Source organism: Emydura macquarii, unplaced genomic scaffold (assembly GCF_026122565.2).
Source record: "Emydura macquarii macquarii isolate MOO-44397 ecotype Brisbane River unplaced genomic scaffold, CSIRO-AGI_Emac_v2 contig_2473, whole genome shotgun sequence".
Classification (NCBI taxonomy): Eukaryota; Metazoa; Chordata; order Testudines; family Chelidae; genus Emydura; species Emydura macquarii.
In genome coordinates, this window is record NW_027132610.1 from 14,784,769 (window position 1) to 14,856,857 (window position 72,089).

General features: G+C 41.5%; 1 long non-coding RNA gene across 1 annotated transcript; it reads left to right on the forward strand.

The window, feature by feature from the left end:
• Positions 1–14,723: 14,723 nt before the first annotated feature.
• On the forward strand, positions 14,724–40,619 carry LOC137163140 (uncharacterized). Its single transcript, XR_010922637.1, has 3 exons — positions 14,724–14,783; positions 26,601–26,743; positions 40,503–40,619. It is a non-coding gene; the product is annotated as an uncharacterized lncRNA (long non-coding RNA).
• Positions 40,620–72,089: the final 31,470 nt, after the last annotated feature.

Below are 72,089 nucleotides of genomic sequence, written 5' to 3' on the forward strand. Positions count from 1 at the left end.
TTTGGATTCTTATATTAGCTTTGTCACTGACATATAACATGCCCTTCGGCAGGTTACAACCCATCCCACTTCAGTTTAGCCCCCTGCAAAATAGTTATAATATTTACCAACAGTACTGTACCTTACAGCAAGTGACAATATCGGTACAGCTCTTGTGTCATGTGTCATGATAGTCAACAGCTCTTGGGACTTTTCATTGATGTGCATCTGTAAATACGCCTGACTTAGAACAATCTTGCTGAACTTTTGGCCACCAGCCAAGCCAGCGAAGAGGTCATCAATGTGGGGAAGAGGGTATTGCTCTGTACACTACACCGGGTTAACAGTGACCTTAAAATCCTCACAAATCCGAATGGAGCCATCTTTCTTCAATACTGGAACGATTAGGGTTGCCCATTGTCTGTGGGTAACTGGTACTAGGACTCCATTTTTTACCAGGCACTCCAGGTCCACTTCAACTTTTGGCCTGATGGCGTATGGCACCGTTCTGGCTTTCAGACATTTTGCTTGGCTGTCAGGCTTAATGTTCAGTTTCACAATGACTCCCTTCATACTTCCCAGGTCCTCTGCAAAAACAGCAGCATGTTTCTTTAATACAGCTGTCAGATCTGTTTCTTCTTTAGCCATCATGTGCACTTCTGCCCAGTTCAGCTGGATCTTCCTAAGCCATTAAGGCTGGTTAATTGCCTCCCACCACAAACAGTGGCAATTTAGCAGTCTGTCCATTGAGCTCCATCTTAACATAAGTAGTGCCCAACATGGGTACAGCTTCTTCAGTGTACGTCTTCAGAACAGTTTTTGCCGGCTTAAGTGGGAGATGCTTTAGTTTTTCCTTATAGACAGTGTCTGAGACCAGTGAAGCTGCTGCTCCTGTGTCCAGTTTCATGTGTACAGGTTTACCTTCCAATAGCGGGTTACCCAGTATTCATGTGAGCCAACTGCCATGGACAAGACATGGAGTGGCACTTCTGACTGAGTATCAGTTTGATCATCCTGAGTCTGCTCTACCACGTGCAGATTTTCCTTTTTGATCTGCCAGACAGCAGGCTTCTTTTTCTCTGGTTTGTCTGTTCTGTTTGACTCTTCTTTCTTTTGTTTGCAGGCACATTCAACGTGTCCCTTTTTGCCACATTGTCGACCAGCATTCCAATGCATGGTGACCCAGTTTTCCACAGCGGTAACATTCCTGGCTCCCCACTGTCTTGTGGGTAGGTTCTTGTGACATCTTATGCACTCTGGTTGATGCACTGAGCTGTTGGGCTTCCTTTGCGGCCAGCTCCATAGAGATTGCAATTTCAATGGCCTTCTGCCAGGTGAGCTGGGTCTCTGTCAGTAGGCGCTTCTGTATTGCTTCACTGTGCAGACCACACACTAACCTGTCACGCAGGGTATCATTTAACACATCATTAAATTCACAGTGCTCAGCAAGCTTCTTCAGAGCTGCTACAAATTGCACAATTGTTTCACCTTCTTCTTGATTCCTTTTGTGGAACTTATATCTTTCTGCAATTACCAGTGGTTTTGGAGGAAAATGTGCCTCCAGGATTTTCACAATGTCACTGTATGATTTTGTCTCAGCCTTATTAGGGTGCACTAAGCTGCCCAATAAAGAATAGGTTTTAGCTCCTACAACACTTAAGAAAATGGGCACCTTCTTTGCATCTGTGATTTCATTTGCAATAACAAAATGCTGAAAACGCTCAGTATATGAGTTCCAATTTTCTACAATATCATCAAAAGGTCCCAGGGGCCCTGTAAGTTTAACATTGCTGCCCCTCGTTTTTTTTTTTTTTTCTGTCTTTCTTTCTCATGTCTTTTAGTGTCTTTTATTCATGTGTGTTGGGGTTGTTCATACACAATTGCTGATGATTTCCATTCACTAGCACCGTTTCTTCCTGGTTCCCAGTCTGTCTGCTTCACTTTGGTCAGAACAAAGCAGAGACTGTTTTAGTTTCAGTTTGAACTGTCAGTGTAAACAGCTCAGCCCCCAAAACAGCAAAAAGGTTTTTTTCTTACATTGACTTCTACTTCTTTGCCGTTGCAGCGCAGGTCGATCCCATCCTCCATCGTCACTTTTGTTATGTTAAGTCCTTGGACAGTCTTGTATTCAGAGAGAAATCAGCACGGAACACAGAGAGATGCAAACCCATGAAAAGTCTTTACTGAACTACACTAAAATCAGCCAGGACTGGCTGAGCTATCCCCTAATAGTCTAACACTATTGCTATGGCAACAAGCTAAGCTCTGTTGCTACGGCAACCTAGGCACTAAGACAAGACACAAAATACACAACACTGAGTTACTGCTGATGTGTAGCTTAGAGCAGACTCGGGCTGTAGGTCGTTGCAAAGCTTGAATGTTTTTATTGTTTTGCAGGTTTTCCAAGAATTTTTAAGTAAAAGTTTTAGCAGCTGCTTCTAACAATAAAAGAAAAAAAGGCCCCAAGCTGTGAGCCATGGAAAGTAGAACAAATGAAGATTCTTAAAGGATGTGGGACTTAATTCGCTTCACATTCAGACCAGTTTTACGCCTGATGCCAGTGTAGGGAAGAGGAGAATGAAGCTTCTGGGATCTGAGCCTATGTAAGTAATTGATTTCTGTGGGAGACAGTTCAGGCTCCTGATTCCCTTTTTTTTTTGTATCCTAATGCAAGCTTACTTTAAACAACGTTCCCTTTGTGTTCACCCTTCCTCTGATTATGATGGTTCTATCCATGTTACAAATACTGCTATGATAGGGGCCTAAGTCTGCCTCCTTTTGGGAGCTGGTGTTAACAATATGGGCCACTAGGGATGGATGGCTCTACTTAGCAACTTACTTTTTGCAGACCAGAGTTATTTGACTTAGTCTTCTTGGAAAAATTACATTGCTCTTTAGTTTGGATAGTCGGTTCCAATTTTTGCAACGTGTCCTTCCTTTGGAACAAATGATGTTTTCATTGAACAGGTTTTTTTTGGAATCAATTTTGTATATCATGTCTCTGGATTACTGAGATTGAACCACATGGTGAGTAACATACATATTAGGTAAACTTTCTGTTCTTTTCCTTATTCATCCTCCCACTGCTTCAGCAGAGCAGTGTCATGGTGCGGAGAGGAATTCGTAGCTATATCTGCATCTTGACCTGTTATCATTGCTAGGCTATTTCCCCTTGATTTCCTCTACCTTTTCATGGTGGATTTTATTATCCGGAGGAATGTTGAAAGGACGGAATGAAGAATATCCACTAGATGAAGACACTTTGGATGTTAACTTTCATCCTTAACTTCTTTCATCAATTATAATCATAAGAACCATCATAAATCGTAAAGCAATAAACATAAACAAATTGTTAGGCTGGCAAAAATTCAGTTTTGAGAAAAATGTGGCTATTCAGACTATTTACATTATTTTAGAAAAAGATTCCTACTATCCAGAAACATACTGCATGTTGCCAGACACGTGGTCATTAATAAGTGCTCTCAGAAACTGCTTGGCATGCTGGTCTCCCTTAGAGAGATCCCCTGTTTGGAAGCACCAAATAGTGCAAAACTCAATCATTTTCTAGATCCTCCCCAAGGCACTTCTGCTGCTTATGTATTAAAATTTGGGACAATCTGAAAGTGAAATAAATATCTAGTTCTTGCACAGTGCTATTTAGTCATGCAGGGTGAAGTTTAGAATGTTCAGAATCCATGCAGGTCAAGTGCGTTGGGTAAACTAACGAATGCTGTCCCCTGGGACCAGATTGTGCCAGGGGCAGTTACAGGTTGGAGTAGCATCAGTAGATGCCCCTGACACTTGCACAATGTGGTGGAGCCATAGAATAAACATAAATGCAGATCCCATGGTCCCACCCCTTGCCTCCATACTGCCACCCTCTGCACCAGCCTAAGTAGCCTACCTTCCACAGTACCAAGATTTTGTTAAGGAGTCCTTACTAGGGTGTTCAGTCACTATCCCCTCATCCTCAAAGCAGCTTCTATGCAGGTCTTAAGTAATACAGACAGACTTGCACTGATCCTCTGAACCACAGGTGAATTTTACCTAAGTAAATAGTCTTTGTGCCAGGGAATTATATGGGAGTTGGCAGGAGGATGGAATTTTCCATTAACGTGAGGCCAAAACATGGAGCATTCACACAGTCACTCCGTGGACACTACCATAAAACCTAGATAGATGGAGCATTGCATCCTTTTACACAGGGATTTTGAATCCACGTAGTTCCTGGATCTACTGGACGTGCTCCTGATGCCCAGTTCCCCTTCTACAGTCTGGAGAGAACTGCCATGGATCAGTGCTTCATGACAGAGAGGGGGTGTGAGATCCACTTGCACAGACTCTCCATATTCTGTGGTCTTGCCCTCACACTGCAGCATTTCTGTTGGGTTGAGGGCTTCTTGCAACCAGACAGAGGAAGAATAGAGGAGGTAGAGTTTTCCCTAAAATGAGAGAGTTTAATTTCATCTGCGGACCTTAACTCCAGTTGTCCTAACTTTTGTGCATTCGAACTCTCAGCCTTAATGTTAAATTTTTCCCTTTTCATGGCATCCACTTACCACTCAAATCAAGAGCAAATAAATATGAAGTGGTGTGTCAATTTCCTTAGTATAACTCCCCTGCTCCCATTCTGTTGCCTCCCTGAATGCGAGAAGATTCAAGGAAAGAATGCAGGGAAATAGCCACCTTAATTATACAAGTTACAAGGAATAGGAATGTAACTGTTGAACATTAAAACCAACTAACCAAAGCAAAAACAAGCAGGCAAGACTGGTACCTGAGTTCTCTAATGAAGAATCGACATAGCACTTATCCTTTCATCTTCAAAAGTACCTTACAAACATTAACTAAGAGCTGTGCACATTAACCGTGTGGATTAACTAACAGTCATTTAAGCAGCTGCATGCATAGACTGCTGTGAGAGTATGCAAGCCACAGGTATGTTCAAACCCTTCCATAATACAAAACCCTTTTTTCTATTAATTAACTGTAGGAAGAAGACAGCCTAATTTTTATCTTACTGCATTATTACTAAGATTACAGCTAGAGGCTCCAACCAGTTGTGGTCCCACTGTGCCAAATACTTTTCAACCACATAGTAGTAGACAGTCCCTGCCCTGAAGAGCTTATGGTCTAAACAGATAATACAGACAGTGTGACAGGAAACAGAAGCCTGGCGTGATCTTGCCTAAGGTCACAGAAGCTCAGTGGTAGAGACTGGAATAGAACTGAGGTCTTTCAAGGCCCATGCCCTATCCACTGGACTACACTGCTTCTCGTATTGTTATTTCTTCCAGATTTGGATTCTTTTATGCTAAACTGTCTAGTACAGCATCATACAGTATAGTAAACAATGTTCTAATTCAGTCACTGTCTTGATTTTTAAAAGAATTAGAACTGTCTTAAACCCATTTGTTATTAGTAGAGTGGAAAAAAAAGTCCAGTAATTACTGGTAATAGGTTTTGGGGCACCAATTACTCACTAGCTTTATAGGATCTGGGCCTGCAGACCCTTACTCACCAGGTACTCCCAGGGACTTCACTGAGACTAGTTGCATCGGCAAGTACTACTCCTGCAAGCAAGGGTTTTCTGGATCAGCCCCAAAGGTGTTAAAAGATGCTTGTAATTGGTCAGTTTTTATGTGTAGAAAGAGCTGCTGTTGCAGTCCCCTATGAATAGCGAGGTGGCTCATAAAATCTTTAATCTTTAAAGACCCATTTGTGTTGTAATACAGAACAAATGGGAACTACATATAGTCACTGTTTCCATTCCCCCACCTTCAGACTGCCAGGCAGCATGTGCTACACCCAGGGACTGCAGCTTGGCTCCAAGGTAGGCACAGAGCCAGTCAGTGGCAAAACTCAGACTTTTCTAAGGCACATCCTTGTAAATGAGCTCTTTATTTTCCTTGGAACATGAATGAGCACAGAATCTGAATCAGCTAAACTGACAAGATTGCCTAGAGCAGATCATCTGAGCTGTTTGCTGGAGAGTGGGAGTCCATGGTGAGTCATCAGCGTCACTTACTCTCTGTTCAGAAGGTCAGATTCTGTCTTTAGGATACATGCTATGGATCTCAGGAATCTGGAATCAATTCAATTCAGTGGGACTAATAGCAGCCTCACTATCTACAGGTCTAGTAACTCCTGCATACAGGCACATTGCTCCTATTGGTATCAATGACAGTTTCTGTACATGGAGTTATCAAGGGGAGAACATACTTATTTAACAGGCTCCACGCCTTTCCAAATCTATGCCTCTTCCATGCTTGTGACTGCAGAGCACCAACGGGGAATAGTTTAACCAAAAGCAGGTGGAGTTAGCAAACCATCCAGGCATGTAGTTCCACTGTCTGGCACTGGGAGATCTTGAGTCAGTGCAGTGAGTGCAACTTACTGCTGAACTCTGGCTGCAGTAGCTTCTGCACTCAGGCTTCTCCAATTGCACAGACAACAGGGAACTGTTCAGTGATAGGATTTGTTAAACACATTTCAGCTAAACCAGACATCCAAACGCAAACCGAGCACAATGAACATCCCGTGCTTTTGTGGTGATCGCTGCAGAATGGGGTGTCCCCTGAGCAATTCCTGGGCTGCAGCACTGTATAAATGTAAGGGGCAGATCCACAGCTGGTGTAAATCATCATGGGTCCATGGAAATCAAGCAATGCTGATTTACACAAACTGAGGATGTGGCCCAGTATTTTAATCTGTGAGAGATATAAACCTATGTTTTCCCTGATACAGGACTGATTTAGAGCACCACGTGTGAGAGAACGTAACAGATGGATTTATTTGTGTCTGTTTTAGGATTTTCTGTAACACCCACCACAGAACACAGAACTCATTGAATACTGACTAAGGAAATTGTTTCAAGCGGTGTTAATGCAGGTTCTATCACTGCTCCTTCCTCCTTGGGGGTTTATGTGCAGGTGCAACCAGACTGCTGGCCTGAAGGAGAGAAGGGTGTAGAGTGGATCCCCTTCCTTGTGATATGGGGTTCTTTTCTCTCAGGGAGTCTGGAGGCTGCCTCACCTTTCTCACTTTGGCCCAAATGTTTCCAACCAGAGGGAACATTTTCTGGGAAACCCCAAGAGGTTCATCTCCCAATGCCTTCATGTGGGGGATCTCCGAAACAGGGTGAAGTCTGGCCCTTGATTTGCTCCCCGCTCAGTATGACTGTCCTTTCTGAATGTTTGTGTTGGTTTGCTAATTTGAGTGCAGTTTGGGCCAAATCACCCAACACTGAGCCAGATCCTGAGCTGAGGTTGGCCAGTTCACACCTTTTGAGGTTCTGGCCCACTATTTTAAGGAGGTTTATCTAGGTGGAAGAGGGGAGAATAATTTTTAGAATTTTGCTATTACGATAAATGTTTTGCAGCGTTTGCTGCGCACCACCAAACAACTGATTCACATGCCACTGAGCAGCTGATTTGCGTGAATCAACTGTTCAGTGGAACACAGCAGCACCGTGAATCAGCTGATCTGCAGGCCATCTCACTGTGGTCCTGACCCTGAGCTGCTCCATCTCTTCCCGCCACCTCCCTGCCTCTTCCACCGAGGCCACCCCAGCAAACCTCAGAGTTGGCGCCTATGGAAAATTATATGACAGATGACATCAGAAATAAAAGTAATCCAGTTTTTTGCTGACATAGTAAATAAAAGTGATTTTAAAAACCCCAGAACCTCAAGGTATTCAAATGCTATTGTGTCCCAGCCCAAGCCGAAATCTGTTTTTCCCTCCTGTAACATGACTACCTCACAGCAGAGATGGAGCCTACATCCTGACCCATGGCCCCAATTTTGCTGGCCAAGGAATTCAGGTTGATGGAGTTGAGGACTTCTAGTCCTGTACTAGTCCTGCACTGTTCTAGTCCTAGTCCCCTCCTAGCACAGATGCTATCTTGTTCCCTCTTATTTCTATGTCCCCCGGATATCACACTTCTGACCCAGGTATCCCATCCCATTTTTGTAGGGAGGATGTATTTGGCACATCTCCTCTCTACCTGGTTTATGTCTATTTGTAATGATAAAGTTACCTTTTTGAGAGCGTATATAGGGTTTATCAGCACCAAAGCCTTTACATTCTCTTTTACCATTATGGGTCCTGCATAACTGCAATGTAGTTCTGGAGCTACAGAGACATATATGTCTTTTCTTGAGCCCCAAACAATCCTGTCACTACGCATTCTCTGATGTGATGGAGACTAATTTTAATCTTTACAGTGCTTATACATTTTGTAGTAAATATTACATTTTCTTTGTCACAAAATCCATTTGCAGATCCATTATTACAGGTTTGGGTCATATTAACTCATTTTATATCCATATCATATGACTCCTGTGGAGTATGTAACTTAACAGGCACCATTTTCTTACAGAATTGAGTATGCATATATATATTAACCTCAAACAGACTGATTTTCATATGAGGTGGAACGTATGATTTAACACAAACACTGGTTTGGGAGGTTGATCACCTTTATTACCTTAGAACACCCTTCTAGATACTGGTTTCTAAATTCCCATTTACAAGTTGAGTTATACTTTATTGACAATGGAAATATGTCATCCGAATCCTTAGAGGTGATTTGACCACCTCTTGTTTCTGCCAAAACTCTTATCGAGTTATTTAACCCTATTTTGCTCCATTCAATATAACAATACCCTTCCTGCTCGTATACGAAGACTGCAATAGATCCTGAGAATGATCTATTGGATAGCCAATACGCATACTCGTAATTGGATGTTGTTACCAGGTTTTCATTTCCTGATAAATTTTAGAGTAATGTTCCCCTTTTTTTATCATCAATGATGCACTTAACACAATCCACATATATACAAAAAATAAACAAGGCAAAAGATGGATAGTAGCCCTTCCCTATAAGATAAAAAGAATACAAGGTAGGTTAGCACATATTATTTCCTCAAATAATAAAACCTTTCCACTCTTTAAACTTCCCTTTCTTTTCCTTCAGCTCTACCCAGTAGACCATTGGACTGGCCTTATTCACAATGGTTACCAGTCCCACCCATCTTGGTCTTGAGGCATGACCTTTTTCAGAATAGAGTCAATAAAGGACTTTTTCTCCAACCTCCCACTCCTTAATCTTCAAAGAATTTCCCAATTGTTTATCTATGCACTTAGCATTGCTCTTAAGATGTAGCACCATTTGTTTCTGTATATTGCTGATGTCATGTAGCAACTTGTCCAGAAACTGGTCTGCTTGAATTCTGGGCTGGTAGGCATCAGGCGGAGCACCTCCAATCCACCACTGCTCTGGAATCCTCATAATTCTGCTGGTCATTACCTCATTGGGTGTGAACCCATGAAATGCCACTGTTGAACACACAGCCATTAGGACTAGGGGCAATTTTTTGTCCCAGTCTTTTCCAGAGCTATTAATTGACTTACGCAGGTCAGTTTTTATAGTCCTCTTGGTTCGCTCTACGAGTCCAGAGCTCTGAGGGTACCCTGCCACATGGAATCTTTGCTGAATATTGAAGGCCTATCATAGGCACCTCATCACCTCTCTGACAAAATGAGGCCCTTGGTCACCTCTAAACTTAACCCAGAGACTCTCAACAGGCTTTTTTCCAGTTTTATACTGGAGCTCTGAGCAATCATACTCTGTCTTACATACAGTGCAATTCCTTCACCTTTTCTCCCCTGACTGTCCTTCCTGAACAGTTTATACCCATCCATGACAGTGCTTCAGTCATGTGAGTTACCCCAGCAAGTCTCCGTTTTCCCAATCACACCATAGTGCTTTGACTGTGCCAGGACTTCCTATTCTTCCTGTTTCTTTCCTAGGCTTCTTGCATTCATGTACAGGCACCTAAGATAACTAGCTGATTGCTCTACTTTCTCAGTATGAATCAAGAGGTCTCTCCTGTTGCACCTTCCTCCTTGTGCTTCCTCTTGGTATCCCATTTCCCCACTTACCTCTGCGTTTAGGTCTCCATCCGCTGGCAAACCTAGTTTAAAGCCCTCCTCACTACATTAGCAAGCCTGTCTGCAAAGAATCTCTTCCCTCTCTTTGTTAGGTGGATCCCAATCCTTCTTGGAACAACATGCCATGGTTGAAGAATCCAGAGCCCTCTCTCCGACACCACCTGTGTAACCATGCATTTACTTCCACAATTTGATGGTCCCTACATGGTCCTTTTCCTTCAACAGGGAAGATGGACAAGAATACCACTTGTTCCTCAAACTCCTTTATCCTTTTTCCCAGAGCCACATAGTCTGCAGTGATCCCCTCAAGGTCATTCTTGGCAGTATCACTGATGCCCACATGGAGAAGTAGGAAGCAGTAGCGGTCCGTGGGCTTGATGAGTCTCAGCAGATTCTCCATCACATCTTGAATTCTAGCTCCAGGCAAGTAGCACACTTTTTGAGTTTCCCAGTCTGGATGGCAGATGGATGACTCTGTCCCCCTTAGGAGGGAGTCCCTGATCACCACCACCTGTCTCCTCCTCTTGGGAGTGGTGGTCGTGGAATCCTCATCCCTAGGACAATGCATCCCATGCATGAATTGCAGAGATGCTGAGCACCCTCAGATTACATTGACTTCAGGTGGAATTCAGAAGAGCTGAGTGCTTCTGAAAAAAAATCCAGCCCCAGTGTTTCAAGTTGGCTACACACAATCAAAGGACACTTGAGAATTATGGCTTGAGTGTCTGTCCTTAGCCTTCTGTGTTAGTAACAGCATTGTCTTATTAACCAGTTTATGTCACGCTCAGAGCTTTCGTTTTTCTAAACACATCAGGGACACAGATCTGAGATTGTTTCTGCCTTTTCTAAGAACAGTGATTTCCTTGGAAACCAAGTTTAAATAACATACATCCCTGAAAGCAGAGCATTCTTTCATTTCTGCTACCTTTTAACAGGGGACTCAAACTGCACTTTCACTCTTCTCCACAGCTACCATTAATTATCCCAGGGACCCTGTATAGGTAGTAATTACAGCAAATGAATGGGAAATAACCTATGCAACCTAGGGAAAGGAGCATGTGGCAGGCATGGCAAGCTGCAGAGACCCAATCTGAGTATTTGAGACTAAAAGTATTTGAAGATCTAGCCAGAGAAAAATAAAAACCAAATAGAATATTTTTTAACTTTAATAAGTTTAGTGACAGAAGTGAATATTAGCCATAAATAAAATGCTTAATTTGTAATGAAAGAGGTGCTCAAGAAATTGGTTTACATTCATAACTGATGTGGCAAGCCCAGAGCTGCTGGGGATCAGCCCAGACAAGCTTTGGCACAAATTAAGCACTGGCCATAAGAGGGGATTGTGGTTAAAGCATCAGAGTGGATCTCAGGAGAACCTCTGCCACAGACTTCCTCTGTGACCTAGGCCAGGTATCTTCACTTTTCTGTGCCTGAGTTCCCCATCTGTAAGCACATGAATAATCACATTGGAGTTAATGCAACTACTCACATGCTTAAAGTTAAGCATCTGTAAATGGGGCAAATACTACTTTACACCCTGCATCATAAGGGTGTTGGCGGTTAATCCTGTGTTTCTAAAAGATATGCTGTAGTTCAAACCAAAATTATTTTAAGGAAGTTGGATGGCCTGCTTTACTCAGGATGTCAGACTAGATAGGAAACAGTCCCTTCTCGCATCATAGTCTATGAATCAGTTAATATCTGTAAGGTGCTCAGCTATGGCAGTGATGAATGTACAGGAATGTTTATTATGTCCCCCATCCTGCAATGGACTCCATGAAGACACAGCGACTTACCCACGTGTAGTCAATTGGAGGGTCAGGGCCTGTGTTAGGACAAATGTTTCTCAACACAAATACTTCCACATTTACCATTATGTCAAGCAATCACACAGGATAAGGACGTTGCCATGATAAATGATGTGATAATAATGGAAGGGGCAGGTGTTAACCCCTTGCCTTTCACTGTTTTCCATCACTAATTCGTTTTACGATGTGCTACATGTTTTGTTTTGTTTCTTCTTGAACTAAATGAATATTCTGTTCCAAATCCGGGGTCCAACGAGAACTGCCTGGGGGACATTTGTTACCATACCAAGAACACACTGAACTGTTTAATTTTTTTTCCAAATTGACGCCCATTAAACAATAAGTACAATTTCATTTTAATAGAAAACATTGTTCTGAGTTAGACAGAACTGTACACATGGATGCCTTGATCTATCATCGTCATTAATAATTTCAATGGCAGTCTCAGAAGTGTTCAGCGATGGGCTGTCTTTGGCTGTAAAATTTTACAAAATTTAGGAAAGTCCTTTCCAGCTGTCGGTGAGGTGGGTCATTATTTAGGAAACTGTATAGGGGACTGTTCCCTAGTATTGTTTCCTCACCACTGTAGCTGCGTGGCCACATGGCTTCAATTCATGATGTGTCTCCCACTGACATCTGCCCCTTCTCCTGAGGTCATTCAACAGTATGGTGACAGTGTATGCAAAAGCTACTGACTCCTTCATTATTAAACTTTGAGTTACAAACTCGATGTGAGGACTGGGACAGATATTATAGACACATGGAATGTATTTGAGACTATTGAATCAAACTTCTAATGTGTTTTATGTATCTGCCTGGGTGAAGGTTGGTATTTTTGCTCCAAAAGGGAGTAACAGGAGTTTCCTGCAGGAACTAAAATCTCTGGGACAATTAATACAAATCCTGAGGCAGGTAACAAGTTTGGAGAAGCCTCCCTCCCTGGGAGAAGTTGCATATACTGGTTTGAACTGATTAAAGAAGCCTTCCAATCAAAGTGAGAATTGTATGTATGAATAAAATGTACTTTGCTTTATGAAGGCTGGCTGGTTACTGATTAATCCTGTCATTGCCCCTGAGACGGAACAGGACAGCAGCGACTGAACTTAAAATCAGACTTCCTAAGGTGAGCAGTCAATTGCATGAGGAATCACAGCCTAAATTCCAGGTCTAAAGAGAGAGAGAGTCATGGGACCCTGCCTCGAGACAGGTGATGGATAGAGGCCTGATGGCTAAGTGGGGTGTCCTCAGCAAGGACTTAAAAAGATCAGATGTACAGTTACCTCAGGAACAGTGACAGGGACTATATGGGAAAATTCACCAGCCTGCTCCCACAGCTGCTGATCCCAATCCTGCAGAGGAGGGAAAGATGCTACAGATGATTGACTTTCCCTTTTCATGTCTTCCCCAGCAGAAATCTGCTGGGTTTCTGTCCTATCAGCCCACAGAAGTGGAAGGATTGACTACGAAGCCCTGCACCATTCCCTGCTAGGAAAACGAGGCATATAGATAACCATAAACTTTACTGGGTTTTGTTGGCTGTTGCTTTAGAAGACTTCTTGCTATGTATTCTAACCAATTCCATTGTATTCTCTCAATGGATCACTTTGTTTTATTTCCCCCATATTATTTCTGATTTTTCCTCAGCAGAATCCTTATTCTTCTGAGAGTAAAATTTGAAATTAAATTATAAATTACATCATTTGGAATAACTATTACTTTTATTTAAGAGAGAATAGAAATTGTCACATTGATATTCTGAACTGCTATATTATATGTACCGTACTTTGTTTAAATAGAAGTTAGAAATGGATACAGACTTATGAGCTTCAATTTTCTCTTTTCTTCTATTTATGCAGGATTGTTCCCTCATTGAGTGCTTTCCCTTACAGAGCTAGTAAAACATTTTCAAACTAGTTTTCTTGTTGTTGAAAAATAGCCTTTAAAAATTCTCAAAAACCTGACATTTTCATTTTTATTAAAAATATTATTTGGATGGTTATTGAAATCTTTCATTTACCAGAAAAATAGGTTGTTAAGTTAAACCAGAATTTGCCCTGAGAAATATGGGCTTGATGTCATGGATGAAAGACTCCCATTGACATGGGTCACCATCGTCACCAAGTAGTAGCTCATGGTCAGCAGTTAGGACTTGATTCTGCAAAGTACTTAAAGATATGTTTAAATTGAACTACGTAAGTAATCCCACTGAAGTCAGTGCAACTACTCACAGGCTTAGAGTAAAGCATGTGTTTAAGTGCTTTGCTGGACTAGGATGCAGTTCCTTTGATATCAAGGCAAAAATAAATAAATAAACACAATTCTCTGTGCTGCATTCTTAATAAAGTCCATCAGTTAATAGGGGATGAGAACTAGATCTCTTTATTTACAAAAAGACTGATTCTATACCCTGTGGAGATCAGAGATTGACTTACCATGGAAGGGCTAGGTGAATTCTGTATAAATTCTGGGAAATTGGATGCCAGGCATGAAATATTGCTGATGTGTGGGAGTGATATTTTTAAACATATTTCATTCTTCTAAATTGTGTAATGCTCTGAGTAATCTTTACTTCCATGGAGCAGGGGAGACTTTCTTAGAATTAACACAGCTGTTCAGAATTATTTTGCATAATATAAATGGTTCCCTGGAAATTTCATTCCTTAAATGTTTGTTAGGTTGGTATGTGTTTAGTACTGGTGTATATAATACACAAATAAGTGGATTGGAAGTGTGCCTCTGTCACTGAGGGAGCTGAACCAAAGGTAGCAATGATGGGAAGTTTGGCTTAACATCTAGTGATGGCAAGGTCCTCACTCATTCTCTTTCATCTCAAGAGGTTGAACTGTTTCTACTCTGCAATAGGGAGAAAAAGATGCATAGGAAACCTTTGAGTCATGGCTACCTTGGTTTCTAAGTGAATAAGACATCTGGGTTACTTTCCTGATTACAGGTTCAGATTAGTTTCTCTGGTTGCTGATGGAATCTTCCCTATGCCCACGTCATAACACCGGTCTGCCCATCACCAAAGGCATATTTCCCAGGTATTTACATGTCAAAGGAATTGCTCTTTACTGTATCTCTTCATGCTGAGTATTTTGTTCAAAACTAAAGCATTCTGCTCATAGGGGCCCCATACCAGAGAGTCCTTGCAGTAAAGGATCTCCCCTAAACTGTCACTGTTCATTCATAATGTGACTGTCATTCAATAATAGCTGATTAAATATTTTGAAGCCTGAGGAAAATTACATTTCCCTGTAGAGTCTGAAAATCACCTGTTTGTTCTAAAAATGTTGCGGCCCAAATTAAAGGAATTTTTTCCCTGAGAATTTTCGATTTGCATCTTGTTATGATGGCAGCAAATACTCAGGTGTTCCTATATTACTGAGATTCACAGATATCATGCTGATGGGAACAGTATAAATACCTAGCTAGACAGACATATAGAAGCCTGTCCTATAATAGGGAGTTACAGAGTTTTCCTTAGACCGTTCAATTCAACTCCTTTATTTTATGCCCTTTCCGCCATAATGGTTTATGTTCTGGAGTTTGTCTATCTAAAAACAGATCAATATCCAAATTCTGGGCATGATCCAGTTCAATGCATCTGGAGGTTGGGGTAGGGGAAACGGATGGCTTTTCTATATCTCCCAGTTGTGGGGCCGATCAGGGACTAAACTAGCCAGTGGGCTTAAGTTTGGGCAAACACAAGGCTGCTCTGACTTATTCTGCTTTATAATAAGGAGTCATAATGCCAGACAGGATCAGCTGGCTCCCAGCATTCTCTGGTCCTGCACCCTGAAGTGTGATATGGGGAAAGCAGCTGATATAGAGCTGGTTATGCCATCTTTACGCCACCTGGAAAATTTCCCTATGCCAGAGGAACCTCCAGATTGCACCACAGTGCAGCCAGAAACAGGGCCAAGGGTCTGGTTCTGAGTTCATTGCAGTAATATGACAAATTGTTAAGGATCAGCATAAGATATCTTTCAGGAATATACTTCATAAACAATAGTAATTTGAGTATGAGCGTGGTGAATTACATCTGGATGAGTAAATACAGAGATCTTGGGAAAATATTGTTGGATGATAAAATCTTTTATGCAGAGGAACATTTATTAGTTTTCAGTTCAGATATGCTGTACACCAGTTTCAGCTAACAGTCATTTTATATTACTGTTTACCTATGAACATTGGAAGTTTTAATAAATAACAGTATTTAAAAATGTTTATAGCAACTTTTTAATATGTCAAATTATCAAGGACTAGCTTTTTTATGGGGAAAGAAAAATGAGAGAATGTACAAGGAGTGGAAATAAAAGCAAAGGAAGAGGGAAAGGAGTAAATTCAGGACTCATTCTTCAGGTTTTGACTAGTATTATAAACAGATTTAAAGTATTTTCAAACTTTTCTTCCTTACTTTGCAATCTGTATATTACAGGACACTGTCTCAGTCAGCATTACAATGCATTCTTTCTGAGTTGGTTGTGTATCTGCTTTCCACTATCTAAATGATTTTTTTTTGTTGCAATCCTATTACTTATCATAATTCACATTGTATGTTCATTGGCTCCATTCTGACATGTAGGTATCTGAAGTAAAATGCATGTTTCTGGCGATTTGATCGGTTATTTTTCCATTCAGTGTTGTACTATGTTTGGGCAGCCCCAAGAGAACTGGCCTTTTGGGCGCTAGAAGCCTGTGCTTGAAAGCCCCTGTAACTGCGTGAACTGGACGTTTAAAGGAGAATCTTAGCTGTATTTATTTTAAGATGGCTAGTCCCTTCCCTTATAAGAAGAGGGAAGAGTATTACTTGTGCAATGCAACGGCACAAGGGAGAAAAGGAGCTTAAGGCTCCTGTAGAGGGGTACACCCTCATGGCTAGGTGCGGTGTAGTGCCCTGTCCAACTCTGGCATCCCCTGTCAACATCCAGTCCAAGCCTGCAGTGGTTTGCCCCATTTTACAACTCAGCCCTCCTGCCAGGTCAACAAGTGGTCAACAAATAACCAGTTCGATAAGTTTATGCCAGGTTTTCATCCTCACCCTGGGTTCAGTAGTCCTTAGCCCTTTGCATTATGAGAGCTTTACATCCCCTTCCTTGAAGGCAGACAGGGGAACTCCTCTAGGTTCCAGCCCAGGGACCCTGTATTAAGTATCTCAGGCCTGCTCCCTCAGATTCATTGCTGCTTCCCTGGGCCACTTCCTACCTTCATCTGCCTGCATGCTACTTTCAAAGAACAGCTTGTGCCAGTGCTTTGTCATGGGAGGGTCCAGCTGCTGGCACTGCTTCCTCCCAGTTCGTAGCCAATGTAGAGTCCCTGGCAACTGCCCCTCCATGTCTGAGCTGCAGATTTTTATTCCAACTATTGCTGGTCAAATAATTAGCTGCAGGAGGGAAAGTAGCTGCTCTGTCCATTAACCAATTAGTGGCTGTTGCAGTGTGGGAGCTATACACTCCATCACAACCCCCCGACTCTCCTGTGTGAGCTGCTCACATTGGTAGTCACAACTCACTTTAGGACTGAAGCATGCAAGCAGGCAAGGCATAAGTGGGCTTGGGTGGGGAATAGGCAGAGCCTTTACCCTGCCCCTACAACTTGTTGCCAAGCAGAACTGAGCTGGTGTGCAAAGGGAGGTGTTCTGTTGCTGTCTAAGGGTGATGGTAGGTTACTTACTTCCTGGAGCAGGAACAGAAGTAGGGAATGAACTGTGGCTCTTGGGACAGCGCAGCTACACATTGACTCTTTCTCAGGGCAGAGGGCGTGGGTACAGTCTAACTTTTTGCCTTGAAAGCGTAAATTGGTCACTATGATGGCAAGGAACAAACTGCTGGGCTCCATTTCTGCAGCTGGAGCCTGAGGGATGGGGAGGGAAGTGACCTAAAGATCACTTCCCCACCCACTTTTGATATGCAATTTGTCTGTTAAATTTGGGGTATATCCCAAAGAAACATGCCTTTCTCCAAATCCTCCCACTGGCCCTGTGCCCTGACATGGACGATGGTGGACAAGACTGAGTTACATCTGGAAGAAATAAAGCAGAATCTCTCAACCTCCTCTTTTGTCTACTCAAGTAAACAGGATGGTTATTTTAAAATTGGGGTGGAGCAAACCAGTGACATAAAGTGACCAACATTGCTAATTCTTTTCAGGGGGCGCACACCTAGGGTTGTTGTTACCCTGAGACCATTGTTCTAAACACTACCCCTTACTTCTGCTTTTTATTAATGGTATCACTGTTTCATATCCGACTGGGCTAGGAAAATGGGATTAACTTCGAGTGTGTGGTTGGACACACTAATCCTTGGGGCACAGTAACATTTGAAGCGCTTCCTTATGTCCAGGCACAATGTTGCCAGGATCTTCAGCTCCAGAGCTTCTCTTTCTGCTTAAAAACCCTAACTCAGGGCTTCCCCTGTAATAGCCTACCCACTCCCTGTAGCATGCCCTATGCTTTATCCTCCTGTTAAACCGTAGCTCTGGGCTCCTCTCTGCCAGAGAGAACTGTTTCCTGGGCAATCTCTCTTCCTCAATTGAGTTCCTTCAGTCTACTTACTGTGGTTTAGCTGTGACCCCTCTGGCTAAGAGCCAATTAACTTCTCACCTTCCCAGGTGCGGAGCATGACTAACTGGGTGCATTCTCTAGCCTTGCAGGTGATGGGGTTAAGCCCCATCACACTGTGTCTTGTCTACAGAGATGATTTCCTGGAACTGGTGCGACTCCAGTGGGTTTAGCAATTGTGGAAGTGCTAGCATAGACCAGCCACTGGTGTTTTTGCCACCATGTTGTCTGCACTTGCTCAGAATGGGATTAAACAACTCGATGCTAAAAATGCTCATCTGGCTAATACACACTATTATTTCCACAGTTATACACCCAGGAACAGTGAGGGATTTTCATAAAACTCTCTATGTAGACAGCCTGGATGTCTTTAGATTCTAGGGCCCAAATTCTGACCTTGGATATGAACACGGGTGCTCATTTACCTGAATGGCAGCTGTACCTGTAAAGACTGACAATTCGCCCTTTGCTGTAGCTGGTGTGAATTTTTGTGTGTGTAGGAGAGTATTTTGTTATAACGTGTCCTAGTTTTCCTTTTCCTCACTTCAAACAACTCCCTCTGTCTTTTATTATTTGCATCTCAGACCCATTATAGTCCTACTTACATATAGGCACAATGGGCCAAATCCTGACCTTTGTTGTGGCCTCTTCTCCATAGGCACAAGTCCATAAAGAAGCTGGCTTAGCCAGGTACCCAACAGTTCCCTTCTGTAGGGGTATCACTAGGTATCCCTTCCCAGATGCCCCAACATAGATGTGGTCAGGGAAAGGAGCCATGGCCAAGGCACTACTGCACTTTCTTGATCCTTGGCTTGCAGGTGGCCCTGAGGCTGCTCTAACTTGTACTATAGGCCAAACCATCTCCCTGCCAACCTACAGGATCAGAGAGATGTTATATGATGTCCTGCCACTCTTGCCCGCCCGTTGAATCCTTTGCCCAACTCAGCTTAGTTGGACCTGAGATCTCCCTAAGGGCTCAATCCTATTTTCTTTCTATCACCCTTTAACCAACTTTGTGGTTACAGCTCTTCTAGCCAAGAGTTCTGTCTCATGAAACTTCCCAAGTTAATCAAACATTTCCAATCTTAAATCAACTAATGGGGTCCAAATGGTGAGGGAAAAAAGTGGCAGTACTGGGAATGAGGTTCAAAAAAAAAAAAAAAAAAAAAAACCCAAACAAAACATTTCAGAAACTCAAGGATCAGGGAGGTCTCAGCATTGTGGCGTGTACTTGGCTGTAATACAAATGACTGCAAATGTGCCTCATCTTCTAATGCTAATATTACTGAAGCAACTGACAGAGGCTATGCCAATAGTCATTGTGTATAAAGATGCTAATGAGTGCACTTTGTGAAGGACACCACATTCTGTATTTCTGGAATTGTTCACCAACTTCTGTTCATACATTCATAGAAATATTTCATTCCTTGGAAGTGCTCCTGAGTGTCTCTCTCTGTTTGTCTATAACAAATTTCAGCTGCAGACGAGTTTAGTTTCTAGATATCATGTGTAAGAGGAAGCGGTCCATAAATATTTAGCTAGATTGCACTGAGTGCATTGTTACAGGGCACACTCACCACCAGAGCACCCTCTTGTCCCAGCATGCGGTATTGCTGGAGTTCCTCCACTCTTGCACCCCCTTGTCCATCCTCCTGGTTTCTCAACAATCTGCAGCTTCCATGGCCTAGCCCTCTGGCCAGGTCACCTCTCAGTCCAGCCACCTTCTAGGGTTAACAAGGAAGTCCAAATCAGAAAAACCAGAGTCTAATGGTCTTTAGCCCTCAGCCCCGCAGATGGGACTCATCTATCTTTGCTTCTTTACTTGTGCTTCCCATCCCCTTGCTGGGGGAGGGATAGGAGAACCCAGGCTCAGCCTCATCACTAGGTTTCAGCTAGGGACCTTGCATTAGACAGCTACTCTGGACAACCCCTCTTTGCTTCCCTGGGCAGCTCCTGCCTTTTGTCAGCATCTCTCACAGGCTAGCAGTTTCCACTGCTCTCACTCTGGACTTGTCTCCTCATGCAGCTTCTCCAGTTAATGAGGGGCTTCCTCAATGCCACTCTCAGGCTCTTTGGCGGGAGCTGGATTATACTTCAGGCAGACAGTCTCTCTCCCTCCTTAAAACAGGACTCCCCCAGGACTCCTCCTGGAACTGGGATTGTAATTCAGGCCAGCTGTAGGCCTTCAACCGCTTCTTTTTCGTCTGGCCTCTTCCTTCATTAGTCCTCAGTCTCAGAGAACTCATCAAGCAGACCCTCTCCGACTGGTAGCTCCCTGCTGTGAGGCAGGGGACAGCATATATGCTGATCCCATTCCCAAAGCTTCTCTCAACTGGGAATATTTCCCCACCCACTCTGCAAGGCCCTTAAAGAAACAGTAACATGATGTCCTCCCAAACACTACTTATTTCCAAAACCACTTCTTTATCAATGCTTCCTAGCTCCTAGGGCCTTGCAAACATCAGAGCTCCAAAATCATAAAGGGGCATGCCACGTGCTGGGGGTGGGCTGATCCCTAGGCCCCACCGCCCTTAACGGGACAGACTTAAAAAGGGCAGTCACATGAAAACTGCTGACAGTCAGGAGCATGTGTAGGTGTATTGTCTAGGTGAGCGCCAGAGGCATTGTGCCTCACCACCGCTGGTTTCTCCCAGGGCTTCCCTATTGCACTGTGGGGAGTGGAGGGAGGGACTGGTGCAGTATATTTCCTCCATGTACCTAGCCAACTCTGCTGGCTAGTATGTTCAGTGGGCGGAGTCACAATTCCATTTACCTTCCTCGTCTTTTCCCAGTTGCTCCCACTGGGGGCTTCTTGTGCACACCCCTACCCTTTCCCAAGCACCCAGGGCTGCCATGTGGGTCACACAAGAGACATGGAATCTGCACAGCTCCTAATCCCCAGCAGGGTCATGTTCAATTAGATACAATCTGGCCCTCAGAAAATTATCGCTGCTGACCATATTCACATTTAAACTGCAATATGCCACTGAACACTTTCAGGGCAGATTGTGTCTGACCCAAATGTGGGTGTGCAGGCCGTGGGGGGGCACAAGAAGCTTTCCCACCTGAAACCATACCTAACACCAGACACTGTCACAGTCCATAGGCTCCAGAGATAGCTACCTCCTAGTGCCCTGAGTGGCACAAATCACCCTAATGGGTGGGGATACATGGGATGAAGAGGGCCAAGGCTTCACTTCTCTACCCAGTGTGCCGAAGTGATTGGTGGAGAGGGGATGGAGTTGACTCTTTACTCCCCTATTCTCTAGTGCAGGCAGTCTTGTATAAACTAGCCCATGGTGTGCATGAGAGGAAAAGGATTTCTTATCCTTAACACAAATGCCAGCTTGTTCCTATGGGAAGCAAATCTAAGGGGAAAAACAGTCTGAGAGAATTGGCAGATTTTCAAAGACACATTATTAAGGGCACAAGAGCAATCTGTCCCACTGCGTAGGAAAGATAGAAAGTATGGCAAGAGACCATCCTGGTTTAACTACGAGATCTTCAATGATATGAAACTCAAAAAAAAAGTCCTAAAAAAGTGGAAACTAGGACAAATTACAAAGGATGAATATTAAAAAAAAAAACAACACAAGAACATAGGGACAAAATTAGAAAGACCATGGCAGAAAATGAGATTAAATAAACTAGAGACATAAAGGGTAACAAGAAAACATTATATAAATACATTAAAAGTAAGAGGAAGGACAAGGTAGATACATTACTCAATGAGGAGGGAAAGACAATAACAGAAAATGTGGAAATAGTAGATATGCTAAATGATTTTTTTGTTTTAGTTTTCAACGAAAGAGTTAGTAGCAATTAGATGTCTAATATAGTGAATGCCAGTGAAAATGAGGTAGGATTTGAGGCTAAAATAGGGAAAGAACAAGTTAAAAATTATTTAGATAAGTAGATGTTTTAAGTCAGCAGGGTCTGATTAAATACATCGTAGAATATTCAAGGAGCTGACTGAAGAGATATCTGAGCCATTAGTGATTATCTTAGAAAGCTCATGGAAGACAGGAGAGATCCCAGAAGACAGGAAGAGGGCAAATGTAGTGCAAATCTATACAAGGGGAATAAGGACAACTCAGGGAATTATAGACCAGTCATTTTAACTTCAGTAGTAGGAAAGATAATGGAGCAAGTAATCAAGCAATCAATTTGCAAACACCTAGAAGATAATAAGGTGATAAGTAGCAGTCAACATGGATTTGTCAAGAACAAATCATATCAAACTAACTTAATAGCTTTCTTTGACAGGGTCACAAGGCTTGTTGACAGAGGGGAAGCAGTAGATGTGGTATATCTTGACCTTAGTAAGGCTTTTGATACTGTCTTGCATGACCTTCTCAGAAACAAACTAAAGAAATATAACCTAGATAGAGCTACTATAATGTGGGTGCATAACTGGTTGGAAAAACCATTCCCAGAGAGTAGTTATCAGTGGGTCACAGTCCAGCTGGAAGGGCATATCAAGTGGGATCCTGCAGGGGTCAATCCTAGGTCCAGTTCTGTTCAATATCTTCATAAATGATTTAGATAATGGCATAGAGAGTAGACTTACAAAGTTGCAAGGGGTTGCAAATGCTTTGGAGGATAGGATTAAAATTCAAAATGATCTAGATAAGCGGGAGAAATGAACTGAAGTAAATAGGATGAAATTCAATAAGGACAAATGCAAAGTGCTCTCCTTAGGAAGGAACAATCAATTGCACATATACAAAATGGGAAATGACTGCTTAGGAAGGAGTACTGCAAAAAAGGATCGGGAGGTTATATTGAGGCTATTTTGACTAGTTTCTTGAAATCCACTGGTTCTGGACTGAGCACCCTAGAAATTCCCTGGGTTAGAAAACATGATTAAATAAATGAAACAAGGTTGGAAAACATTCCTTATAGCAGGAAAGATGAGAGCAGCTCAGTGTGAGCTAACAGTCACTCTTTGTCCATTCAAACACAATACAAGTTATGAATTTGTTTTTAGTAACCGCACTCTGAGGTTGCATTTTTCTATGACATTTACACACTATATAAAATAGTGCCCTGAGCACAAAGCATGGTTGACCCATATAAGTAAGAAGGATTGGACTGGCCAACATAATATTCTGTAAAAACACCCGGCTGAAGTCAGGGATGAATTGGCAGGGCTTTACTGCAGGGAATGATATTTCCATCTCATCATCAAGTTTCACTGTGAGTAACAGAGCCAAGCTCACTGATGAGGAACAGGGGATTAAAAAAGGAAAACTGAGGTTATAGAATACAGAGATCATTTTAAAAGTGCTTCAGAATTATTAATCCAGGTTCCCCAGAACTCCATTCTCAACTGATTATTCGAGTGCATCTCAGGACTTATTTGCCTCCTGTTTAAATTATTCTGATTTCTGTCCAGTTACAATATAAGAGAGAAAGAGCCTAATGTTTTCCAGAGGCAGTTTCCCCTGTGCCTAGAGGCAGTAATGTATCAGTCATTTAATCATACTTGATACTTTATGCAAATATGGCTCATATTCTAGGTGTCCTGTAAGTAAAGGAACAAGTATTAAGTTAAGTTATTTACTTTCGGATGCCTTTTAGAGATGCCAAATAAGATTTTCTCAGACATCTATTGGAAAAAAAAAAAGAATAATAAATAGTGGCGGGCATATGCTAGGGAACTCACAGTCCCTTCCTCTTGTGCAAGGAGCTTCCACAGGCCTGACCTATGTTGAGGACATTTGTTTCATTTGAGGTAAATGATTACCAGCTCTCTTGCCAATTAGACTTTTTAAGGTGTACATGTAAAACATTTCCATGCATCCATCACTTTCAGACTACCTTGGGCTGTGATCTCATTTCACCAATAAAGCAGGGTTGGGTCTGGCCAGTATTTGGATGGGGGAGACCATATGCTGCAGGAAGTAGTGTTTCTAAGTAGGAAATTAACCTATCCCCATCGGAAGAAAAGGGGCGAATATGATCCTGATCCAAAACAGATCCTGATCGCTAGTGCTTATTAAATAATCTCATTACACTTTTCATAAGATTGGGGCATTGATTTGCTTTTGTGTTTTAGTCAAATTTCAATATGGATCAATTACATTCTGCCTATTGTAGCTATATTCCACCATTGCTTCAACTAGATAAAGTGTCTTCTGCATCACCTGTCCCTAAACTGTTGTGGTGTTTTGCTGGTACCATTATAAATGGCTGCTGCATTCCACCCCAGAAGTGGCTGTATTGATATATATGTAGAATATGTCCCCATAGATAAGTTTGTGAGTGAAGTGCATTGACCAATGACCATGTAATTATATAACGTTCATGAGGCTTTGCTGATGATGCTACATAAATTATTTTAAATACTTTTTCACCATTATTGAAAACGTGTCTTGTTATACACTAAAGAAAGAAAACAGACTTCTTTGTTGCAAAATACTTTGTCAGGTGCTGATATTGCTATTAATGCAAATTACCAGTTACTTTTTGAAATTTGAAGTTTTGTCTCAAATTCCTAATGTGATCACAGCATACACTGATGTATATGCCAGACCTTGCCATAGAGGCAAAAAGTGGACGCTCACACATCTTGATATATTGCTGCACAGTAAGGGGGAGAAAGTTGCCAAAAGAGTTGTGGCTGGAGATGAAATGTATGTTCACTAATGTGGCAAAAGATGCCATCATCACTAAAATAGGGCAGCAGATTCTGAAATCATGGATCTTAGATGAAGCATTGCAGCAGATGGAAAAGTGGAGAGAGCTCAAACTCTGCAAACAGCCAGCCAGGAGAGAATATGTGTCAATAAACAGACATCTGCAAAGGCTGGTGAGATGTAAGAAAGTGGCTTACATCAGTCAGAGTGCAAAGAGGTACTTCAGACAGATACCTGAGGGGCTTGTTTTTTTTTAAATACTTTGGCAACATTTGTATAACAAGTTAGGCCAATGAAGTATTATTGAATGGAAAACAGAATGGAGGCAGGACAGGGTATTTGCCAAGCCAAGAATGGATATCATCAAATTGAGTAAAGTAAAAGTCCTAAAAAAGAGCAGAGGAGACTGAGAGAAAGCAGAAGGAACACATATAGAAGCTCTGCAATATGGTACATGGCATCTTTGACATGTATCCCTCAGAAAGATGTTTGAACTGTGGCTGAATACAGCAAACAAATTAAAATGGGAAATCTGGATGGAGATTTGTCCATGTATGAGCTTTTAGAATGAGGAGCAGAATGGTAAAGGTCTGTTAAAAAAGCATTCACTTGATTCCTTTATGGGTGTAAACCCAGACCTACACCCACAGCACCACAACTGATGGTGAGTGAGCTGAACTCATTCTGAACAAAGGAAAGACAAAACAGAAGGAAAGAGAAAAGAGGTTAGAATGAAGGAAAGAAAAAAAGATGCAGAAGAAATCTAGTACTTAGCGGCACTTCAGTTCTGCATTCATACAGCACCATTCTCATGCTCAGTGTAGGTGTGGAGAAATGGAGTGGCAGAGCCATCTGTGGTTGAGGGCAAAAGAAGTTTGGGGGAAACAGTTTGTAGAAAAGAGAGGAAGGATGGTGCAAGGGTTAAGGTGCTAGCCAGAGACCTGGGTTCAATTTTTTTGGTCTGCTACAGACTTCCTGTGTGACCTCAGGCAAGACATATTTAATTTCCCTGTGCCTCAGTTCCCCATCTGTAAGAAGGGGTTGATAGCAGTGCCCTACCTCACAGGGGTATTGTGAGGATAAATACACTAAAGACTGTGGGGAACTCAGATACTACCGTGAGGGGGGCAATGCAAGTATCTTAGAGTAAGGGAACTGGATGCCAAATTCCCATAATAGGTGGCTTTGAAAATCCCTGTTTAATGCTATTAGAAACAATAACATTGGAATTAAATCTGCAGTAACAAAGGTACCGAGACGTAAAGAGAAAAAGCATCAGTAACTGAGATAGAAGTTTGAAAGAAAACAATAGAAAGACACAACTAGGAAAATAGTGATAAAAAGGGTTTTAAAAGGCTAGATGGCATTTGTATGACCTATATTTCCAGCATTATATGCACCAGCTCAGCGATGACAGAAGTGAACAAGCAGATTCAGAAATGTGCTGGCTGCATTTGAAACTGGAAGTCCAAATAGGTTGCATTTCTATTGCCGTACAGACTAGCTTTTACAAAGAGTTCAGGGCCTGATTTTCAAGTGCTTGGCTCTAGAGCTGAGCAGCACAATGTCATTCTATTTCAAATGGATTTTGATATTTCAAAAACAGGTTTAATTCTGATTCAGAATTAAAACAAACATTTTTAATGTCTCCCTTAAAGGTAGAGTCACAACTCCAGTGCAGTTCTGTCTGGGGTTTGTACCGGCACTACAGACTCAGGAACCCTGAGGCTGCAGCCCTGGAAGTCCTGAGGTCCCTGATTCTTAGACAGTCCAACAGATGGCCTGCCGAGCAGCAGGGCAGGTGAGTTGGCTGGAAACCAGGCAGGTTTTAAAAACTGCCAGGCAGGCGGGGTTCCATTGGACCTGTGTTGAAATGGCACAGTCACTGTGGAATGGTTTAATTTTGATAAATCAGCAAATTCTAACAAAAAATGTTTTCTTGGAATTTTTCTGAGAAGCTCTACTCAGTACCCGTAATTGGGGCCAGATCAAAAGAGCTCTGCTCCTCTATAGGCATGTAAATAAGGGGAGATTTGCAAAGGTATTCACCACCCAGCTCTTTAGAAAATCTAGCCCTTTGTGGTTAAGGAAGTAAAAAGACATTTATTATTCTCTGCCCAACAAAACACCCGGCAGAGAAAAAATGCCTGGAAGAAGCTCTTAGTTCTGACTGATCACTTCTCTCCCCAAAAGAATGTAATATATAAAGCATTTATCTTCAGCCAAACAAGACAAGAAAATGGTCATTTTTAGGCCAGATTATGCCAGTCAGCACTTGTGTGAATTTGTTGACTTGGATTGTGAAATCAAAATGCAAATTGGGCAACATAGTTACCAGACAAGTTTCAGAGAACTTCTTTAGTAATCTAGAGTTTTAAGTTGGACTTCTTTTTGGCCATTGGATCAGCTTTGGAAGTGGCAGAGTCACAGATCCTGAGAATGAAAAACACTGTGTGTAAGGGACATCAGTTGGTAGTCCCCACAAATCAAGTCTCAAGAAGGTTGTAAATACAGACAGTCTCAAATGGAAAATATAGACAATGGAAAAATGGAGAACTCTTGAGATGCACTGGAAGCATGACAGAGAAGAGGCAGAACAGAAGACATATATCATAGAATCATAGAACTGTAGGGCTGGAAGGGACCTCGAGAAATTATCAAATCCAGCCCCCTGGCCTGTAGCAGGACCAAGTAAACCTAGACCAACCCTGACCTGTGTTTGTCCTTCCAAAGCTTCTAATGATGGGACCGCACAACCTGCCTTGGAAGCCTATTCCGGATTTTAACTCCCCTTATAGTTAGAAAGTTTTTCCTAATATCTAACCTAAATTTCCCTTGCAACAGCCTAAGCCTATTACTTTTTGTCCTACATGGACAAGTGGATATGGAGAAAAATTGATCACCATCCTCTTGATAACAACCCTTAATGTGTACACCCTATCTTCCATTCAGGGTCATTCAGAGACACCAAAGAAGAACATTCTTTAAAGAGGAAATAGTTTCACAAAGCCAAAAAGAATCCACAAAGACTGTCAGAGATGAAAGGCTCCAATCATCTATCAGAGCCTTTTGCAAATACACTAGTGCAAATACAAATAGAAAAGCAGTCTTTTGAATGTGACAACAGTGAAGAGAAGGTGATCAGGAATGAAAGACTGCAGGATTGCAATAATGGTAGTGCTGTTTAAAGGAACAAAAGAAAAAACTATAGAGGCATATATTTATATTTGCTAAGCATCGGAGAACGGATATGAGGCCACCATAGTATAATCTGAGAACACAAGCACTTCAGGTGGTTACCTAATGCAGGAGCTGTTAGAAAACAAAACAGAGCTCTCTTAATAAAGAACATTCATCCTGTTATTACCTGAGTGCACAAAAGCCCAGCTCTTGGATTATGACTACACTGTGCTAGGTATTGTACAAACACAGAATAAAAAGATGGACCTTGCCCCAAAGAGCTTACCATCTAAAACAGTGTGTGTGCCTGGATTTACCTTCACAAAATAATAGGCATATCTTTATATTACAACTGAGAGAGCATCACTTGCATGGCAAGTTTCAAGGTTTGTTTCTTTTGGTTCTCTTGGTGAAAATTAGCATGGTGATAGTTTTTTACAATGAGAAAAATATTTATTTCATTCTCAAACTTTCAAAATATAATTCTACTTTCAGGTGAGACAGAGAATGAAATTTGTTTTTGAAAGTTTGAAGCAAGAGAAGAGAGAGGATAAAAATGACGCTGTTTTGCAAGCGTAAGCTGTAACTGAATTGCTTTTCTTAATGTAATGACGGAGTTGGGCAAGAAGGCAAGAAGCCTTTAAATACTTGTCAGATTCTTAGCAGGGGGGCTAAAGAGGCAGTTACTAGGAGCATAAGGGAATCATCACTTGTTCTGTAGTTAACACTCAATGGTTTGCATTAGGGAACTCCAGTCCTTGGGATCCAGTCTGTCCTCTTATCTTTTCACATTAGTTTGTTTGTTTATTTAATCTGTGTTAACAATCAACATCCTGCCGTGGAGGCTTTTTGGGGAAAAGTCTCCCTCTATTGCTTCCAAGAGGAAGAACAACATTCTCTTTAACATTATTTATTAACATTCATCTGGAAGATTAATATGGGTTCAAATTGGGCCAGACCCTGTAACCCTTATTCCCACTGAATTCGGCATTTGGCCTAGGGTTTCTTTGATCTTCAAAGCACACTGTAAAATAAATAAAGTCCTCTCTGGAATGTTAATTTTATGCTACTTAAGTTCTTATACCAAAGCCATTACTGTGCTATCAAAGCACTTAAGTGGGTTTGCAGAGGTTTAGGTTGTCTGAGACATTCTGCCTATGAAGGAAGATGGAGGAAGGTTGCCTTAGGAAGATAGGGTGGAGGAAATAATGGGTGAAGGCAGGAATGGGAATGCAATATATAGTATTCTTTATCTCCTCTGAGGAAGGTGCAGTATGCATTATCTCCCACCCTAGGCCAGCTGCCCGATGTTAGAAAAAATGGGGGAGGTGCATGCAGGACATTGATCATGCCACCTTGGGCCATGGGGGCTGGGTATATCTTCACTGCGGAGTAAGCCCAGGTGATTGGCACTGTGGTCTGAGCACCCGAGTTGCCCTAATCTGAGTTTGAGAAGCTACACTGCCAAGCAACGCTTGAATTATTGCATCCTCACTGATGCTGCATTCTTCTGTGTGTGTCACTAGAACTTCTGGGGGCATATCTCATAGTCCTTTGTGCTGCAGTCAGCTGAGCCATTCTATGATACTTTCCCAGTGAATTGTGGGAGAACTTGTTTGTATTTCTGGGCACATAGGGGGAATTGTAGGAAGGTGATTTAACCTGTGCCCTCACTGCAAAGTGGGTGGCTTACTAGCCTGAGTGAAAGCAGAAGCCAGGTTCTAACCCACACCCCCAACCCTTGCCTGGATTGAAAGCATCACTTAACTTGGATAAAAGACTGTTGTGTGTGGACAGGGTGGAGGTTGGGGCAACACCCAAGCAATTGCCCAGGCTAATTGCAGTGGAGTCCTACCCAGAATTTTGCTGGATAAATCAGCCAGCTTCCCCTAACACCAAGGACGCACTAGCGTGACAGTTTCAACTGGGTCCTGTGTTAGTGCTATATTGGTGGTAGAAGCTCCCCTTTAGCTCGCTAGTCTCCTCGTGTAAACTGTGAGGACAGGCCAGAATTTAGTTCTGAAAGGTGATCTACAAAGGGATTATTTTTTAAAATTGGATTTGGGGTTTAGGTAAGACCTGAATTTGTAATTGGAGGGGGGAGAGCAAAACATAGGAAAAATATGTTTTGGACAAAAATCTTTCAGGCCTTCTATGTACATCTTAAAGAAGCAACAAAGAGCACAAGTCCATATTTTACTTTTACAGGCCACATTTAATGTAAATTATTTAAAAGCTTCATTGAAAGTTGAAAATTTTAAATTGGAAATGTAAAAGTTTCTTGCGAAGGGTAGGACATGTCAAACCAAAACCTTGCTAACAAAATTTTCCAGATAGGAGAAAATGAAGTGTGGGTTAATACATTATTTGACTTTCCATATTTGCTAACTTTACATATATTATGATAAGATACAGGGCCCAATTCAACAAGGTACTTAAGCACGTGAATATTCTCATTGACTTCAAAGGTGGACATACACTTCTGTACCTTGCTTCCAATACCTTTTTGAATGCCATGCGGGCCCAGCGGTTCACCTCCCTAGGGTTCATTGGAAGAACAGGGTCATATGTTCTTTAAAACTTTATGATACCTGGATATTGAGTGGTAATCTAGTACAAAAACAGCAGCCAGATGTTTTTGAAAATTGCTTGTTTCATTCAATTTCCCTTTTAACCTAAGTACAAATTTCTTCCCTTGAACTGATTTTTTTTAAGATGCACGTCTTCTTTCTTCTTAAAAAACCCCCAAACCATAAACAAAACTTATCTAACCTCGAGTTTTTCACTATCTGTTTATTGTGCATTATATGGGTCTATTCTAACAGCACATTAATAAACAGAGTAGTTTGGCAGCAGTTCAGTACATTGGAGAGTATCCTGATCTTTGTCAATTTCATAACTTTTTTTTTCCTTCTTCTTCTTCTTGGGAACATCTGGTGTTCCGGGTGACCAGAAATGTTGGTTGTGCTCCAGGCTGAAGAGATAGAGAATACTACACTCTTGTTTTTAACCCTTTGTGGTCTATTTTCCCTTCTATGTGTGCATATGTATATCTTTAATAATGTGCATTCATGAATAGGAAACTTTTAAAAACTGGAATTCCTTTCAGCCTTAAGCCAAACTAAAGCATATTGTTTGTTGTCTCATCTCAGTTGCAGTGCTGACATTTGCAGTCACCTGAATTCCAAGAGAACAAACCACATTGGTATTCCTCTGGGACAGGAGAAGCTGGAAGTTCTGGCATTCATGAGCTGTGTTATAATGTCAGTGTTCACCCAGAACACCTAAATTATTAAGTGATGCTTGGTGCCTCCTTGGACAAAAAAGATATTTCAACCCACGGCAATTTTTTTTTATAACAAGTAATTGAAATAAGTGTCTTGGAGTTAAACATGTAACTATATTTAGAAAGCTTTGCAATCCCTGTTCAGATGTGCTGCAAATAGGGGTGTCAAACGATTAAAAAAATGAATTATGATAAATCTCGAGATTAAAAAAATAATCATGATTAATCGCAATTTTAATTGAACTGTTAAACAATCATATATAAATATTTTCTACATTTTCAAATATATTGATTTTAATTACAACACAATACAAAGTGTACAGTGCTCACTTTATATTATTATTTTTATTACAAATATTTGCACTGTAAAAAAGACAAAAGAAAGTATTTTTCAATTCACCTCATACAAGTACTGTAGTGCAATCTATTTATCATGAAAGTGCAACTTGCACATGTAGAATTGTTTTTACATAACTGCACTAAAAATAAAGCAATGTAAAACTTTAGAGCCTACAAGTCCACTCGATCCTATTTCTTCTTCAGCCAATCGCTAAGACTAACAAGTTTGTTTGCATTTATGGGAGACAGTGCTTCCAACTTCTTATTTACGATGTCATCTGAAAGTGAGAACATTCACATGGCACTTTTGTAGCCCGCATTGCAAGGTATTTATGTGCCAGATATGCTAAATATTCGTACACACCTTCATGCTTTGACCACCAAAGACATGCTTCCATACTGACAATGCTCATTAAAAAAATAATGCATTAATTAAATTTGTGACTGAACTCCTTAAGAGAGAATTGTATGTCTCCTGATTTATGGTTTTACTCACATTCTACCATATATTTTGTGTTATGGCAGCCTCAGACAATGACCCAGCACATGTTGTTTGATTTAAGAACATTTTTACTGCAGTTTTGACAAAAAGCAAAGAATGTACCAATGTGAGATTTCTAAAGATAGCTGCAGCACTCGACCCAAGGTTTAAGAATTTGAAGTGCCTTCCAAAATCTGAGAGGGACAAGGTGTGGAACATGCTGTCCAAAGTCTTAAAAGAGCAACAGTCCGATGCAGAAACTACAGAACCTGAAACACCAAAAAAGAAAACCAACCTCCTACTGGTGGCATCTGACTCAGATGATGAAAATGAATGAGAGTCAATCCGCACTGCTTTGGATTGTTATTGAGCAGAACCCATCATTAGCATGAAAGCATGTCCTCTGGAATGGTGGTCGAAGCATGAAGGGACATACGAATGTTTAGCACATCTGGCACAGAAATACCTTGCAACGCTGGCTACAAAAGTGCCATAAGAACATCTGTTCTCACTTTCAGGTGACATTGTAAACAAGAAGCAGGCAGCATTATCTCCCGTAAATGTAAACAAACTTGTTTGTCTTAGCAATTGGCTGAACAAGAAGTAGGACTGAGTGGACTTGTAGGCTCTAAAGTTTTACATTGTTTTATTTATGAGTGCAGTTATGAATTTTTTTTTGTATGTTTGAAAGGTGCAGTTTCACGATAAAATGATTGCACTACAGTACTTGCATGAGGTGAATTGAAAAATACTATTTCTTTTTTACAGTGCAAATATTTGTAATAAATATAATAATACAAAGTGAGCACTATTCACGTTGTATTTTGTGTTGTAATTAAAATCAATATATTTGAAAATGTAGAAAAACATCCAAAATTACTCGTAATACATTTGATTTGGTATTCTATGACTGTTTAACAGTGCGATTAAAACTGTGATTAATCACAATTAATTTTTTTAATCAAGTTACTTTGTTTTGAGTTAATCGCTTGAGTTAACCATGATCAATTGACATCCCGAGTTACAAATTTGTATTTAGCGCCCTCTGCTTGAAGCCCAAGTTGCCAGACTCATGCATTATACAGGTGGGGAGATGGGCCCTGGAGCAGCTGCCGAGCTGCTTCATGGCGACTACTCCAGGCCACTGGCTGAAGTAACCATTGTGGGCCCTTTTCATAATACTCCCTTCCCATGTGGTTGGAAGATAGGAGATTCCATGCAGTGGCATATGTCCCAGCCATGGTCCAGCCTACACCTTCCACTCCCATCATCTGTACAGATGAGAGCCCTGCCTCCAGTCATACTGCACTGGTTCTGCATCTTCATACAAAGGCCCTCCACAGGTGTGGAATTAGGGCTGGATTTACCTGTAATAATGCAGAGGCCAGGATCTTGGTGTAATGATTAAAGAGCTCTGTTGTCAAAACTGCCGAACAAGTTTTCCTTTGGATGTTAATCAGAAGCACGCATTGGCACCAGCTTTCAGTAGCAGTGGAAATCAGGGAGAGGGCAGGGCACTTCCACCCTCTTGATTAGCTCCCTCTAGTCCATGAAAGAGCTGCTAATGAGCACCACCCCCAGCTGCCCTTCCCCTCCTTTGCGTGACCTTCTACCACAAAGCTCATCATGGCTCTGAGATGCAGTAGGCTTGTGTGGGGTGGTCTAATATATCATCCAGCCTGAATCCAGCAGCAGCTGCCACCAATTTCAACGGCCAGAGCCAGGGGAAAAAACCTTTAACTCTGAATTCCTGAGATCCGCTCATGGAACTTTTACATCTGGACTCTGGAATTTTCCTGATGTTCCACTACTCAGCTTCACTCCCACCACACAACTCACTGCTCTGATAGCCTCTGCTTACACCATCCTCCTCATCCCCTCCCTCCGTCTCCATTTCCCTCTCTCTCCATTTTCTGCCCTCAAACTCTTCCTGTTTTCCCTGGCCTCACTCACCTCCCCCCTTTCCAACCATCACTTGGGAAAGAACAAATAAACAGACCTTTAGCTCCATCCTAACATATAATTAAAGGAAAAAGAAAAAAGAGTAGACCCTTAGGAAGCCTGCACAACCGCTCAAAGTAACCTCCCTCTCCTGGTGTTTAACTGTGGCCTCCCACACCCCACCTTTAGTATTTTCTGTCTTTTGTTTAAATTGGTCATTGGTGCTAATAGGGTGAAGCCCTGTGGTACTGGGTATTGTGCCTTTAAGGTCTGAGCTTCCCAGAGAGAAAGTCTGGGCAGGAAGCCGCAAAGCTCCTGTTCTTCACAGCCAGTTGGAATCAGACACAGAATAAAGCAGAACTCTGGCACACACCTTAACACTGATCACTGCCCACCTCAAACTCCACCAGTAATATCACCATTGTGTAGGTGTAATTCCAGCTGCTGGCTCTGGGGGAGTTCTGCACATGGATTGCTGCGGGCAACAGCAGGAGGCACAGAGCAAGGAATACAGGCTGCTGTTGGGTTAATTCAGATCACGCTCCCTGCTGCCCCTGCTCCCGCTTTCCAGGGCTCATCTCCAAGAAGGAATAGCACAAAAGATTAATTACATAAAGAAAGGGAGGGTGTTTACAGCTCCTGAAATCTGTTCATGACCCGCCAAGGAGTTTGTGACCTCAGAGTTGACAACTCACACTGTAAAGTGTTCCAGATTTTCATTCTGAAGAAGAGGAGGTGAGAGAGGAAAAGAACGTTCCTTTATTTTTCTACCCACTTCTCCACCAACCCCTTTTGTCCCTCACCATGTGACACTCTCAATCACAGTCTTTCCCTTGGAAAATACTATCAATTGGGGAAGGTCTATGTCTCAATTGTGCTTAGAACATTTTGGCTGTGACTAGGACACAGATATTGGCCAATTCTCTGCTGGTGTAACATGGTGGTGCTCTATTGTCTTCTGTGGAGCTCTGCCAATTTAGACCAGCAGTGGATGCTATAACTATATAGCTATCCGTGCTGCTTATTTAATAGTTCTATGAGATGTTAATGGGTATTTCTCTGGTGATCACATCACATGTCATTGCTCATCTTAGGCAATATAAAGATGTACAAAGACAGTTCATATGCAGTTTCAAAGCAGATAATGGCCAACTTATTTCCATAAAAGCTATGCCTAATCTTTTACAATACCAATAACAACTGTAGATGAGTCTGTGTCATGGGAATTCAGAGTTTTTTGTGGAGGAAAATGCCATGGATATTGTACTGACCAATAATTACTATGTTACGATATGTAGGAAGAAGCACAGAAATAGAGACTAACATGTTTATAGACTATTAGGGCTGAAGTTGTGCTGCTGAGATTATAAAGTGTTAAAACTCTTCAATTTAATTATTCCATCCTAGACTTTGAATATATCCGTCATCCAAACATACAAATGATACCCATTGTTTCACATAGTTAAAATAAATGGGGAAACCAGGATATGTATACATTAAAAAAGAGTCAGAAAAGAAACCGCTGAAGATTTATTTACACGAGTGTGCCTTGACATGTCAAAGAGTTTAGGACAAATTAATCCCTGGTATGATTCAGTGGCATTTGTGAGGAGTTGCACCAGGGAAGAAACTGGCCCTTTATGGCCAAGATTTTTTGCAGGGAAAATGAGAAGACAATATAATCTAAATTAATTGGAAATCTTCAAATAAAACAAAATATATTTGTTGAAAACTGGTGCCCTGCAGAACTACATATTTGTTCATCACAAGATAACACTTGCAAACAGGTTGATGTGTTTGTTTTAATAAGTAGCTTATTATCACCATGGGTGTTATCCTGATCCCATTGTAGTCAAAGGCAAAACTCCCACTGACTTCAAGAAGGCCAACATTTCACCCCATGCACTTACACTGAAACTTCAGGCCAGACTCTCTGCTATATCCAGCATCTGCTTTTTCAGAAAGTGCTGAGCCCCCACAGTGGGATTTTCAAAAATGTTTGTGCCCAAGAAGCAGAAATTCCGCACAGGTCCCACAGACTTTCAATGGGACTTGTAGTCCAGTCTTAAGTCATTTATGTGATTTTGAAATTCACCCCTCCCCATTACTTGAAAATAGGCCCCTTTAGAGTGTATCAAAAGATGAGATGCCAAAATCATTAGTGACTTGAAAATCTTGGCTTAAAACTATTTGGCAAATTATACCAAGAGCCACAGTTTCCCGTATGGTTGAGTCCACAAGCTATTTAATAGGATCATTATCTATTTCTTTACATAGTCACCCTCCTCTATTTCATTTGCGCTTACTTCCTATTTATTCAATACACTATTCAGTTTAATATGTACAGAACCAAGTTTTTTCAGTAACAAAGGATTGGAATTTTTAACACAAGACACTCAGAAGCTTGAACAGTCCAGCAGAAAGTGGTGGATACCCCAGGCACCTGAGGATGTGGGAGAGTAAAAGACAGAAATACTCAGATTATTTATTAAAACTCAGTTTGTTTCTGGAAATGTGTACAGTACAAATCAAGTAGTTATCCTATTCCACAGTCTTTTCAGAAGTGTGGCTAGCACTCCTTTTAAAAGGTCAGTACTGTTTTGCTTTTCTCTCCAATCTCCCAGTACTTCCCTTGTTTTAATTATTTCCCAAGTTGTCAGATTTCTGGTAATTTCACAAGCCAGTTCCTCTTAACACTGTAGGATGCAGGTCATTCACTGGCTGTCTTCACATTTTCCAAGTGTTCTCCCACCTGCTCTGTATAAATAACTGTTTGTCCAATCAATTTGTTTACTAATTTTCCAGACTTCCTTCTTTTTTTCCCTTGATAAAAACAGATCTTTAAAGAAGGAGTTTTTCTTAGTAAGTTTTGAGTCATTTTAGTCAATTCTTAGTAATTTTTTGAGTCATCATTAGATTTCTCTTCGTCGTTTACTGATGAGCCTACAGTACTCTCTCTTTTTTAGTGCATTTTGTCTGCTAACATAACTTATTTCATTCAACCCCTTTGGCTAGCACTGACTCCTTCCAACTACTTCCCTCCTCACATTTTTTCCCTACAGACCTTTAAATTAATGTAAAGTCTCACAGTTAGACCATATATGCACTGAAAATCCAATATTGATATACTGTGCTAAGCCATAGCTAAAGGTTCTAGTAATCAAAGCCTCCCTGCAAATTGTAATTCAAACAGCAACATGTCAATCTGATTTATATTTTATCTAGAAACAACTTAATTAAAAATCTGATAAAATTAATTCAATCAGATCTTTGATTGCCTGCTGTGCTTAAAATGTTTTTACATATTATTACCGATTGACTGATTCTATAAAGGAAAAGTATTTAGTCTGTTTAGAATATAAATAATCTCTTGTTGTGAATCTTTAATAATGTATAAAATTATGTGGCTTAGTTGAGTTTTATATATAATATATAGTCAAATAAAAAAAGAATTTTAAGTTCAAAGGATTTTATATAACCACATCTTCTAAAGTCAGTCTTAATCAACTTTATGAGGGAAAAGCTCATGAGACCCAGCCTGGGGAGATAAACTCATGTAGCCATGTAGATCGACCCCTGTAAGGCTTGTGAGTACCATAGGAAAGTTTTTCATAAGGCCACCAAAGAATCTAAAGTGTTTGACTTTAATTGTCTGGATGACAAAGATTTTTTTCTCTCATTTTCATTGCAATTTTTTATATTTTGTGTTTGGAATTGCATTAAAAAGGTCTAAAGTGTCACACTCAGAAAGGAAATTGTCCTGGAGGGAGATTCTGGAAAATTCACTAAAATGGTTTAGAGGCAAGTTTCCCATTTTAAGGGATGAGAGCATTCTCCCTCACTCCATTCCAGCAATCATCGATAAATTATCTGTGAAAATAAGGTCTTCTACGGGATACAATCTGAACCTATCTATGGTATTTCCTATCCACGTCCAGAGCCATGTCAGAGCATGCGCAGGTAAAGAATTCAGCCAAAATATAAAAAAGAATGCTGCAGAAAATAAGACCATATTCAACTACTAATATAGGATCAGATTTTGGCTCTTCTTATGAATGCCCACAGACGCATGGCAAGCCACAGCTGGGAGGAATCTTGGAACAAAACTGTTGGGTTCAAAGCTGGACTCCCCCAAAACCTGTAGAGCTTATTCTCTGCCGGTCTTTTGCGTCTGGTTCTAAAACAGGGTTTAAGGGCTGGAGGTAATGGTCCATGTATGCTAGCACAGATCCCTCAATACAGCCGAAGAGTTTAAATTAGGAAAGGTTAAGAAAGCTGTGTTTATACTCTCTGAAGAAGCTTGGCTTTGTCTTAACAGAAGCTTTCACAGTTATGGACCATACTGTGCCATTTATTTTTAAGCAGAATTCTGCTGAAAAGTTCTGCTTAAAAATCAATGGCATGGTGGTTGCATGGTAACCATGAGAAAGATGGCTGCCTCGTCCTCACCCTCCTCCCTCCACATGTATCAGTGCATCTCTAATAATGGCTTTCATAGCAAATTGGCAATACGTTTGTCATAAAAAAATTAATTAATGCCCTGGATAAACTTCAAACTGCTGAATATGGATTCCGGTGAAAAAACGTGACACAAGAAAAAAATCTAAGCCTGAATCACCTGAGCAGATGAAAGGAGAGACCACAAAGCCATAGCAGAACCTAGCCCAGGATACTGTGGCACTGAAAGAATTCCTCACAGCCTGACTAAAGATTAATGTGATGTAAAATCCAAAATGGCTCATTTGGAAAATGAGCTACAAAAGACTGCCATTGAAACCAGTGAAATTAAAGAAGAACCTGCCTCTTTAAAGCTTAGACGAGACTGGAAGGGGAACAGGATGACTTAGAAAACAGATCTCGAAGTAACAACCCATGTCTCTTGGGCATTGCTGAGAGTCCAGAGGAGAAGGCTATAATCTGCTTTCTTCGGAAGCTGCACCATGACATACTTGAACTGGACCCCAGCAGTCCCCATTGGATATAGAAAGGGCTCATCAAAAGCCTGATATTAGAAGGTGAGAGTATGACAAACCCAGACCCATCATCTTCAAGCTGTTGAAGTTCAATGATAAAGTAATGTTAATGGATGTTGTCCGGAAAGCTGAAACCCTTATATACCAAGGCTGCAAATTCTCTTTTTCCTGACTTCTTTGCTGAGCTTAACAAAAAGAGGCCAGCATTCAATGGCATAAAGCAAATCCTGAGGGGGACTACCATGAGATACAGCATGAAGTACCCCTCCATCTTCATTCTGGATTTAGTGGACTCCCCAAGATTTTGCAAAACCCCCTCTGAAGCTTGGCAGACCCTTCAAAGACTGAGATCAGATTTGACCAAAAATGAACCTCCACAAGTTTAAAAATCAGTGTGTTTTCCTGTGTAGACGTGGTAATAGTCACTTATATAATCTTCCAACTCCTAGCACATAGCCAACTAGGCTTACTTCTTTGGTTAATCTCCTTTGGAACTGAGCAATAACAATAACTTGTATAGCATTGCAATGCATAAAGTAACAGTTTAACTCTAAGACGGGGAATTTAGCACCATCTACTGACTGATGTATTATCTGCACTAATCACCACAACTTATGCTGCTAGGCAGAATCTCTTCACTAGCCCTGCCTCTGATGGATTGTGTTATGATAACTAAAAGTCTCTGAGAATAGTCAATACTCTTGACATGTAAAATAGACTATAACCTAAACTTTCACTAGCACTAATTATTCAATTTGTGCAGGGCATTTGACAGTCTATGAATATGAAACTTTTTTGTATTGTTCTATTTTTCATATGGTGTCCCATTTATATTTGATTTACAAAATCAATTACATATGATGAGTCTGTGTATATGTACGTTCATATCCATATGTATACACACACACACAAACCTTCTTGCGTAGAAGTATATTATACAGTTCTTCAAATACCCAATGTTATTTACAGGGTAATATCTGACTTAAAATATATTTGCATTTAGAGATGTTTAGAATGTTATTATAAAATATCCAGGGGTGGGGTGGGGTGTTAGTGGATGGATCTGAAGTCGTCAGGGGTCTGAACGTGCCCACATTGGCTTGTTTTAGATCTGTTAATTTTTTTTGTTTTCTGTTACAAATATACTTTGGAAGACATGATATTTAACTGTAGGTCTTTTTGTATACTCGAGACCCTTAAAGGCTCAAATGAAAGCACAAATTAATTCTTAACCACTATCTAATATGTATAAATACAGACCATATGCTAGAGATGTGGTTTTACAATATCAACAGGGATATATGTGTCTTTAGAATAAGGTTATATATCTTTTCAAATTTTGCCATGAATTTTCTTACAGTGTGCTCCTGGAATGTGATGGGACTTGATCAACCTTCCAAAAGAATTAAAATCCTGAGACACCTTAGATCAAAAGAGTGCCAAGTAGCTTTATTGCAGGAAACTCATCCACCAGAAATAAATGCTGATAGAATCAAGAAGATGTGGTTAGGTGTTGAGTATCACTCACCATTGAATTCTAATAAAGGAGGCACATCCATCTTAATTCATAAAAGAATAACTTTTCAATGTATACAGTCTTTGTGTGATCCAGAAGGAAGGTAAGTTCTTCTTGAAAACTGTTTCAATTAAAAAAAAAAAAGTTCTAGGAAGCATATGAAATCCAAGTGGAGGTAATTCTGAATTTTTCAAAGACATTGAAGACATTCTTTCTAATTAACAAGACATTCCTATAATACTGGGAGGCGATTGGAATACTATGCTAAATAGACACCTGGACAAAGCCAATTACATGAGACCCAGCACTCAAAGCACAATAGGCCAACCCTTGTTAATAATAAAGGAACTTGATTTAAAAGATTTATGGAGATTGAGACAGCACAAAGAGCGTGACTATACATATTTCTCTACGGAACATTCATCTTACTCCAGAACTGATTTTTTTCTTGTGTCTTCAGAACTTATTCTAGCATGCCTAGAAGCAACTACTGATAATATATTATTTTCAAATTATGCTCCAATTATACTTACCATAGACACTGCTTACACCTCATTAAAGTCTTCTAAGTGGAAGCTGAACACTCTGCTATTAAAAGATGCAAAATTTTGTTCCACGGTTAATTCAATAATCTCTAACTTCATACAAGAAAATAAACAGTAACCTCAGACACCATCTTTTGGGAAGCTCTGAAAGCTACTGTAAGGGGTGACTGCATAAAGTATGCTTCCCAAAAGAAGAGAGAGAGACACAAGTTACTAGACTTTCAGGCTAAGGAAATAGATGAGTTGCAGAGAATGCAGAAGACTGACCCAAATAATGAAAACTTCCTATATTCTGTAATCAATGCCAAATATAAATATAATGAACGCTTAACCAGCCAAGTTGAGTTTACACTCAACTGGGTCAACCAAGGATATTATTAATGGGAAGTTAAAGCAGGTAAACTACTTTTCAGAAGACCTAAGATGGAACTTGCCAAGAACAATATTTCTTCCTTATTACAAGAAGTCGAGAGTTCCATCTTTGAACCAATAGATATAAATAATCGACTTAAGCAATTATATCAAGCTTTATATATATCAGACAACCAATTTAACTCTAATAAATTTGATCATTATATTGAAGGTCTACATTTTGCTACCCTAATTTCAGAACAAGTGTTATTTATGGACAAAGCTTTCATAATACAAAAGATTGAGCAAGCTATAAAAATATGAACTCTGGCAGCTCCCTATTGAGGGCGCAGCTGCCCCATTGGCTCCTGGCAGGATGCCCTCCCCCACTCCGCTCCCTATCAAAGGAAGCTGCCAGGGCTTCTCTCCTCCCTGTTTCCTGCTGGTGTGACTATAAACAGGAAATAATACAAATTTAGTTTATAAGCTGATGACATTTTTGTACTGTTGAAGAATCTGTATTCATCTATCCCATCATTACTGAATGTAGTTGATATTTTTGGCAAGATCTCTGTTTTTTGCATTAACTGAAATAAATCACAAGCAATGGATATATCCAAAAGATCAGATCCTTCTCAGTTTCAATATTTTCCATTTCAAATATGCAAGGAAATAACTCATTTAGGTGTTAACATTTGTCTTTATCTTCCCAGAAATGTTTCTATAAATAGAGACTACATATTACAACTTCCAAGGATGTAGAGAGGTAATGTCTCCTCCATCTAGCCTTTCTGGGGAGAATAGAAATAACCAAAATGAACACCTGCCTAAAATTGACTCATATCATTAGTTTATGGCCTTTCAAGTTCTCTCCCTCACTCTTTGCTCCAATAATTGGGTTTATCATGCAATTAATATGTGATAAAAAAAAAAAAGCCTTGCTAATCTTTTGTGACAAGCAATGCTGTTTTTTATCTCATATAAATTGCCCTTAAAAATCCTGGGCAACTGGAGGTATGGGGTTGCCAGATTTGTATCTATGTTTTCTACATTTTAAATGCATCCTACTGGAAGGCGATTCCCATCCAGTGGCTCTGTGTACACACCTGCCTGTTTTGAGATAGAAGAAAGCTTAGCTATGCCAGTTGGTTTCCTCTCTTCTTTTATATACTTTAAAAGGTTATGCATTCCCTTAAGGAAAAATCCAATCTTTGCATCTACATGGGGCATCCTGCAACTTGTTAAAATGATTACAGCATCTGATCTTCTTGTACCACTATGGAATAATCCATGCCTCAGGATAAAGGCCAGCTCCATGCTTAAGAAAATTTGGACAGAAAAAGGATTAACAAAAATTAAAGATATAATAAAAGATGATGGACAGGCTTCATTTAATTAAATATGTAATAAATATCAGCTACCACTGTCTCCATTTCCTTCTTTTAGCAAGAAAGAATGCTCAAGGATTCATGCAAGCATAGGGGACAATTGGTCCATTTAAACTCTTTCACCTCTAGAAGAGCACGTTAAGAAACATAGAAACAAAAGTCATTTTGTCGGAATTATTTATAGGTGGCTGTAATGGGGTGTCTGCCCCACACTGGCAAAGAAGGGGTTGAAAGCAGTCTAGGAAGACTCTGCAGGGAGCAGCCAATCTCAGAGAGGCTGTGAGGAGCAGCCAATCAGGGCCCGCCAGGCCCATATAAAAAGAGCTACAGGGCCAGAGGCAGATGGGTGCTGTGGGGAGCCCAAGGGAGAGAGCTGGGTTCCTAGAGGGATGCAGAGGATAATACCTCAGACAGGGCAACTGCTAGCAGGGACCAGGGGAGCTAGAAAGAGTTCCTGGCTGGTTGCTGGGACTTAGCAGGCTTGAGGCCCTGAGAAGTGGAAGAAGAAGGTGCTGGGGCCCAGGGGAAGTGGCCCAGGGAATTTTAAACAGCACTGGTGAGAAGCAGTGGAAGGCTGCTAGCTACAGGATCCCTGGGCCAGATGTGGAGTAGTGTGTGGGTCTGGGTTCTCCCCACTTGCCGTTGGGGAAGTGGCTAGGCTTTAGAACAGAGATACCTCGCCCCTCAGAAGGAGAAACACACAGACAGTGACATGGCTGGAAAGCTGAGTCAGGAAGAGGATGCTGCAGTACTTGGACTGTGGCAGGTCTGCAGGTGGTGACGACAACGACACGTGAGGCACCATCAGAAGAGGGTGCACTGGCAAGCAGAGCTAATCCCCGTGACGGCCAGCAGCAGGCACCTCAGTGGTGAGTGAACTCCATCACAGTGGCTTAATGCTTTTCAATACCCTCTCAATCTCAGTCCCAAAGAACAATGGGAAAAAGAACTATCTCAACAGAAACCTGGGAGGATATCTGGCTTAATGCGAAAGATACTTTGAGTATTTTATCCGTGTGATTCTTCCAGAACAAGTTATTAAACAAGTTCTTCTGGATTGCATCTCCACCACTCACTGGGTGTTGCCAAAGAGCCCCATGACCACTTTTGGCATATCCTCTATAGTCTGTACCTGTGAAAAATACATGTATTTTAGAACACCATATTCAGTGCTCTCTCAAAAACTTTGTGTCACTATCCTTCCCTTTCCAAGTTGGTTTATTTTAGGGATGCTGAATGAGTTGGTATTACTAGTTAACATTAAGAAATGGATTGCAGTAACTATTTTAGTGGCCAAAAGAGTTATTTTGAGCAAATGGAAATCTGCAGTTCCTCCCTCATATGCAGACTCACTTAGGGAGATCTCTACTACAGCATTAATGGAAAAAATGACTTTGTCTAATAAAAATGCTTGGGAAAAAAAATCAGGATGTCTGGTCACACATGAAACAATTGTATACTTCTGCAGTGTTGTATATATTCAATCCCTGATACTTATAGGTTATCTTCTAATTTTTTATCTATTTAGTGACTTTAATAATTAATATCCCATATGACATCTATGGGTTCAGGGCTTTTTTCTTCCAGGTTTGGCAAAAATGATTGAATTTTGATAATTATATGCTATTTCCCTCTTGTGCATTTATTTATATATGTGTTATGTCACGGGGGAGCCTGCATGTTGAGCGGGGCCGTCTCCATTGGCCCAGTGTGGAGTTGGTACACCCCATCATTGGGATTCCCTGTTGGATCAGGCAATTGCAATGGGGGGACTCAGTCTATAGCTGGAACTCTCAGTAGCCACACTTAGTTTGGAGGGTGGGGGGATAAGGGAATCCGGGCCCACTCTACTCCACCAGATCCCACCCAGAACCCTATGAAGGTGGGGAATTTCCAGTTAAGGTTAAAGCATCGGTTTCTAATACATTCTCTGGATCACTTCCTACTGCAAGACTCATCTCAGGCATCTCCTTGGCTGGCAGAGGCTTGGTGTCCCAGTCTGTCTCCATGGTCGGCTGGTTGTCCACAACATAGTCCTGGTCCACCATTCCCACTGCTTGGAGAGTCACAGGCACTTCTGCAGAATCCTGAAACACCTGTCCTTCCTTCTCCTCAGCCAGCCCAGACTGAGGTTGCTTCCTTTTATCTGTCCCTTCTACCTGGTGCATGTGCAGCAGGGATGAGGGGGCGTGGTCTCCTGGGCCCACTGTGATTGGTCAGGCCCCAGTGGCCCAGTGTGAGGTTGGTACACCCTGTCACATTTTGTTTCATTATGTGTTTATATTTTACATAAAAACAATAAAAATAAAGCTAAAATATCAATGGCCTAATATGACCTTAAAAATTGAACCAATAAAATCAACAGAAATACAATTTTTTACACTTGGGAGGATTTCAAGAACTATGCAACATACTCTAAAAATGAGAACTACAGATAGATAGATAGAAAAAGGAGGCTGAACTACTATTGTTTCATGTAAAGGTTAATAAACATCTGCAATTTTGAATAGTTTAATTAAATTCAGGAGATGCCTAGATTTGATTCTGGAGAAGGCAAGAATTGAAGGATAGAGTGGAAAACAAAATGATGTAATTAGGATAAATGTTAAGGTCTATTCATTTATATACTTCAGTTGTTCAACATTGCCAGAATGACACCATGGAGCTGGAATGTACCAGTGAATCTGGACATACAGAGTAGGGACACTGGGCTGGATTTTTCTTTTCATATTTCTAAATGTCTTACTTTCAATTTAGAAATTAATTAACTAGTGTGGCTTCAGCATTCCTTGTGTCCCTACTACAACACTGACTGCACTAAAATTATTCCATCTATTCTGTTGAAAGCAAGAAGATGGAATTCAAGCCTAAATTGTAAACACAAATCGAAAATGAAAGGCAAATGAAAACTACTGTTGAAATTCTCATAAAATGGAAAAATACAAGAGTAGTTGGCATACAAAAAATTGGATGAGATAATATGTGAGGTAATATTTTAGCCACATTAGCTTTATTTGAAGTTGAATGATGCTTTTGTGACAGCATAATACCAAGGAAAGACTTTATTATTTAGGCCACTTCCGTAAAACATACCTAGAAGTGTTCCATAAGCCATTTTTTACAGATTGCCTCTGTGCATTTCTCCATGTACAAAAGGACCTTTATTCAAGGAGACAATTCAGTGGAGTCTCTCCTAATTTATTATAGGAACTACAATGGTGTCAGGAAAGTGTTAGACAGGTCCAGTTAACTCAGCTTTGGAAAAGCTATTAGGAGAAGAGGCAAACCAAAAGGTTATAATAAGCAGGTAATGCTTTAATTTTATGGGTGAAATCCTGGCCCAATTGACACCAATGGCAAAGTTAAGGTACCACTCCTATGAATCAGTGATGAAAAACTGGCTCTAGGAATGTTCATTGTTTGTTCCCTTTCCTACATACGTACTATTGATATGAATCAGCAGTGTGCCCTGGTTGCCAAGAAGGCTAATAGCACATTGGGCTGCATTAGTAGGAGCATAGCCAGCTGATCGCGGTAAGTGATTATTCTTCTCTATTTGGCATTGCTGTGGCCGCATTTGGAATATTGTGTCCAGTTTTGGGCCCCCCCACTACAAAAAGGATGTGGACAAGTTGGAGAGAGTCCAGTGGAGGGAAACAAAAATGATTAGGGGGCTGGAGCACAAGACTTATGAGGAGAGGCTGAGGGAACTAGGTTTTAGTCTGCAGAAGAGAAGAATGAGGGGGGATTTGATAGCAGCCTTTAACTACCTGAAAGGGGGTTCCAGGGAGGATGGAGCTAGGCAGTTCTCAGTGGTGGCAGATGACAGAAAAAGGAGCAACAGTCTCAAATTGCAGTGGGGGAGATCTAGGTTGGACATTAGGAAAACGTTTTTCACTAGGAAGGTGGTGAAACACTGGAACGAGTTACCTAGAGAGGTGGTGGAATCTCCATCTTTAGAGGTTTTTAAAATGCGGCTTGACAACACCCTCACTGGGATGATTTAGCTGGGGTTGGTCCTTCTTTGAGCAGGGGGTTGGACTAGATGACCTCCTGAGGTCCCTTCCAACTCTAATATTCTATGATTCTATTGTTTACTACTCAGTGAAGAGATGAGTCTGAATTGGTGGGGTTTGGGTTAGCCCTGTAGAAGAACAGAAGTCAGTCATAAAGGCCCTGAAAAAACTCCCACCAAAGCCAATAGGAGTTTTCCATTGTATTTAATGCATATAGAGTCAGACCCAAAGTTCATGGATATGTGAATTTAGGATTTGGATGCAGCGGTAATTCAAAATCAGTGCTAGCTCATTGGGGATGATTTTGACCATTCAAAAGGAAAAGTGAAGGAGTCTTTGTTCAGTTTTTTTACATGGATGAGGGAGTTAATATAACTACGGCTATGTCTACACTGCAGCGCTAATTCGAATTAGCTTAATTTGACTTTCAGAAACCGATTTATAGGAAGTGCAGTAGACTGTCCACACTATGGCATTTTTGCTGGTTTTTTGCATCCCCACTGGTCAGCCTTAATTCGAATTAGAAAGCAGTGCAATGTGGGTAGCTATCCCACAGTGCAACTAACCATGGAGGCTGTTATGACACGTATCATCGTCCCAGGATGCAGCGCTGCCTCCCCCACCCTCTTCCCCACACCCAAATAAACAGGAAAAGGATTTTCGAACCATTCTTTTTACTTCCCTGATCGCCATTGCTGCAGAAACATGGAGCCAGTTGACCTGTGCTCTCTATTTTTGACCATGACAAAAACATCGTGGCTTATCCTGGGTTACTTTAGAACTAGAGCAAGAATGCGAAGAGTGATCTGTGCCTCCGTGGATGCTGTGATACAAGAGATCCAGCAGAGCAATGACCAATTGCTGCAGGCTGTAACGTTCCTCTGCAGTCATTGGAGCGCCGGTTCTGGTGCAGGGAAACAAGCACAGACTGGTGGGACCGCATCATTATGCAGCTGTGGGATGATGATCAGTGGCTTCAAAACGTTCGTATGTTTTCTTTTAATGATCATCCCAACACCCCCTGTATATTGCTTGCCTTTGATTTTTTCCCTCCACCAACCCCCACACTGTATTTTGCTTGTCTTTAATAATCATCCCACCACCCAAGCCCATTCGATATGTGCCCAAGAATTCCCTCCTGACCTAGATATGATTTAATAAAGAAACGTTGTGGAATGATGCAAACCTTTATTTCTTTACATTCAAGTAATGGGGGAAAGGTGGGGGGGTTCTTTCACTGTCTCCAGGGGTAGGGTGGTAGCTTGCTGGTCAGCACTCAGCGTGGCCACCACAGCTTTCTGCTCACCTCCGGGGTGGAGGTAAGCATGTAATGTCTCCTGGACAATCTCCTCCAAGACCTATTGGGGGCTGGGGAGGGGGAAAGCAGCATAGCCATCTGTTGAGGAGCATTATTGAGGGGCTGCAGGGGGACTCTGTTCACGATACGCCGTAGAATGTCTGACTGGTCCCGCATGAGTTGCAACATCTCCTGGGTGGTGCTGCGATCATTGTCCTGCATTTGTCCCATGTTATGGGACAAGGTCAGCCACCTCTTTCTTTGCTCTGTCTGTGCGGCTGCTGAGGCGTTCAGGAGGTCCGCAAACATGTCATCTCTGCTTTTTTTGGGTCCTTTTTCTAATGTGAGACAGTTTTTCAGCATGATATAATGTATCCACATGTAGCACAGTGAATAAACTCTTAAGAAAGTGTCAATTTCCATGATTGGCCCATGATACAATGTAGCAAAAAATTTCCTCTCACTGGGGCATTTAAAACCCATTCACCACACGGGGGGCGGTGGTGGTGAAATCTTTCAAACCCTTAAAGAGACAAACTGCAAACGGCTTGTTGTGGGGGGTAATTGCAGCTTGGATTTTAAACCCATTCACTGTGTGGTGAGTGGGGCAGATGCTGGCTGCCTTGCTTGCAGAGAAGAATCCTACCGTGCAGTGAGGGACAAGGCAGCCCTCCTCTGAAAACTTTTTTCAAGTGAAGGAGGGATAACAGATAACATACATTAAAATTTCAATGTGATATCAACAGATGATGATAAACGTTCTGTTTTTTTAACACATAAAAAATTGAGTCCTGGATAAGCACCCATGGCAGTCAACGAAACACATGAGATCCCCCTCGCCCCCCCCCAAAAAACAATGTGCAAGGACAGAAATGCTAATAAGAAAGAAAACTCACCAGATGTGCCTTCCACGGGATCATTTGTGCTGTCCTGTGTGCTGTGGACTGCTCGGGGGCCAGGAATAACTCCTAAGACCTCAGCTCGACTCCATGCTGGAGCACGTTTGGGCTTTGCAGTAGCCATGATGAGAACAGTGGGAAAGCTCTCTCCACGCTGGAAGGAAACACAGGAAATGAAGATTCAAATTTTTCCAGGGCTGCTTGAGGGGAGGGGATTTTGAAATGGGGCATTATGGGATAGCTTCCAGAGGCCAATTAATTTGAATTAAGACCAGTTGCATCTACACTGACACTAATTCAAATTAATAAATTCAAATTAGGCGCTATGCCACTTGCAGAGGTAGTCTTATTAATTTGATTTTACAGGCACCTTAATTCAAATTAACAGCAGCATCAGTATAGACGTGGGTGTAATTAATTCGAATTTAGGGTACTTAAGTCGACCTAAGTCGCCAATGTAGACAACCCCTTCATGAGGAAAGCAAGGAGAATTTGGCTTTCTGTTATTCTGGTCAGCTTCATAGAAATTCTGTAGTTCTTGGAAGTTGTTTTTCTTACAGCTTATTTAATGCCCTTTATATTGTTAATGAAATCATCATTCATACACTGAAATGATTAAAACAAAGTAAAAGTTCTTTTCAGTGTTCACTGTCTGAATGTGTGACATTTCAAAGGGAATACAAACATCCTTTGGCTCTGCAAGTCCAAAGTTCTTTCCATAGCATTCCTCAGGTACTGTTTCATTAAACATTTGGCAGTGAGCAGGTCTTTTTAATTGAAAAGACTTTCCTTAAATTCCCAAGAGATTGGAGGTTTTTGGTTGTGGTTTTTTTTTTTTTGTTTGTTTTTTTTTTTTAAACACAAACACATTGTTTTAAATTGCAAAGTGCTGGGAAATTCTTCTTTGGCTTTCTTTTGTCAGGTTATTGTATTGACATAGGGTATGTCTACAAAGCATTTTGGAGACTGTGGAAGCAAGTCTCCCAGCCTGGGTTAATACTTGGACTACCAGGGCTTGCACCAGTGCTCTAAAAATAGCTGTTTAGAGAGCAGTTTGAATATATAGAATGTATAGAGAGCTCACGCTCCACAATCCAATCCCTCCCTTGGCTTCAGAGTTGTGGCAGAACACAACAAAGACTATTTCTATGCTGTGTGTCATATGTCACATCTGTTGCACATGTTGATTGCAAACCATCTGAGATAAATTGGGTAGAGGAATGTTTCTTCCCTATTCTCTTGTTTTCTCTCTTCAAAAATGGTGACCTCAAGTTAGGTTTTAAGACTGTATTTGGACACCTAAACAAAATGGCCTGACTTTCAAGGAATAGGAGTTGCAAAATGCTCAGTACTTTGGACAATTGGGGTATTTTTTTCAGTGCCTAATGATGGATTTAAGAGTTTAACAGGCACTCATTTTTGAAAATCTTGGCCTTGGTTAAAAAGCCCTATTTACAATCCAGAACCTCTCAGAAATGTTATGGGTGAAGAAAGATATTTATAGCATGCATGTTATAGCCTGAAAACTCTAGGATCAGACACATTTAGAGGTAGTTTAAAGCTGCAAAAATTAATATCTAGTTTCAGATGCAAAGCTGCCATAATTCAATTTTTCGTTTTGGGTCAGCACACAGTAGTCAGGGACAATTTGCAAAATGTGTAGTCAACAGCATATCAAGATTTTAAACACCCTTAAAATCCATTGCTTGTTCAGATCTGGTGTTTTGTTCCAAGACCATCTTTATCCATACCAGATCAGTGTGAGCGGTTAGACATTTTCTATAGTTTTACCCCACCACAGAGCCACACCCATCTTAAATTTGTTGGGTTAAGTTCAGGAATTTGGCTGCCAAAGGAATAAGGCCAGGAGTATTTGTCATTCATCAGGGCCAGGAGGCTTAGTTGGCCAGGAGAGACTGAGTTGAGGGCATTAGTCACTGAGAGGATACCCACATGAACAACTTCCAATAATTTTTCCAAGGGCACTATTCCAGTCTTCTGTCTTCCATCTGTCTGCCCACTACAGCTCTTCTTCTTGCTGCAGTGAACCCATGGTCTTTTAATGGGTCACTACTTCAAAAGATGAACTTGGAGACCAGTTGTGGCTGGATCTTTGTGTAATAACTCTCCCTTAAACTGTTGCATATGCTGGGGTAAAATGGCTTTTGGAGCACACCCAAACCCAGTCTTGTGCAGAAAGATGTCTTGACAGATGCAGTGGGGCTCGCTGTTCATATTTAGAAGGAAGGGCATGAAGGTAAGGTTTGCAGTGCGATGGTTAGAAGTAGCCAGTCAACTGAACAAAACGGGTTTCAATACATTTTTTCCAGGCATCTTGCCACTCTGTTGGCTGGCAGACCAAATTATAGATCTGCCAGACACATGACATTATGTATGGGGCCATTGTAGGCAGATGAACGTTTACATATATTTTGAGTGATGTATTCTCCTGGGCATCCTGGTGCAGTGGTTACAATATTTTTTTAGACTACTACTCTGTAGTTTCACATTTTAGAAGAAAAGTGAATTACCCTTTTCTTATTTATTCAGACAGTATCTTGTTGCCAAAATTGCACATGAAGGCATTAGTTGACCTCCCCAACTCCTTTCATGGCTCACTTGGGGATTTCAGAACTCATGCTGGGAAGTTCAAAATGAATCCAACACCAATCTTCTGAGCTGCATGGAGAAAAAGAAGAAATTAGTTGAAATAGGCTGGAGACATTTCGGTTTTTCCTAGAAGGCAAAACAAGACAAACACACAAGAGGGGAGAGGAGAGCATGGCAAAAGATAGAAGAATGCAGCCTCTGGTGTTTACTTTCATTTGCAACCTCACTATTGGGAAAACAAGTACAGCACATAGTCTTATCAGTTTCTCTCAAACAGCACTGAGCTGTTTAAGGCATTGCTTTTATCTGCCTTTTTCTGGCTTACAGTGGTGCAACAAAATATACAGTCTTGGTCAGCTAACCCAGACTCTTATTAGACAGAAGGCCAAAGGAAAACATTAAGAAAAAGAAGAAATAAGGTACAGAAGGAAAAGGACACAATGGTGTGTGTGAGACAGTCTCACCTCTCAAGTGGTGTTTAGGAGTCAGCCAAGTCCAATGAAAGTGGTGATGTCATCTGGGTCGCTATCTTGGCCCGGTCTGGTCAGGACTTCTCTCGGTATCAGGACAATGAAGGCCCAATGGTATTACAGTGGATTCCAGATCCCAGAAGATGGCGGGGGTAGCAGCCTGATGGTGAAGCTTGCTCCTTCACCTTCTTTTAGTCAATTATCCCCCTTTGCATCTACTTTACCAATTTTCCTCTCAGTCTTATTTTAAAACTCCAAAATGGAATGATGTGTGGAATAGTCCATCCTCTCATTTCCACTAATGGGCCTAAATTTCAAAATACTACTTTTGGTTCATTGACTTCTGGTCTCGTACTGTTCTTGTTTACCAGACATGATCTTAAAAGTCCTTGAATTATATCAGTAGGCCTTTTTGTTTGGACTAATTCAGTCTTTTGGTCTGGTTTTTTTTGCACCTTTTCCCATCAACATTTGTTATTGTAGGTCATTGTGACATTTGAACTTTTACTCACTTTTCACAATTGAGTTCACCACTAGGGTAAATTTGTAGGCCCAGTCATCACAATAAGATGCTGGGGCGGTAGCAGACATGGGAATGAAAGGAGACTAGGAAGGCACAGGAGGACCTTGGTGAGGATGGTCTTGCTTCCAGCAGGTTTCAGATTTTGGTGGCTGAACTACTTGCTCATTCTGCTAGGGATGCATGAGAATGCTGCTCCAGAGCTAATGATCCACTGGGAACTATCTGTTAGGGAAACCTTGTTAAAAATATAGTGTACCAGAAGACATGCAATGACATAATCCTCAGGGAATTCATGGGTTAATAACATGGCTTTAGCATGAACTAAGAATATACTGGGCCTGGATTGGACAACATTTTTCCTGCACCTCCCACCCAGACAGTATGTCCTGTATTTGCTGGCCAAGTTAGTTTACCATTACTAAATCAGAGCCATGCCATATGCTCGCTTCCCTTGTGCTGTGACTTGATGGAAGAACTACAGATTCAGTGGAACCTTCTCTTGCATACTGCACCGGTAGAAGGTACTAGAATGCAGCTAGAAACTATGTTGCATGCATCTCCCTGAGTCACTGCTGCAGCTGAACTCCCTTTGACTGCTGGGTCCTGAGCCAAATGATGGCTTAATCCTTCTCTGTTTACAAGGGAAGAAAAAAAAATGTGATACAGTACCAAACTTCCTCTGATTAAGGGCACCAGAATGTAGAATTTAATACTCCACTGGGAATCAGTGTAGTTGGAAACAGATATGGTTGAATCAGTTAAAAGAAAAGAAAAGTCAAACTGAATTTTCCCTCAAATTCAAACAAAGCTAAACTCACAGTTTTTTTTTTTTTTTTTTTGGTGAGAAAGTTAAATTCACTTTTTCTGTTGATGTTTGGGTCTCTGTGGGTTGGATGCAAAAAAGTAGATAGGTGTCCAAGTCCAAGTTTCAGGATCCGCTGTGATGCACAAAACTCCCATGGAATCATATAGGTGCTTTCACTCACTCTGCACCTATGTTTTTCAGTAAAAATTCCCTATGTACCTGTGTTTCTGCAGCTGCCAAATTCAAACCTATTCCAGATAAATATACAAATATCTATCTTTATCTATGGACTGTGGTATAAAGCAAGAATGTGAGGTTACCGAGTAAAGTCCGCTGAGATTTGGAGGTTTAGAAAATAGCCAAAATCATTGCAATGGTGAAAAACATGGTTAATAGTACATCTGTTAAACGTGACAAAACTAATAAAGATTGCATTTTGACTACACATCAGTTTAGTTTTAGTTTTGAGGGAGAGGGGTTGGACAAAAATCCCCAAATTCTACAAGAAGTATAAACAAAAATGAAGATTTTTTCATTATCTTTAACATTTTCAGTGGGAAATATGTTTTTCAAGTAGTTCTACTTAATAGTGTTCATGAATGTCTCTTTAGTTTTTCATAATGAAGCATGCACTCTCTACTTTAAAGATGACTTGTCTGTGCTTAGAATTCCCGATGGTTTGGACAAAACTGAAACTGCTAAATATTTGCTGTGTGCAACTCATTAAAAAATCATGTGGATTAGAGTCCTTCTTGGAGTCAACTAGTTGTCAGATTTGGCATACTTAAATTCCCTGAAACTGGAAGGTCAAATGCTAACAGGATTGACACAGCCTTTTAATGTTTCAAGGTATATAAACTGAGAACCATATTTACAAGACATCTGAAAAAATCCCTAAATCCTCACTGCTCTGTGAGCATGGAAGTGTAAAGATTTGCTTTAGTGTCCTTGGTCAAAAGACATCCTCTCCCTCAGTGCTTCATGCTGGTGATCTGCCTGCCTGATCTCTAGAGGTAATTTCAAATCCATATTTATGTAGTTTGTGAAGCACTTTGGATACAGATCAGGCTGGCAAAAATACCCCATTTTAACTGTTTTTCTATGGAAAATTCTGTTTTCAGTTTAAAATTTTTTTTCATATAATATATCTGCTTTCTATGGAACATGTTGATGAAATATTTCAACTGAAAAAAATCCAGAAATATTTTGACTTTTAAATGTCGCTTGACTTAATCTCCCATCATGCACTATGGCTATACAACTGCCATGATGCATTGCCTCATAAGAGAGAATCGGAATAGGAAGACCAGCCTATAGAGGACAAAAGGAGTCTGAGGCACCCAAACTACAATTCCCAGGAGACACACATCATTTCAGAAGCAAAATTCTTGCCTGAAGTTTCAGATTTTGATTTTTTTTTTCCACCCACAAATCTGGAAATTTTCCAACCCCCTACAATTTTTCTGATATGCTCTAATGACATGACTTATATACATGTACATTATTGTCAAAACAAAGTTCATAGAAGGTATCAAATTATTGAATAAGGCCTTGTGGTATTTTTAAAATGCTTTTCTAAACCTAATGCCTTCTGTCCAAAGTCATAGCTACCTGTAAGGAAGTTGTGATCTTTTAATGGGGTGTTCACAGATGTTGCATCCCATTTGCAGCAGTGTGTTTAAAAAGTAGACTTGGGTTGAAATTCTAGCTCTGTTGAAATCAATGGAAATTTTGTCATTGACTTCTGTGGGGCCAAGATTTCACTCTTGAAGCCTCTAACCAGAACTCATCTCTGGCAAAGCAAAGAGTAAATGAGAAGCTTAGTTAAAGGGTATGTTTCAGGATACAAGGATAAATGTCCTTTTGATCTATAGTTTTATGAGGAATACCTGTCTGAAGCAGTATGTGTCAGCAAAACTTTTTGCTGTTTCTACAAGTGACAGAAAGATGTCCTGAAAGGTGAAAGCCCTACCTTAAAGTCATTGAATTAACACTAGTGGTGATAAACTCTCCACTTAATTCACAGACAATCAAGGGGAGGGGGAAATTTCATTCAGGCCCCTCCAATGACCTATGATATACAAGAGTTTAATCTGGATGATCTAATGATACTTTCTTGCCTTAAACTCTATGAATCTACAGAGCAAGCAAAGATTATGCAGGCATAATAATATTAGTGACAAAATTTTTAGGTGATTGATTCCACTGAATAAACAAAGCCAGTCCCCTTCTGTTTACAGGGGTTCTGTCTGTCTAGGTACTCATATGGTCAGCATGATTGTAGTATTTGAACACTTCAGTCATTAATGGATTTTTGTGACATTACCCTGGGCACAATCTGAACTGTTGAACAGCTGTGTCCCCTCAGTTCTTCAACCTGGGGTGTCTTTTACACGGCTTCACTGTGAAAGCAACCATTCCTGGTCTGCTCACACACAGCCTCCAACATGTAAATTACTCCTAGTTACACTGCAAGAGTGTTATAGCCAACCACTCCTGAATTACACAGCAGAGCAAAGCCAGCAAAAATTCCTAGTCCCAGACTTGCCCCCAAAAATGTGTCTTGTGCTGCCCAGCACCCTCCTGGACAAGAGAACTCATAGAAAGTCCATAATTTTATTAATAGAAAATATGGACAAACCCTGTTATCTCAAATGAAATTTCCCAAACACTTCACTCCAAACACACTAGTCTAGGTAACACAATAAAACATGTTTATTTACTTCAGAAAGATATATTTTTAAGTGCTTACAAGTAATGAGGCATAGAAGTCAGAATTGGTTACAAAGAAATAAAAAGCAACTAATATCTAACTTAGCAAGCTAAATGAATTCAAAGGAAAAGTCTCTCTCACCACATGTAGCATGTAGTCTTATTGGCTGGATTCCTTTCACCCAGGATCCCTCCCTCAGTCCAGTGTTCTTTCCTTGTCCTTCAGGAGAAGGTGGTTGATGCTGTGAGCAGAGAGAAAGGGAGGAGGAGTATTTTGGGGAATCCGTTCCCCTTTCTTATAATTCTCTTTTTCTTTGAAAATCATCTCCAGCTGAGGTTCAGGAGACAGAAAGTCTGTCTGGATGGGAAGCTCAAGCTGCTCCTTTGTCAAAATGTGGACTTTCACTCATCTTCTTTCCTGCCAAAGAATGGATGCTTAAACAGGTGATAGTTCTTTTGAGTTCATTGACATCTGGCTTGAGACATCAGTTTGCCTTTGTTTCTGAGGAACATGTCTCAGTAATGTCATACAGTAGAATCTTATAACTTTACATACAACATTGCTACACATTTTAACAAGACAATGTTCAGCAAATTGAGTTTCCAAATGATGCCTCACAAAGCATACTTTGTACTAAATTTATCATAATCCTGTAAAGGGGTGGACATAAGGGCACAGACTGTCATAATTTTATCCTCACAGCATCCTTGTGAAGAAGGGAAATATTGCTCCCATTTTACCACTGGGGAACTGAGGTAGATGGTAGATTCAGTGTCTTACCCAAGGTCACCAAGGAAATCTCTAGCTGAGCTTGGAATGGAATCCAGGGTTCCAAAGTCCTATTCTAGTGCCCTTCTCACTGAAAATCTGACTGACTCCTGCTAGCTGGGAAGTAAACTGTTCTTTGGTCAGTCAGCTTCTTTTTGCAATCTGCGCTCCTGGAAATGAGCTCTTTCTGTGTATCTTTCTTTTGACTGGGCTATTTCTTCCTGCAGGGAAAACTACTTCCAGAATCGTGTCCCCCAGCCCTGCAGTATGATGCTGTAGGCAGCTGCCTATCTCATCTGGATCTAAAGTTTTTCCTGGGGATGTGACACAACTTGATAAATCAAAGGCAATTCATGCAGGATCAAATTCAGCCCCAGTTTAAACAGGGGAACTCCACTAAATTTAATCAGGGCTGAATTTAGCCCTTGTCCTTAGGCTGTTCTGAAAGTCAGAGTAAAATGACAAGAGCTGTAGCAAGAAAGTCATTCTTAACTTTGAGTTTGTTAGCAAGCACATGTCACAATATTACTGTTACTGTCTTCACTTAAAAAAAAAGGCAAAATAAAATATGAGTGTTAAAGAAAGAAGCAGAAAGATGTTTTCTGGGAGATGACATGACTGATGGATTCAGGACTGTAGGAACCAGACTAGTCTAAGTGCTGGTAACAATTATTTTGAAATTTCCGTAGAATCAGTTAACTTGCAGCCAGTTTGCAAACCTCAGCTTCTTGGCTCTTTTCACATTTCCCCCCTATATATAAAGAGACCCTAGCCCATACAGTATTATGCACTTGCCTGACTTTATTTTTTTTAACTGAAGGTACAAACATATCGTAATATCAGTTCATCTATAATTGCATTCAGATAATTTAGGGCCACAATGAGTGGCACCTTACACCAGGAACAGTCCAATGGAACTTCAGTGAGACTGTGTGTATTAAGGTACTACCCACTACGAGACTGAGTGGCAGAATCTGGCACTTAAATTAATACACTTAGTGGTTTTAAAAAACCAAAGCTGCTACTTTCTTTGCCAAGTGTTATTTTGGAACAAGTTTTTTGGCAGACACATAAGCCTTGTTTTATAATGGAAGCAGTGACACAATGTTTGCTGATATGTCCTAAGTGGTGACTCTATAATACCATTAATATTAACATTTTCTGGAGTCTTTATTATGTCTAAAATAATGTGACCAGGCTAGATCTGCAAAAACCTGAATAAAAATGGTTAAGGAGCACACCTTACTTTTTTCTTCCCCACTGCAAGTGAAACTTGGCATTGATAGAGGTGCAGAGAATGATATGTCCCTCATTGATACTGTGGCTAAGTGAAAGCATGTGCTGTTGGAAACTCTACACTAGCCTGCTATTCAGGCCGTAAGAAAAGAAGCTGTCAACTTAGTGTGAGAAAAAAATATTAAAGGTTTAATGTCAATATTTTTGGAACAGGCAACCATTTGCCCATGGAAAGAAAACCACACCCATATTTTTCTAAATATTTTCCAGTATTCACATTACTTTTATTCAATTTCATACTTGGATTACAAAATATACTGGTATATACAAACACAAACAGATGCTTCCTCTAAGTTACACAGAACGTCACTATGGAAAGAGAGGATAGCAAACCAAAATGAGTGTGATACATGCAGGACTATTAGTAGTAGGCAGGCAAATCTTAACAGACTTACAACACTATGAAAACAATTCACCCTCAGCATGTGGAGAGGGGAAAAAGCAGAGATTTTAGTTCTGGAGCTTAATTGATGTTGTCAAAAGTATTTTTCCATAATCTTTGTAGAACAGATGAAGCTGGTACAGTATAGGATACAAAGAGATTATATCCAGAATGGTAGCCATGTTAGTCTGTATACAGCAAAAACAATGAGAGTCCTGTAGCACTTTAAAGACTAACAAATTTAGTTTTTGCAGGCATAAGCTTTCGTGGGCTGCAACCCACTTGGTCAGATGCAAATATAGATTATAGATATGCAGTGTAATAGAAATTCCCCAGACTTAAACTTTCATTGAGATGTAGTTAATGCTAAGACTTCATTTACGGTGATTAAGAATAAAATATTACAAGAACATGGTAGTTACTTTAATTTGTAGTGGTGATTTTTTTTGTAATTCAGAGTCTAAGTTTAAACTGGTAAACAATCAGACTTCAGAATGTGTCCCAGAGTGACAGGGCCTTTAAGGGAACATGGGTCCAGTCCCACCTGAACTTTCCTCCCCGAGTGGAGAAAATGGTCAGATTATGTGGCTAAAAAGAGTCAAGATGGGAGTGGGAGGGAAGAAAAGATAAATCTGTGAAGAGCTAGGAAGAGGGAGAAAGGAGACTCTGAGTAAGAAGCCTGGGGATTCAGTGCTCCATAGAGAACAGGAAGAAACTCAAAGGATCCCAGGAGGAGTAGCTGAGGGGAGAAACTGAGCAGAGCTTGGGAGAGCTGAGAGGTGAGGGTGGGCTGAAGAGGCGCTGAAGTATGAAAGAATCCCTCAGGAAGGAAGTGTTGGGCCCAACTGGAGGCTAGGACAAAATACTTTTTTGGAGTTCTGTACCCTGCACGGGATGAACTTTCTTTTCTGACTTAGTCAGAGGGGCCAAATCACTGCAACAACCAAACCAGGCTGGAAGGTCAGGCGATCCAGCCTATGAGCCAGAGCAAGTAGGAACACTGCTCCAATATGGAAATACACAGTGAAGGCATCCAAACAACTTTAACTCTTTTCCCATAGTGATGTCCTGAGGAAAAAAAGAAACTCAGACAAACTTATCCATCTGTAAAAGTATTTCATCTCTTTACTGAATTATCAGGGCAAAGGCCTAGATTCTTCCCCTCCACCCAAGCATCATGGGCCAAACAGATACAAAACTTGGAAGTTTCCTGTTATTACAGAATAGTTCCTGATAAGTTACCAGGAGGAATCAAACCAGTTATACTAGAACTGAATTATAATCACTGGTAAGTGTTAAGACCATTAGAGACGCAAGGTAGGTGAGGTAAGATCTTTTGTTGGATCAACTTCTATTTGTAAGCAAGAAAGCTTGTCTTGGGTCCAGTAGAAGACATTACGTCACCCACCTTGTCTCTCTAATATCCTGGGAGCAACACAGCTACAACACTACACATAGTATAAGACCATGTTGTACCTGGACTTTTCTTAGTTGTGTGAAGGGGAGAGGAAAGAAGACAGGGTACAAGAAACCTTGCCCCTTCCCCACTGCCCTAAAGGAAAGTCAGACTTTCAGAGGTCCAGGGAAAGGTGGGAATGGTGTCTGAAGACTCTGAGGTCTCCACTTTCCATGCAGAAAGGGGAGATCTATGTGCATAGGCCCTTTCTGTGAGTGGACCTAAAAGGACATGATGCAGGTCTTAGACTGTAAGTTCTTTGGGGCAGGGACCATGTTTTTTGTATGTTGGCACCGTGCTCAGAACAATGGAGCCCCTTGGCACTACTAGATTAAAAGTAATGTTTTTCTAAATAAAACCCATAAAATTGAGCTTAACTTATTACTTTCACAAGGACTGGATAATAAGAACTGTTTAGTTTTTAGGTGCTGCCACTTTATGTTGTATTTCCTTTACTGTGCTATACGTAACAGTTTTCTGTAACATATTACTGTATGTTAACTAGTGTATCATACTAGAACAATGTGGCTTTGCATTTTGTGTGTAAGTTTATTTTACTCTTTGTACCACAGTAGCTAGTTCCCACAATATTTTGTAATTTATATAAATGCTTACTTCAGCAAGTTTCTAAGGGATCAAATTGTTTTGTAAACTCCTTCATTGCTAGGGTGCCAAGAGATCTGTCTGAGCTACTATTGTTCAGAAAGAACCTCCCTCAAGATAATATATTCCCATTCAGTACCCTCTCTAATTACCTGCTATCTCAAATCAATTAGAGGAACATCAGTTCAGTGTGGGAAGATCTTAGATGGAACACATAGGGAAACAGGTTTTTATTTTGCATTATTTATATAGTTGTAGTTATACTTAAAAAGATTTAGATACCTGAGGCAGCTTGTACATACAAGACTGATAGTATACAACTAGAATGAACTTGATTCATCTAGAATGTGCTGTGATTGAGGGGAGATTCACTCCCAGGGAGGGCTGGTAGTATTTACATCACCTCCCTGGGGTCCCGATTCATACTTCTGGAAGCATTGGCCCCTTGTGGGCCCCTCCTCTCCCCCATAGAGTGGGAATTGTAAGATTTCACAACATCCTGGACAACATCCAGTGCCCAGGCTCTGTCCTTCTGCTGGCATTCCCTCACATGAAATCAAGCCCAGTGCAATATGTCTAATATATTGAGGATTTATGCAACACCCATGCACTGTTTTTGTTGTTAGTTCTTTTTGTGCAGTTGAATTTCCTTTGTTCCTTTAGAACTCACAAAAACAGCTGCCACATAGACTTCTAAGCATTGATCCTGGAATCATTATTGGTCATTAGGCATGCCATTGTATGGAGCAGAGCAATTCCAGCTTGATTTCTATATCTTGAATAAGATGGGAGATGAAGTAGTGACAGTTTAGTAAATCTCTAGAGTTTTTTCCCCCTAACTATTTGAAACTGCTGATATTTTGCAAGCTACCTGTAATGGGGTTTGTAGGGAAGTGTGGCCTAGTGATCAAGACCACAACCCATGACTGGCAGGGGGGTTGTGTGTGTGCAGGATTACCACTGTCCTGGGTCCACAGGCAGAAGAGAAACAGAGATACTTCCCTTCTCTGATTATTTCTGGGTTGGGTCCTTCCTTACCTACGGGAGGACCCTTTTGGGGCAGGTGTGTCAGAGGCTCTGGGCTCCCTCTGCTCTTTTCTGACAACATCTTGTGCTGCTGAACCTATGGGCTGAAGATCTGCTGTCATCCAGCTCTGCCACCCAAATGAGCTGTTTCTTTCTCTTTTAAGTGCTCCCCCAGATGGAGCATCTGCTGCAGGCATGGTGGCCCAGGGTGGCTGGGCACAGACTAATCCTGTAACTCCTTGTTGCCCAGTGTGGGGTTTGTACACTCCATCACACACCCTCTCCCTCAAGATGCAGCCAGGGAGGCGGGAGCCATCAGATTGCTCCCCCCTTTCCCTAGAGAAGTCAGCATTCTGGTGGGCTCTGCCGGCTTGATGCTGGATTTGGAACACATAGGGCTGGAGGGACAGATACCAGTGCATCAGGCAGGCAGCAGTTTGAATCCTTCATAGTGTTCAGCCATCTTAACGGGGCATGGTCACTGATGAGCTTGAATGGGTTTCCCAGGAGATAATATTGGAGCAAATCTACAAACCATTTTACTACCAGGCCCTCCTTCTCTATGCAGAGTAGGCCCGTTCTCATGGGAACAGTTTGCAACTGAAATAGAGCATGGGGTGTTGCTTCTTCTTTGTTTCCTGAGATAAAATGGCGCCCAGTCCCACATCTGAAGCATCCATCTGCAAAATGAATTCTTGGAGAAGTCCAGACTGACTAGGACTACCTCTGTACCTCAGAGTTTTTTCACAGGCCTTGGACCAGCGTACTTTCTTGGGGCTGTCATTTGTGGCCAGATCTGTGAGGGTGACTGCAACTGTCAAAAACCTCAGTAGAAACCAGCGGAAGTAGCCAGTGAGTCCCAAAAAACTCGACCTTTTTCTTCGTGGCAAAGCATGGGGTTTCCTTGAGGGCCTGGACTTTATAGGGAGCCACACCTGGCCTTTCCCCAAAATGTATCCCAGGTAGGTGGTTTCTTCTTTCCCTATTTTACATTTTGCAGGGTTTGCTGTTAGTCTAGTCTGCCATAGAGACCAGAGCACAGCTGCAACTTGTGCCAGGTGTTCTTCCCAGGTTGGTGGTAGATGACTTCATCATCTAAATATGCTGTAGCATATGAATTATGGGGCTGCAAAACCTGATCCATAAGGCTTGGAATGTTGCGGATGCCTTGTGGAGTCCAAAGGGCATAGTTAGAAACTGATAGAGGCTGAATGGAATGGCAAAGGTGGGTTTTTTTCTTGCAAGTCTGGTGTCAGTGGGATTTACCAATATCCCTTTGTTAAATCCAATGTGGTGATATACTGAGCCTCGCCCAGTTGGTCCAGTAGTTCATTCACACACAGAATGGGGTAGGAGTCAATTTTGGAGATCATATTGACCTTCCTGAAGTCAATGAAAAACTGGACAGTGTCATCTGGCTTTGGGACTAATATGACAGGGCTTTGCTACTCGCTGTGAGATTCCTCAATGACCCCAAGCTCCAAGATCTAGACTTTCTGCTTTACAGAATCATGCATCTTCTGGGGAAGTGGCTGGGGGTTTAGACTCCTTACTTGGGAGTAGAAGAAGGACCCGATTGCCTGGCTTGAAGGTGTGTACCCACGCTCCCTTGTTATAGGAGCATTCCTGGGTCTTTTGGGTGGTGAGGAGGTTTTCTTTAGCCAAAGTTCCCACAGTCTCGAGTTTCCTCCTGAGTCTCAACACACATCTCAGCTCTAGGTGTTTGTCCTTCCCATATCTCCTAGACCAGGTCGAGGATTCCCTGGGGTCATCTCCTATACAAGAGTTCAAAGGCAAGAACTCAGTAGAGGACTACAGGACTTCCCAAATGGCAAACAGGACGGGTGGTGGGAGGGGAATAAGTTGATCCCAACAACACAGGTCTTCTGGCATAAACCTGTTCAACATCTGCTTCAGGGCTCAGTTAAAGCGTTCAACCAGGCTGTTTGTCTGTGGGTGATAAACAGAGGTGCAGAGGGTCTTTATTTTCAGGAGATCACAGACTTGTTTCATCAAGAGGGATGTCAAGTTCGTGCCTTGGTCCATGAGAATCTACTTGGGAACCCCTACTCGAGCAAAGACTTCCAGTTGTTCGGTGGCAATAGTCTTTGCATTGGTGCTCTGTAGGGGGATTGCCTCAGGATAGCGAGTAGCATAATCAACTAATATCAATAGGTGTTTGTATCTGGCTGCACTTTTTTTGAGAGGACTGATAAGTTTTATCCCAATTCATTCAAAGACGATGTCAATGACCCAGAGAGGTACGAGGGGGACTTTCACTCCCTCTTTTGGCTCAACTAGTTGCCATTCAGGACAGGAGTTGCAGAAGTTTTTCACTTCTTGGTGTACACCAGGCCAGAAGAAACGGTCTAAGATCAGGGATGAGGAGTTACGATTGAATTTCGCCCATCTGATCGTTTTTTTTCCAGCTGACGTAGTCATTCCTGTTAGAGCTCAAAGTGGGGGTACTGCGCATCCTGATGGGATCTACTACTTCACCGTTAACGACTGGGAGTTGTTCATATGTCTGACTCAAGGTCTCATCCTCCCTCTGGTCCTTCACAAAGTCTGTCTTTCGGGTCAGTAAGTCTCCTTCCTGGAGTGGGGTTTGTAACACCGCCTCATTAGAAGGATCTTCCAGCAGCACTTTCTTTCTGCTGGAACCTCCCTCCCCTATCCCACTCCTCGCCTACTCCAACCAGTGTCATGGGCCAGGGTTCCTCACTTGCTCTGGTTCCCTTGGGAGCATCTTCCAGGTTCCCGGGAGCAGGTTTACATCCCATCAATATGTTGAAGAAGTGCTCTAAATCCCGACCCAAGATAATGGGGTAGGCTAGGGTTGGGGCTAGCCCCCTTATGAGAGGCTGCATGTTCTCCACTATGATGACCTCCATCTGGGCACTGGGATAAAGTTTAATGTCCCCATGAATGCACTGCAGTAAGATGGTCTTCCCGGGGGCTCTAGAGTTAGGGATCAAGTTATACCAGACTAAGGTTTGCCCATACCCTGAATCTACTAGACCTGTAATGTTGGTCCCATTTATTTGTACGGAGACTGTTATTTTGGCTGGAGTGCGCTTCTGGGCATAGCTCTTTGCTGTCCATACTTACCCATAGCTGCATTCCATATAGGGGCATTCCTGATAATGGTGGCCCTGATACCCAGATGAAAAACAAGCCCCCATGGTTAGTCCTGGGTTACTGGTTGGGAGCCAGGCCTCTGGAGATACCTTTCCCAGGTGGTTGGCCCCCTCTCCCTTCCTAGCCTTCAGGTGGGGAAGTCTATTGGGGCCCCCAGATGTACTGTTTGGGCCAAGGTTGGAGTGGCTTCTCCCAGCCCCACGTCCGAGAGCCAGCTGGGACCCTGATAGGCTGGGACCTTGGGGAGCACCCTTTCTATTTTCTGGCTGTTTTAAATCAGGCTGTTTGGCTGTCTACATCAGTCAGTCCTTCTTTCTCCAGGGGTGGAGTGCTGCCCACATTAACCACCAGTTTGTAATGGGTCTCCTTTGGGGTTGGTAGGGAAGTATTGCCTAGTGATCAAGGCCTCAACCTGTGACCTGCAGGTGGGTCGTGTGTGTGTGTAGGGAGATTACCACTGTCCCGGGTCAACAGGCAAGAGAGAGAGGGAGATGCTTCCTTTCTCTCATTATTTCTGGACTAGGTCCTCCCTTCTCTTAGGGGCAGGTGTGTCAGAGGCTCTAGGCTTCCTGCTGCGTTGCTGGAACGGTGGCTACAGGTCTGCTCTCTTCTAGTTCTGCTGCCCAAATGAGCTGTTTCTCTCTCTTTTAAATTCTCCATCAGATGGAGCATTTACTGCAGGTGTGGCAGGGCAGAGCTGGATGGGCCCCAAATAATCCCTTAACTCCTTGTTGCCCAGGGTGGGGTTTGTACACCCCATCACTCTGCCTTAGGCAAGGCTTCACTTCAGATGACCTGGGAAGTGCATTACAACTCAATGGAATGTGACATTTTTCGTGTGGAAAGTCTGTTGAATGCAAAAACCCCACACCAATAAAAATATCAATGTCTGATGTGTTTTTAAAGGGACACTGTCAGGTTAAAAACCAATAAATTAAAGTAAACTTGTGTTAATACCTTGCCTTGTTAAAACGGAAATCATTCTACATATCTAATGCCACCTCTCATGTGGTTTGCCTTCTGTAAATGGCATGGATAATGAGAACAACAGGACTAGTGCTAGTTCCCCCTTTATTTTCTAGCATGTTTACTTCTGGTCCTCATTATATAATGTTTCTACATTTGGGTTATGAGTGTGCTAATTGGAATGTTTGTACTGAAACAATATTCTCTTATTAATTTCATGAAAATATTCAGTTGATCTTTCACAAACAATTTTTTTCTTAAACTAAGCCTTGGGCCTAAAGTAGCTAGACTGTCCCTGAAATTTGTTCATAAAGGATGTTTTTTGACTACACACCTGTTTTATTATTATTATTATCATTACAACTGGAATAAAAAAAATGAGACTGGCATGTCTCTGCCATGACCCAGTGTGCCATGTTGCCGGGCCTGTTTTTTTATCTCAACCACAAATCCACACCAGTTAGTTCCCCTTTTAACCACATGTGTATTTATTATCACTTACAAAGCATAACAATGTATTGCAGGATTACAGTGGGAGGAATCTTTCACACAGATTTCTCACCTTCTGATCTTTCCCTTCTCTCCTCCCCCACCTTATTAGCTCAGCAATTGCCACTCAAGTGTCAGTAACACCCAGCAGAAACTGGTTAATTGGCTTCAATTAAATCTTCTTTGTTGCCAATGCTGCAGCAACCTATGTGACCAGGATGGTACTAATAGTGCCCTGTCACAAAGCACCAAGAGTATGAGCCCCAGTGTGATAAGATGTTCCTGTCCCAGAGGACTCTTATTGTCTAGGAAGGAGGCCTCTGAGAGGCCCCAAGATTACAGAGATAAGACTTCATTGGAAAGACATAACATTCCATTTCCTATTCCCATTCCAACACTAAAATCTCCCATAGTTCACACGTCCTAGCAAGACAGTCATATCCTCTATTATTCCCACATATACTAATTTCTGATTTTTTTTTTTACAAGCTTTGGCAACATATGGGATTGTAGTGCAAGAGATAGTTGATCAAAATTCAGACAACAAAAGCATTCCACAAACTAGTCTTTCATAAGTGAGACTCTGCCTGGAATGTCTTATAATGGAGGAAATGATGGTTTCAAGAACATAGTAGTGGTACAAAATTCTATTTGCTGGGCCCACATATGCCTACCAACAGATCAACTCTAAATCTGCCTCTTTCTGGAGGAGAGAAGAGGACATATGGACAAACCCTTCCAATTTTTCTCTCAAGCCCTGGTGAAAATATTACAAGGGTTACCTCTTCACAATATTTTTTATCCCATATAAAGGTTTATTACTTATAATTTTACATTTTTTATTCTTTGCCCTCTAGACTAAACAGAATTACCCCTTTCAATCCCCCTTTAAAAAAAAAAAATCAATTTTTAGATCAGTCACCTCCCTAGACATCACCCCATTGATCTTGACTTATAAACCATTTTCCTGGTGCCAGAACTTGTGCACATTAGTTAACAAGTTAAGTGGACCTGTAATGGGGGCATTCACCTTAATTGCCTCCTAGTGGCTGGGGGACTGTCCTTTTCTCACCCCTGACACTCCCTGCAAGCTGCTGGCCAACCTTAGTGGGTTGGCCTTCTGACCAAATAACGAAGTCCAAATGAACCCCTTCTGGCGTAGTAAAGAGTCCAATAAATGAGCAGTCCCATTGCCCTCACCAGAGTCTTCAGCCCCTGCTCTGGGCCCTTTAAATGGAGTGCTTTGTTCAGGCTCTCAAATTAGCCCTGTCCCCTTCCTGGGGTTTGTGCCACTGTGGTCAGTGGGGGAAAAGTAGGCTCAACTATTCTATGTTCCAGTCCAGGAACCCTATAAATATCAGCTATGCACTGCTCAGTTTCAGGTCACTGTTGCTTCTTTCCTAGGCCTCTTCCTACCTACCTCTCTCCCATTTAGCTTCACCCTAACCTCACAGTTAAGGTTTTCAGGTCCTTTCCCTCCCTGCAAACCCAACAAGAAAAACTCCAGTTCTTCCTTGAGCTCCTGTGGCCAGAACAAAGTGCCCTTTTTTACCCTTCTAGTCCCAGCCAGGAACTAAGCTATTCAGCCCATGCGGAACATGTTGGGCTCTGATTGGTTGCTTCTGTGGGGGCATTTCTAGGCAGGCCTGGAGGACCCATGTTTGCTGCTCTTTTCCTGTCACTTCGCAACCTCCTGGGATAGGATGTAGTAGGACCACGGGACCTCCTGTAGGGAGTCGCAAAGATCAGGTACACCCTTTTACAGTATCCCTTGCATAATCTACCCTAATGACATCAGAAACTACTTGGCAAATAGCTAAGTGACGAATATAGATCTTACTGTCTAATATATTTTATAATTAGATTAATAATAATTTGCACTTTTATCTAGTGACTTCAAATCTCCTTTCAAAAAGTAGTATTAGACCTTTAGAGATGGGGAGATTGAGCAACAGAGCAGTTAAAGGCATGACTTTTAGATGTTCTAAGCATCACACTTCATCTGAAATCAATGGGAACTGCAAATGCTTGAAACTTAATGGCTAGATTTACAAAGGGGACTTTGCTCTGAAAATACCAACCAGATTTGGCCCCACAAACGACATGGATGTGGAACATCTAGTCTGAGAATCCTTCCAGGGCTTAGGTGTGAGCTAGGGTGCCAAGCAGCTCAACGTCATGATGACCTGGTGGCTTTGTGCATGCCTACATGTAGAAACATAGATGCCTATGGGGATTTTGGTGCCTACAGGGCTAAGTGGCAACTGAGTAATGGTTTTGTGAATGTCAGTGGTGCATAAATGTTGGCTTTAGCTGCTTAAATCCCTTTGCAAATCTAGCCTTAAATGACTTGTCTGAGTTCACATGGTACGTCATAGGCAGATCACCTGACTCTCAATATTATATTTATTATTATGTGTTTGTTACATTGTGGTGGACCCCAGATGGAGATCAGGACTCCCCTGTGCTAGACACTGGATGAACAGCTAAAACAAAGGAAGTCTCTGCCTCAGATAGGTCTCAATCTAGTGTTCTGATAAGCTGTGACAAATAGATAAACAGAAACTGGGGTGGGGGTAGCGGTAGGTGTAGAAATGATTATGCTTGCATACATTAGTAGTCTCATGGACCCAGGTGGCCATCAGTCTGACCAATCCCAGATGTTATTGCTTCTGTATTTACTCTCCTTGTTTCCTTTTTGGCACGCTATACCAAGAAACCATTGAGGAAAGACAAATTTACATGCAATATCTGACCAAAGACTAGAATAAAACCAACTCAGCAGAGCCTGTAATGGCAATAGGAAACTAGCAGGGTTTTTTTCAGTGTTTTAAAAATGTTTTAAAACAATTGCTACTAAGGGTGGAATAGCTCAGAGAATTGGTATTTGGGTCTTGTCAATTCAAGGTCACATTGATTTGAATCTAGCCATGGTCAGTAGAAACCAAATGTACATATACTGTGAAAAATTAGTTGGTTTGCTCAATCCATTTCCAAGGACACATATCCTGTGGCAGAGTGGAGGGTGGTAAACCCCTCAGCTGCCTCTGTCACCCTTAACTCAGGGTGCTGGGCTGGTGCAGGGCAGGCCAGCGGAGCCAGGCATTACAAGGGAAACAGGTAGCAGCTGACTGCACTGATTAGGCTGAATCAGAGCCAGGACTAATGAAGTGAAGGGGAATAGCTGGTGACCTGGCAAGGAAGATAAATAGGCCAGGGCAGGAAAGCAGGTGGCTAAGGAGGGTGGGGGATGACTGTGAGTCAGTATGCCTGCTGATCAGGCAGGCTGAGCAATCCTGAGCCTTCAAGACCCTAGAGTGCCTGAGGTGGGACCTGTCTGTATTCACTGTAAATAAATGAACACAGCTGACTGCAAATGAGAAGGCTGAGAGTCCTTTGTATCTGAGGAGTGGAACCTTAAGTGAAACAGGGGGCCTGGTGATGCGAACTGTTACAGTCCACATCACAGAAACTCCCACCAATCTAAGCACAAGGCTAGTGCTGAATGAGAATAATGAAGTGCTCATTTACCCTGAGAGAAGACTTTTCTATTTAAGGGAGGAGGGACATTACTGGGCCTCATGAGGAAATGTGCACTGCTGCAAGTGCAATTAAGGGTCTAGGGTTGTCTTAAATGTACTTCAAAATAGCAGCTTCAGGCCAAGTGGGCCATGGGTCTAGGATTTAATAAAATAACAGAACAATGATTGTACACTAAACCCAAAAGGAGGTTTGTTTATGTAGCAGATATATTCAAGCAGTGGTTCCCCTGCTGAGAATGGAATCTCAACCACACTACCAGAGCACAAAGTAGGTGAGCCTGGATAAAAGGTGCTGTTTAAAGCTACATTTCAAGATATAGTGAGAATGAAATCCAGTCTGGGAAACGTTCAGTTGGTCTTGCAGGGTCCAACTGCCTGCATTTCGGGCTTTGGAGGGTCAGTCTTGCATAGCACAAGAAACTGAGACGTAGCAAGATGACCTTGAGGAAGAAAGTGCTGGACTAGAGAACAGATCCTAGCAATGCAATCTCAGGATTTTAGGCTCCCTAAGACATGGAGTGAGGTAAACTCACTGAATTCCAGCAGTGCACTCTGCCACTGCTTCTAAAACTGCTGCTCGGTTGGGGTCCTACATTTTCCCAGAGTGGACGCTCTCTCAGCCCTGTCCACCCTGACCCTGGATTTACTCCATAATATATGCAAAGGCTGCTCTATACAGCAGCCGAGGTTTCCTTGTGGGTGGAAAGCCCATGATGTGGAAGGAGCAGGTGAGCAGGGGCATTCTCACAACTTTCCAGCTGTGTATCAATAACTCGTCTTTGTCCTTTTCAGACCTTGCTACACTGTGTGGCCTGCGAAAGTCACAAATTTGGCAATACCTGCAATGGTGGCATCTACTTATCAGTGCCTTTGGCTCATACGCACTTCAAGCCCCAGCCGTTCCCTTTTTGTTAGCCTCCCTTGAGAGAATGGGTTTGATAGAAAGACCTAAGTCTAACCTCTGTTCCTTCATTATGTATGCTACGGAGGTCACACTGGTGCATGTAAAACCCTTGGAGCAGACAGCTTCATCTTAGAAGCTCAAATGGACGATGGTCTTAAATCCTCTTTGGGCTTCTGACAGACTCATGTAACAGAAAACACTTTTCTGTGTCAAGTAGTCTCTCATCAGAATACACAAGACTGGGAGAAAGGACAGTGGTGCCTGATGGTGCTGTTGGGTTCTAGGAGGCACACTGCTTCACGTGCCGTGGGAATACTCCAGGATTAAAGAATTTTGGAGGAAGAGAGAACTCCTGGAACACTCCTCCTTTCAAGTGATGGTCCCAGTCAGTGCTCAGCTACTTTCACTAATCTAATGTCTCTGGAATTTATGAACCAACAAAAACACTTGCTTCTCTCTGCCTTCCTAATAGTTTGACTAATAAGTGCTGCAGAGATGGAAGACTCAACATCTCTTCATATAAAGGATTGGACTTTTGAATGTTGTGATGTGACTGCCTTGGAAAAAGGTGGCATGCAAGAGTCATAACAAGACTGAACAATATGAAAATGTTGGGGGTGAAACACTAGTTCAATTGAAATCAATGGGAATTTTGCCATTTACTTCAATAGGGCCAGAATTTCACCCATTATCTTTATTCCCTGACATGTCTGATCAGTGACCCCTTGCTGTCAGCCTCTGCGGCATGCTTCCATTCCACATGCTAGTTGTTTACTGGAAGTCAAACGGATGATTGTCACTCTCTTCCAACTTCCTTTCTCTTTTCCCTCTGCCAGTTCCATCCTGCGGAGGAACTATATCCCTTTTCTCTGAAATGACGGTATAAACGTATACATACCTAAAATCCAATTAAAATTTTAACAACATTCCTTTTCTGTGTCAAGAGTCCAAACTGCATGTGAACACATCCCTATGTTAGAACAGGCCTCTGGCTTACCCCAAGATCAAAAGAATAAAGTGCTGCCTATTTAAATTCATTTTTAAATGAGGATGCCCTATCAAAGAACAAGAAATAATGAGATATTTGAACAGGGGGGCAGGATGTCTGCAGGCAACAAAATTAAAAGCTTCACATTACATTTTTTAAGAATAAATAATAATCTGCATTTTTATATAATGTCTTTTGTCCCAAAAACAACGAGAGTCCTGTAGCACCTTAAAGACTAACAAATTTCTGCAGG